The sequence below is a fragment of the Bacillus rossius genome, chromosome 11, assembly GCF_032445375.1.
Source record: "Bacillus rossius redtenbacheri isolate Brsri chromosome 11, Brsri_v3, whole genome shotgun sequence".
Classification (NCBI taxonomy): Eukaryota; Metazoa; Arthropoda; class Insecta; order Phasmatodea; family Bacillidae; genus Bacillus; species Bacillus rossius.
In genome coordinates, this window is record NC_086338.1 from 58513937 (window position 1) to 58586025 (window position 72089).

Sequence of the window (72089 nt, forward strand, 5' to 3'; positions counted from 1 at the left end):
GTAATCAATTTTTAGATAATAAAACTGCTTAAATAGCACAATTTTCCAAATTGAAATACAAATTTTCCTGGGGGAGGACCTCCCCCCCCCCCCCCCTTCACGCTTCAATAGAGAGGATCGAAGATTCTAAATGAAAAAGTATATTGTCCCCCCTTTGAAAATTTTGTTGTTGCGCCCCTGATTTTTACACACATTTAGAAGAAAGACTACCTATTGTAGTTGTTACCGTGGTGTTACTTATGGAAAATTTTTGATAGCTTTTCGTTTCAGAGTTCATAGATGTCAAAACCATGGTCCACACACACACTCTCTCACACTGACACACACACACACTCACTCACTATGGACACGAAAACTTCCTTAATTTTTACAAGTCACTTCCAAACTGATACATTAAATATAGAAGTAACAAATTGCGGTCAAGTGCGTTAGAGCAATGTCTGACCAAAGAGGTAAAAATGGTGAAAATTTCTTGAAAACCGTAAAATCACTAAAACTCCCATAACATATGACTAACATAACATCCATTTGAGAGTATTATAACTTGTAGGAGTAATACCAAAAACATTTGTTTTAAAATTTTTTTGACATGACCCACAATAACTGCAAGGTGTGGAAAAAAACAAGGGTTGGAGGACAAAAATAAACTCCCTTTGTGGGCGCACCATCGAAGCCTGTAATAACACTGCTCTTAAGCTCTACTTGTACTACAAAATTTTTTGAAACATCAGGTAGTTTAAGAATTAGAGGGTTACATATGGCTTCTTTCAATTTAGATGAAAGCTGTTAATGTTCCTCACCCCAATGAAATTCACTCCTTTCTTTTACTGCCTCCATTATGTTCTGTAAATAGCTACAGGTAGTCTTATGCTTCTGTTGAAAACAAAGAACATGCTGACGTGCCAAATTCTCCCTCAATGGCCTTACACGAAACTTTCTCATAACTTCTCCTTTATGTCATACCAACTTCTACCCTCTTGTAGACATACAATTATTAACTCACGAGCGAAGCTCCTAGTCTTTCCAATAAACACATTTATCAAGTTGATGCCTAACCGCCTTGCCGAGGTGATGTGGTAGGTTGGGCACTAGCTAGCAAGTCGTGTGCAGACCCTATGATCTCAGGGGTGACGTCGCCACGTGACTGCACAAACAACAGTACACCAGGGTGTAAGCTCCCCAGGACTCTATGCTACTGAAGACACGTTAAAGTGGTGTCTGGGTGAAATTATAGATTTATTATGCAGCGCACTCATGCAGATGCTGCTCTAAGTCGTGACCTTTCCCGGTCGAGGACATGCTCGTTGCTAAGCGTACTGTGGGCAGCTTAGATGGATCTTGCTGAACTGATGCATTGCTAGGATGGCCTGCGTCCTTGCTATGCAAAGTTATGCATACACAGAACTCATAACACTGTAAATAATTTAACAAACTTAAACATATTTAATCAATATTCATTAACATATTATACACCATTCTTTATGGTAAACGAGTCATTGCCTGCACCCCTTAAACCTCTTCATTATGGCAACAGGCTTAGGAAGAGACATTTCCCCCCCAACAGGTGGAGACACCTGACATGAGGAACTTAGAGTTTAACTATTCACATCTGGTCATGATCGCCACATCGATCGCCTACGAATAATTAACCACCCATGATCCGTGTCTGGCCTGCGTATTGAATGATGAAGTACGGGTTAGAGCAAGTCACTTGACGTCTATAAACTAATAAAAAAAATTCTTCGCAACCCAACGCAGAACCACACGTGACAGTCGATGCCTGCTGCCCAGTTTTCTCTGAGGAATATGGGTTCGGCAACACCACAGAAATTTGCCTTCGTGCTGAGAATGTGGAATTTCATTGGATTTAGAATATTGGATGATGACACCAACTCAAAGGACAGAACAAGGCGTCGCGTTAGTATAATATTCATATTGGGGTTTGCGTTTGCTCAGTGCATGTTCGCCAAAGAAGTCTACAAATCGGAAACCCTGGAAGAGGGCTTGCACGGCGTGGCCACGCTGCTCAACATGTCCCACACTTGGGCCGTGGTTTTCTCCGTCATCTTGTACAGGAGCGTTTACAAGGATATAACTCTAGCTGTGACGAAGAATTTCTGGGAAGACTACCTTGACAAGGAAACGTCTGGAAGTATTTTGCGTAGGTCTGTTCACTTGGAAGAAACTCTGGCGAAAGGCGTGTTTGGTTTGTGTGCTGTGGCCTCCTTCGCTCAGGAACTGATGCCCCTGCCAACTGTGGAGTTGGCTCTCGAGGCCAACGACACTGTCGTCAGGTACCGCCCGCCGATAGATCTCTTCACGCCTTTCGACCGCAGCCGACTCACGCAGTTCGTCATCGATCGCGTGCTGATGCTAATGCTGGTCCTCAGTCTGGCGTACATATCCGTGATCTGCAACAGTTACTACAACAGCCTCCTCATCAACTGCGCCAGTCACTTCGAGCTGCTGAACGCTGCTGTGATATCCTTGAGTCCTAACATGCGTGAGGATGGAAATGTCGAGGTAAAAAATGGTGGCGAAGGAGAAAACCAAGTCAGTTCACCAGATGTCATGCGTGATGTGGATGTCGTAGTACAAAACTACGATGGTATGGATACACTCCGAGACGGTCGCTTCCACGATGTTGGGGAGATGTCCAGAAAGGACGTTCACGAACCTGAGATCAACAAGTCAACTGTATATTCAATATACCACATGGAACAAAAGCTGTCAGGTCTTGTTGAAGTTCATCAGTCTCTTCTCAAGTACGTACTCGTTCACAGGAACCTGGGAACTTCATGGTTGAAAGTATATATATTCATTTTGTTTTACCATATTTATTTACTATAAGTTTTAAAAGTGCCCATCGACTACTACTGCTGCGGAAACAGACTATATAGGTATACTTTTCTTGTTTAGGCTACTTGATTGCAAATGTTTTATTTCGTCTGGTTACAAAAGTTTTGAGTATACTTAGAATGGTGTATTATTTATTTATTTATTTATTAAATTTTTGTTCTGTCGATCCCATATTAAATTATTGTCCTAAGAAATAAAACATTGAAACAATTTCATGACTGGAGGCAGAAATTCCCATTTCACCCTTGCAACTTTTCACTCTAAAACTATCGTATACATTTATGCTAGTTATGTTTAAGAACATAGTAAGTGACGTGTACTTAAAAATACATAACTGCATATAAAAATAAAATTAACTCTTTATTAATAACATCTTTAAGTTCAGTACCTCTTTTTGTATAGGAATAATACGTTTTTACCCTCACACTTCCATGAACACTACAACATATTTGCTAAACACAACGAACCCTTAGGTACACAGTTCTCTGAAGTATTTTTTTTTTTTAACCTGCTGCTTAAGAAATTTGCCAACATTTTTAGGTCACTAAACATAGAATATGTAGAGTTAATTTGCATGGAAAATGGCTCATGAAGTTTAAAACATTTTGGTGTTTCTTTTGCAGTGCTGTTGATAACATGAACACTGTGATGAGTCCAGTCGTGTTTCTTCTGTACCTGAGCGTGGCCATAGACTTGTGTATCCTCACTTTCGAAGCAGTGATTGCAGTAAGTCGCATCGGGGAAGATGGAGTGATGTGGGGCAAGCTTTCATTTATTGAAATAAATTATTATTTTAGAACCATGTTTAAGACAAATATGGCATATTACGAATGCAAGTTTAGCAGTAAAAACATTTGGTCGCCTGAACTGCCAAAAAACTTATGTACTTAATTGCACATGTCGTTGACACTTGCAGCAAGTTATAAAATATAATTAACACTATATTTTGTATTTATAGAGGTGGGTTTACGATTGAGGAAATTAAGAATTTCAAGCTTAAACTGGCCGCCGATGAGTGCACGTTTAAGTTATAAGTACTGTGAATAAAGCGAAAAATACGTAAACACATGTCTTCTAGTGTTACAAATACCTACATTTACAATACGTACGGAATTCGGATACGACGTTAAACGTAAGTTATAATTATTTAAGATAAAAAAAATTGACCTGAATAATTTTAAAAAACATAACACTAGGTACATGTTTGTACATATTTTTTTTGCCTAAAATTTTGAAATCAGCTTGTAAATACTTCCTACAAACAAACCTTAACCATATTGATCTGATTGAACATTTAAGATTTAACAGTAAAAATTTCATTATCTCATAACAAAAATCAACCGAAAACACATCAGGATAATTAATTCCTGAAATCTTTTAAAAAATGCCAATTTTGTTTTTTTAAATTTTTAGTTTTATCTTCTATGTATCTTATCGTTAATTTACATAATGCTAATAACTACTCATTTCATACTATTTTCGTAGTATATCATAACCTGCATTATCTAAGAAAACATTGTTTCGCGCCAACATCTACCATCACTACACTTGGTGCTTCCCAAGATTCTTAAGGAGCAGCTGATTCACACACTGCCCGTCACGGCACTTAACACAAGAATCCTAAAATACTTCCTTCGTACACATATAAACATATCTTAAGCACACGACTAATTAATTCTTAATATTAAATTGTAAAGCACCTTAAAATTCCATACTAACGTGATAGATATTTTTTAGTCTATTAGTACTTTTATGAAAATTATGTTAATCTAAAAAAAAGGGGTAGTCTGTAAAGTCGGTTTACGGACGATTATTTTACGCGATAATGTCATAAGAAAACATTGATGAAAAATTGCATCCTATTTAATTTTCAAATATTATTTACAGTTTTGCTAATTTAATTCAAATAATTTGTTTAAATATAATCACGAACAATTAGTTAAAAAGCCCGCCTTAACCTGTTTGATATTATAGAATATTATCTCGCACGGTGGTTGGCCGGAACCTTGCACGCTCGGCTCAGGCGGAAAGTGACAATTTTTTGTGCGTGCAGCCGGCGTTCATCGATTTATAAGACGTTATCACGTCAAAATCTAGAATTTAAACAATTTTATAATTATAATATCAAATTTTGAGCAGAATATTTAGGCAAGTATGAATTTAAAAAAAAAGCACGAGGGTTTTTTGTGTGTGTGTGTGTGTGTGTGTGTGTGTGGGGGGGGGGGGGGAGGATCAAAAATATGCCATCTTGGTTTTTACAGCTTTTAAGCAATTACAATTTTATATAGTTTAGTTTCTGAAGTTTGGCTTCGCCAAATAAGAACATACAGTTAATTTGAATGCCCGTGCCTGACGTTAAAAGTGACTAATTATGCAAATAGTTTCCCATTGAAGTCATGAACTTTTATTATAGAATTCTTTTTTTTTTGGAAATGATTGCAGCTAAAACAATAGTGTCACTACACACTACTTTATGGTCTTTGTAAACCTCTGTGCTTTAGCGGAGGCAGCTTTTACATATTAAACGATACAAAATAGTTATAGTTCACAAACTGTTGGAACTAATATGGTGTCCTTGGGTCCAACCCTTCCCCTCGAGTTTACAATAAGAATAATTAATAATATTTTGCAGATCGAGGAAGGCCGGTCTACGGTTGTCATGATCGTAACGCAGCTTCTGTTCGTGCTCATGCGCCACGGCGTCTACTGCTACTACGGGAACCACGTGACGTCACAGGTGAATAGAAACGCAGTTTCTACTGTCTGATTCCGAGCGAAAAAACCACTACGTCTATTTTATACAATCATCTGAATAATTTATTTTACTTTTAGAAATTTTGTGGAATTGTTTTATGCTTAAGTAAAAACTAGTCTTCACTTAACTATTAATGTTTTGATGCTTAATATAAATTTTTTATAAAATAATAAATAAAACACTATTTTCCGCGTGACATGCATTTAACTTGATGTAAGTTTTTGGACATACGCCATTGCTAAGAACTTTTTCTATAGAAGAAAAACTAAAAAATAAAATAAATAAATAAATAAATAAAAATATCCATAAAATACAAAAAAACACACAAAATTAAGCAAACAATTGCTGTTGTCAACAAGGATATGAACACCACAAAATATTCCGTAACAGGAATATGGTCAACAAACAAGTACATTTTTCTTTGTTTTTCTTTGTTTTATTTTGTGGTGTTCATATCCTTTTTGACAACAGCATTTGTTTGCTTAATTTTGTGTGTTTTTTTGTCTTTTTTTGGGTATTTTTATTTATTTATTTTATTTTTTAGTTTTTCTACAACAGAAAAAGTTCTTAGCAATGGCGTATGTCCAAAAACTTACATCAAGTCATGCACTCCCATTGCACAAATATTTTAAAGATAACATGCATTTAACTGGAAAATATACCCATTCAAAAATAAAATCAGAACAAGCTATAGATTTTTTTGAAACAAAATCATGTCGTAAACGGCTTTGAACATAACATTAGATTAGATTTAGTTGACAGCAAACTATTGCTAAGTTTCGCATGAGATTCTTTCCACCCAAAGAGTAACTTAAATTAGCTTTACCTTGAACCCTACGATACATTCCTAAACCGTGTACTAAAGGTTTGAGATTGCATGACTACATGAGTGGGAGCAAGATGACGTAGGCCTCTCTGGCTTGCGAATAATAGAATTTGGGGGGGACACGGGTAAAATTTAAAATTTACAAACTAAAATAAAAATAAAAACTTGTAAAATAGCAGTCATTCTAGTTAAGTGAATATTTAACTTTCAGATGTGTCACGGTGCCTCAAGAGTCGTTAATTATAGAGACTGGTTTTTAGCGTTATGAAAATATATATGTATATTTTTTTATATATATATGTGTATGTGTGTGTGCGGAATACATTTAAGGGAGGGAAAACTCCATTCAAAATAAAAATTTAAAACTTCAGACACTCACTACCTGTATTTTTAAGTAGATTGCTAAATTATACACTGTCACTACAGAATGTCTGAAAGAAAAAGAAAGGAACATTTTTCACTAAAAACCAAAATTTCTGTCTTACTTTATCATTACAAAAAACAAATTTGAGAATGTTGTGATCACATCAAACATGTGTGTCTCTTAAGCGTTCACATCTGGACAAAGTTTCACTCCGGAGTTGAAATATTTTTTAGCAAAAAAAAAGTTTTTTATTGATATGAAATTGTATTTAATACGTTAGTGTGTTTGTGTTCGCAGGCTGAACGGACGTACCAGTGCGCCTACAGTGTCGGCTGGTACGATCTGTCGCCCGACTTCAAGAGGATGACGCAGATCATGATGGCGAGGGCCCAGAGGGTGGTGGCCATAAGCTCAGCCATGATGGGCGACCTGTCCATGGAGTCATACGCCGACGTGAGTTAGAGTCATCCCTTCATCCAGGCGCTGCTCACACAGGGCAAGATGCGCGTGGAAACCACTGGAGATGCTTCAATTATTCCCTGCAGCATTGCCTGACTGCCTAAGGTTCTTGGCCAGAGTACCCATTTGAAAACGTAATCAAAAGTAATTTACCTGTTTCGGAAACCTGTATTCGGCAGGCCAGATCCTTCATTCGATCACTCGGTGTTAACTCAGTATGGTCTTAGGGTAAGTTGAGTACAGCAAAAGTCCAAAACAGGAAGATAAAATTTAACAAATAAATACACAAATAAAATAATCCTAATGAATAGGCAATTTGCTTGACGAGATTATGGAAACTAAATATTCATCATAATTACATTTTGATAAAAGCAAATAATTCAAATAATATTTTTTTTAATAAATATTCTTTTCTTTTATAATGAAAATATTACTGCAACACGACTGTTTTTGTATACCTAACAATTGTCTTAGAATTCACGTAAATGCAACTTATAAACTTATTAATGGTTTTAAACTTCTACCGTTTACTAATAGTATTTAGGATTTTTGCATTAAATTTCGTAAGTGATGAGTAAAACTGATGTTGATGGCCATTGGTGGTACTCCTTTTGTTTCAGATCTTGAACAAAACCTACTCTTACTTCACGATATTGAGAAATATGAGAGGCTAGATTGAACATGAAGATTATGCTGACTTAATTTTATCACGAAAACTCAACATTATCCTATTGTAACAGCCAGTGTATTGTTTGATGTGCACAATATTTTTCAACCTATAGTTTCAAAATATTATGCCATACATTAACACACATTTGTAGTTGATTGTCACTCTTCTGTGCTACAATATATCAGCCATATCACGTTTCACATATAAAGGCAATTAATTTTTATTTATCTATTTTATGGAAGTATTTTGTGCATTATATGAGTATTTACAATTTATCAATATATTATACTTAAATTGTACGAATTAAAATTTTAAAACTAATAAAAAGTACACAGTATAGACAAATAGCAATTTTGTTATATTATTAATTATATTGTTATTTTAAAACTTACATAATTTATTCAAGTTGTTTGTTTATTCCCTTTGTTTCTATATAGTGATCGGTTAATCTTGAAACACTTCATGAAATATTATGCATATTATTTGTTTTAATCAAAAAATGTATAAAAGTATGCTCCAGCCTACATTTTTGGACGAAATAACAGTTTCTCCCGATCTACAATTTGATTAAAAGTATTCTGAGCAAGCTGTTATAATTATATGGCAAAACAATGATATGGCTTTGTTTGTATTTACACTTCTTTTGGAGGTGCTCAGTTTCATATGCACTCCACCACCTCTCGTGTTGTGTAAGCACCGAGAGACTGAAGCGTGGTTGCACCTACATCGATACCTTACTAATAATTAACAACCCAAGATCCGAGTCTGGCATGTATATTGTACGACGAATGGTGAGCTACGAGCAAAACATTCGACGGCTGTTACTAGTAAATAATTATTTGCATCCCAATGCAGAAATGTGTGTGACAGTCGATGCCGGTAGTTCTTCATTACCTGGCAAGATGGCTTCGGCAACACCACAGAAATTTTCTCTAGTACTGAAAATGTGGAGTTACATAGGATTTCGAATATTGGAAGATGACATCACCCCAAAGGACAGAACAAGACGTCGTGTTTGCCAAGTTTTCATAGCGGGAATGGGGATTGCCCATTGCTATTTGGCCAAAATTGTGTTTTTCGCAGAATCCTTGGAAGAAAGCCTGCATGGGGTGGCCTCGCTACTCAACGTGACTCACACTTGGACTGTGGTTATCTCAATCATCTTCTACAGGAGCATCTACAAAAAGATAACCATGACGTTGAAGATGAATTTCTGGGAAGACTATCTCACCGAGGAGACATCTGAGAGTATTTTGAACAGGTCCGTTCGCTTGGAAGAAACTCTGACGAAAGGTGTGCTCGGCTTGTGCGCTGTAGCGTCCTTTACGCAGGAGCTGAAGGCCCTGACAACTGTGGAAATAACCCTCGAGGCAAACGAGACCGTTGCTGTGTACCGCATAACGCAAAATATGTGGACCCTATTCGAACGTAGCGAGTTCGCGCAATTTGTCATCGATCGCGTGCTGGTTTTAACGGTGGTCCTCATTCTGGCGTACATATCCGTGATCTGCAACAGTTACTACAACAGCCTCCTCATCAACTGCGCCAGTCACTTCGAGCTGCTGAACGCCGCTGTGATGTCCTTGAGTCCTAACATGCGCGAGGATGGAAATCTCGAGGAAAGCAATGGTGACGATAGAGACGACAAAGTCAGCTCGCCAGACGTCATGCATGATGTGGATGTCGTAGTCCACAACTACGATGGCATGGACACACTACGAGACAGTCGCTTCCACGAAATGGAAGAGATGTCCATCAGGGATGTTCACGAACCTGAGATCGACAGGACAACTGCACATGCAATGGATCGCATGGAGAAGAAGCTGTTTGGTCTCGTTGAAGTTCATCAGGTACTCCTCAGGTAGGTACTTTACTTTATTATTCAGGGATGATGGTAATCGGTGTTCCAATTTTATTAACATTTTATTTCACCATCTTTATTTAATAGAGATGTTGAAATTATTTAGCTACTGCTGCTTCAGAAATGGCATATGTTTTATGCTGACCAAACTGGAAATGATTTGTTTATTCTTATTTATTTTAATGATTTTTGAGAGTAGGGAAATTTCAATAGTTTATTGAATATTATAAGGTTATATAAAAATGCTGTGATAACCAAGGAAGATCGAACTGCGGGAAACATAGGGGCAATTAACCTCTTCTCTGCCTGTGTTTGGCGGCAAAATCATAATTTCATTCCTTCAGCCTTTCCACCCAATAATAGTTGTATAACATTTAACTAGTAAAAATAATATATTCGTTTGAAGACAGAACATGTAACTGAACTTTACGTATTGGACATTCATGTATTCTTCTGCCATTATTACATACTTAAATATTTTTAAATATTTAATTTGTTTTGAATATATATATATATATATATATATATATATATATATAACAAGCTATAAATTATCATGTTCTGTACTGAAAAATTGTCTCACAGCTGTCATAAAATAGTAATTTATGCTTAGAATGTCTTTGATCAGGAATGATATGTTTCTTGCCCCGGACATCCTTAAACACTCCGTAGTCCTTGCGGGTAATAACCAACAATTACTCTAAATGCAGGTTGCTCAAGTGCGAAAAGGATCGTGGATTTTAGTTGTCTGATGAAGGTATTCGCAGAATTTTTAGGTCACTAAAATGAGTATATGTATATGGTGTAATCCAATTAGTTCAAAAAATTTTCTTTTTGTTAATGACACATATTTCTGCAACAAATCAAACTCAAACATAGCCTACTTTTTCCAACAAATAACCTATTACAAGTAATTTAATATTTTAATGCCTTAGTCGTAAAAAAGAAAGCTAACAAGAACTAATCAGTCTTCTGATTAGCTTAAATGTACGGAAGATAATACACGCCCATTATGACTTGTGATGTTTAGAGCTGTCTGTTGTTTCTGTTGTAGCACTGTCGAGCACATGAACACTGTGATGAGTCCAGTCGTGTTTCTACTCTACGTGAGCGTAGCCATAGACTTGTGCATCCTAATCTACGAAGCTGTCATTTCAGTAAGTCACATCGGGGAAGAAAGAGGGAAAATAGACATTGACGTGGGACAAGCTTACTTTTGTAAAAATAAATTATATTTCATTGGTTTACAACCATTTAGTGATTGACTTAGTGAAGCAACTTAATTATATATGAAGATTGTGTTTTATCTTTAAACTATGAAATTGAATTAAACCAAAAAACCCCAAAGAACCTACAACTACATATATCTCATGAGTGTATGATTATATTGTACTGAAATACCTGTACACATTATATATAGAAAATTTAGCACAACAACATACAAATTACATACTTCACTATGCATCAGTAGCAGATACATCAACTGAGTAAACTAATAAATTATTGAGAGCTATTGAAGTATTTAAATGATGACCACAGTGCATTGAAATGAATAGTAAAATAATGTTATATGAGACATCATCTTGTAGAAAACCTCTGAACCATCAGTGACATAATCGAAGATGGTGGAAAACACACACATACCAGCGACACCTAACTGTAACTTCTGAACTGTATATGACATCTACAAGATGGAATTATCCAAGATGGTGAATGACACTAGCGACACCTGGTAGAGAAGTTTGTGACTAACTTGGGGATAGTCGGTAAGGAGGTAGGAAAGGGAAATAAAAAAAAAACCTTGGCTGGGGAAGAGGGGATAGAGTTGTGGGCAAATGGCAAGAGGGGATGGAGTTTTTGGCAGAGGGCAAGAGGGGGCAAAGAGAGAAAAGGGGGTGGAGCCATTGATTGAGAGGTCCCATCCAAAAGTCAACAGAGAATTGATTAAAAAATTGTTGGAGAGGGTAAAGAGGGGAGAACAATGAAAAAACAACAGGGTGAGGCTTGGACGAAGTTGGGGGGGGGGGAGGGGAATCTCATTTTTGTGGGGCAGTGCCATCACACTAACGCATAGGTTATATGTTCATTGGAGTTTTTAAGGTTGATGCCTTTCCACAATTAAAAACTTTTCACACAGTCTTCATAATTTGGTTCTTGATTATACCTGTGTGATTTCATCAATCAAATATCGTCTAGCATAACAACCGATTGAAAAGGAATTTTGCCTTATTGTTGATACTTTCCTACTGTATCTCATACAGATGATTGAAAAATCTTATGCGATTACAGTTTTGGACCACTTTAATAATAAATTATTTGTAATTACTCTACGGATCGATTGAGGACCCAAGGTACCACAGCCACGTGAAGTAGCCCACTATAGGCCTATCACGCTTCTGTGTGCTGACTACAAAATCATCGCACGGGTGTATGCCAATCGTATTAAATCAGCGCTGTCTGATGTCATCGGGCCGGACCAACATTGTATTGTGCAGGAGACGTCCATCACACATGGCACTTCTGCGCTCCGCGATGTGCAGCTCCTGGCGCGCACAACGCCGGGCGCTGTCGCCCTCCTGAACATTGATCTTGAGAAGGCCTTTGACCGGGTGCAATGGAGCTTCCTCGACAGGGTGCTCGAGCACCTTTGCTTCCCTCCGACAGTTCGAGCTGTCCTACGCACGTTCCGTGAGAACCTAACCTCGAAGATGTCCATCAATGGTTGTTTTGGTGACAAATTTCCGATTCGCTCCTCTGTCCGACAAGGGTGCCCGCTCTCGATGGTACTTTTCGTCCTTTATATTGAGCCCCTTATAAGGAAATTTAACTCTACTCTCTCAGGACTGAGTATTCAAGGGAATCCTTTAACGTGCATTGGGTATGCAGATGATGTTACGGTCATTGTGCGTAGTGACCATGAACTCACGGCCGCTCATGCTATTCTTGAGGCCTTCCACAAGGCAACGCATGCAAAATGCAACTTCGCGAAAACCAAAGTGTTGAATCTGAAAGCAGCGCCAGATGTGATTGTGCCACAGCATTCATTCGTGTTTACGGATGCGATCAGGACACTTGGAATACTTTTCACGGGTGACATCGGTCATACCATTCAAGAGAACTGGAACGGAGTGGTGTGGAAAGTTCGTGGTAGCCTGCTTGAGTCACACCTTATAAACCTCAACATCATCCAACGTGTATATATCGTTAACATGTACTCCCTTTCACAACTCTGGTACATGGCACAGGTGTTCCCCATGCCAGCTGCGATTGCAGCTCAAATCAGGCAATACATTGGATGGTTTATCTGGAAAGGATTCCTCTTCAAGGTCAGCCGCGATCAGCTGACGATGCCTGTCAGTAAAGGTGGTCTCGGACTCATTGAGCATGAGCAAAAAGCACGAGCCTTGTTCCAGAAATGCGTCATACAACGTGTCTTACAGGGTGGTCGCTCCTCGGCTTTGTACACAGCCGCATGGGGCGCCAGGGAGCGCCTACCCCGACACTACAAGTCCGCCGCCGATCACCTTCGCACGACGATTTCCGAACTTCCCGAAGGTACGCATGTCTCCACACGACAACTGTATGGTTTCCAGCGACGAGCAACACCCTCTGTGCCGAATATTCAGAATAAGATCCTTTCTTTGCGTTGGCTGAACATATGGAAAAACGTTTCTGATCCTGAATTACCTACTCATCTCCGTGCCGAAGCTTTCACATTTGTCAACGACCTGACACCCACCCTTTATCGCAAGAAACGCATTGCGTTATCCCAGGATGACCACTGCGAACTCTGTGGCTACCGTGACACCGCCCTCCATCGCATATGTGCTTGCTCATTCTCGCGCCCCTTGTGGGAGTGGTGTAAAACCAAACTTTCCAGACTGCTCTGCCTACCTCCACGGGACGTGTGCGCGGACCGCATGTGCTACCTCGACATCACGGCCTTCCCTACCGTGAAGAGGCGGGCGGCTGTGTGGCTGATGGCGAATTTGATAGCTTTTGTGCTCAAAACTCAAGTGCCATACTTCTTGCGGGACTTCATATCCCAGCTACCACGTGACAGATGGTCTATGGTAAAAAACAATACGTTAAGAAGGAGGTTTGGACATTACCTTTTCATGTTTTGAAATTTGTACAGATGGTGTGGGACTGTGTTAATCCGCAGGGGCGAGGTATCAGTATCGTGTAACCCATTTGTGCTGACTGTAATCTGATGTGAGCTGTAATGTTATGTACATGCACATGATATCACAATAAACTAATAAACTAAAAAAAAAAAGGAAAAAAAAATTGAGTTAGTGCTTTGGTAAAGTATTAGACATGCATACGAAAGGACTGAGTTCGAATCCCGTATTTGTCATTCTGATTTAGGAAGTACAACATTTTAAGTAATTTCACATTAACTGTGATTGTTTATTTCCATACAAGAAAGCTGATTTCTTTTCCAATAGAAAATTTATGCAACTTTATATTGGTGGAAGTATGCTCAAAATATTTAGAGTTTTGACACATAACGAGTTGAAATTAAGTCTCTAGCCAAGATAAGTAATAATGAGATTGGCTTTCAACGAAAAAATATTCAGTTCTGTTTAGAATTTTCATTAGCAAGTATAAAATTAAAAAAAAAGACATGAATTCTATAAGATTTTTTTGTGGAAAAATATGTAAATATAAAACCCTAACATTTTACACGTAAATATAAAATAAAATGCAGTATTAGGTGTGTAAATTAAACATTTCCCCCTCCAGATCGAGGAAGGCGGATCCTCAGTTGTCATGATCATGACTCAGCTGTTGTTCGTCTTCATGCGTCTGGGAGTCTACTGCATCTTGGGGAACCGCGTGACGTCACAGGTGAACTGATGCTTGGCTGAACCAAGGAGTGGTAAACACTAAGGAGCTTAGTGCTTCATTTTTAGTTGACAGGAAAATACATAATTTAAAATAAAACCACAGCATAATGGAAAATTATATAATATAAAAAAAATAATCTACCAAATTCAAATGGATTATTGTTAATTATCACATATTTTATAGCACTTTTTTTTCATAAGAAAATATTTTTGGCTATTTATCGAATACACTACAAAAAATTATAAGCTAGTTTATTATGGAGTGAAAATACACAAAATTATACGCTGTTCTTAATACAGTGTATATATATTTATGTATATTTCAATTCAAAGTATGAGTTGTAACAAAACATTTCCTGTCATACCTCATGAGTAGAAAATTTAATTTCAAGAAAACGTAATTTATTAATGTATTAGGCGTAAAATTGCTCAAAACATATTTATTTATTTCGTACGAAGAAATATTATTTAATTTATATCTTATTATAAAATTTAAATGTGTTTTCAATGAAATGCAATTGTGTATAATAGTGTGTTCGTGTTCGCAGGCTGAACGGACGTACCAGTGCGCCTACAGTGTCGGCTGGTACGATCTGTCGCCCGACTTCAAGAGGATGACGCAGATCATGATGGCGAGGGCCCAGAGGGTGGTGGCCATAAGCTCAGCCATGATGGGCGACCTGTCCATGGAGTCATACGCCGACGTGAGTTAGAGTCATCCCTTCATCCAGGCGCTGCTCACACAGGGCAAGATGCGCGTGGAAACCACTGGAGATGCTTCAATTATTCCCTGCAGCATTGCCTGACTGCCTAAGGTTCTTGGCCAGAGTACCCATTTGAAAACGTAATCAAAAGTAAATTTACCTGTTTCGGAAACCTGTATTTGGCTAGCCAGATCCTTCATTTGATCACCCGGTGTTAACTCAGTATGGTCTTAGGGCAAGTTGAGTACAGCAAAAGTCCAAAACAGGAAGATAAAAATTTAACAAATAAATACATAAATAAAATATTCCTAATGAATAGGAAATTTGCTTGACGAGATTATGGAAACTAAATATTCATCATAATTACCTCCAGGCGATGATCACAGTGCCAGATGCGCTTGAAAACCATGGGCTAAACTCATATGTAGGGTCCGCGCGCAAGCGACGGAGTAGAACATTTTGTATTTAACTTTGAATCCCCGCTATTGTATAATACATAACTTGATATAGTTCTATGGTATTTGCCGCTATCAAATATACATGTCATGATTGACGCAATTAACGCAATATTCACGGCCACGCCTCGAGGGCGCTGGACCTGCGCTGTTAAAAACTTTCGCCTCCAATTTACGAACAATGCCGGTTACAAACTATTATCCAGAGATCTTCGTAAATTTCCGGCTATCTTCGTCAATTTACGGACAGAGTTGATTTATTTTGAACGTGACTCGTCTGCCCATCGTCGAGAGCACTTGTGCTCTCGGCCATCTATTAATTCAGTGGCTGCCTGGGCAGCTGGGCTGGGCTGACGAGTGAAGTCGCCCGCCCCTGGGGGCGCATGCGCCCCTGGCTAATAATAACCCAGGAGTGCCCAACCACAACAATGGGGGCCGCAAGGCCCAAGCACCCAACCCCTGCATGGTTGATTTTTCAGCCCCACCCAACTCTTCTTACCTGGACCCTCTTCCCTCTTGTCCAGTAGTTACCTGCTTGCTTAATGCATGATAATTGATCCCCGCATGATCCGGCCCAGGGTTTTCCCTGTGTCTATGAGGGTTTTACCTGGGTCACATTAGCTAGCTTTTAAGCTAGGCGACCAATGGGGCGTCAGTCATGGCGCCAATCGCAGCCATGTCTGGCCAGTAAACCCCAATAAGCACACGATGCACGCGCCCTTGTCCTGCATGGTTAAAAACCCGCATGGTAGAGTGTATAGGCTTCGGCCTGAGACAAACTTAGATCCTCCCCTAACCTGGATCCTCCCCTTACACACTTAGAACACTTGAACGTGAATCCAAAAGAATATTGTATTCTTGGTATACAAACAAAACATTCAAAAATGGATGAAGCTAACAGTGAGAACACTATTTTTTTTGTCCACCTTTGTTAAGAACGAAACGAACAACTCGGAAGACAAAACACGGCGTGGTTTCTGTTTGAAATTGTGAAGAACTCTTCGTTTATTCCAGTTGGCTACTTCGTTGGGAAGTCCGTACTTTTTCTGTAATTAACAACAGCGGGGAAGACCCGTGTTTCGTTAGCATATATGCTGGGCCGGATTTAGGGGAGGGCAACCGGGGCGAAAGCCCCGGGGCCTCCACAAACGGAGGGCCCCCACAATAGAGACTTCGGAAAAAAAATCTTTCAAATTCCGACAAATAAACACTAGTAAACATATTTTTCTTTGATATTATTTTTTCGCTGTTTTGCCTTTACTTACAGTACTTTGTACATACATGATCATATTATTGTTAAATATTAACAGAAATATTCATTAACACTAAAATTTAATTTCATATAATTCTTGTCTCCGATTATATTTACATATGTTTTTTTTAGATAATAAGAGAATCTACTTGATTTCACAATAAATTATTTATTGTAAAACTCTACTGAAAAAAAAATGGTTCATTTTATTTGTAAAATAATTTGGGGCCAGGGGGCCTCCGCTCCTCTGTTGCCCCGAGGCCTCCAGACCTCTATATGCGGCCCTGCATATATGTTACAATCGCTTTTATCTTACACAATTTTGGATATTTGTTGGTTTCAATCTTCTATATGTATTTAATTTAGGAAGTGAAGATAAAGGAAGATGATAATGTTATTTTTTGTTGTTTCAGATTTTGAACAAAACCTACTCTTACTTCACAATACTAAAGAAAATGAGAAGCTAGTTTGGACTGGAAGAGGAGGCAGACTTTTTTTCATCTATCTATTGCAACCGAGCCAATGTCGTGTATGAAATTCACAAAAATTTGCCACCTGTAAGCGTATTGTTTAAAATGTGTAACTACACATATACAGAGTGGCATGACTCTTAAATCTTTACATATTAAGGGCACTGATTTTCATTACGAATCGTTTTAATATATTGGCGCCATTTTACTCACCTATATAATAAATAATAAAGCATTATCAATACTAATATACTTATAAATACATTATGTATCTTATTTATTATTAAAAGTAGCACAAACTTATGTATTACAACAAAAATGTAACTACATTGTATAAACAATTAGTTGTTTTAGAACACTTAATGTTGTACATTGCTTTGTATGTACGCATTCTTGCAAGTGGGAAATAATTTTAAGAATATATATTAATGCAATTGACACTACTTTTGATTTCTTAATAGCGACTCATAGCATACAGTACATATTTATTTTTAATTTTTGATGATCCAAAAAACACCAGAACTATTCTTAAAACATTCCTATTTTGATGACCCATCCCCACGCCAATTAATTTTCACCTCATTCGCTAATGTTATTCGTAGTTTCTTGATTTAAAATTGGAGTTTATTTCAGTCTTATTGACTTCGGCCTATAAAGTATTTCGTGGCCTGGTGTACATAACCATTACTGTCGCATTATCTACTGACGCCCACGTGAAGTTATCAGTTCATATCTACTGGTGGTTGTATGCTGTAGCATGTTAGATCTGATAGACACAGCCTCTCACAACAGGAAATGCAATGTAAATTCATCGCACCTTATCTTACAGTTATCATTTAAACGAAATAAAAAAATATTTTTTTTTTGCTGAATGTCACATTTTAGAAACGAATATACTTTTATAAACTTAAGAGAAAAAAAATTGTAAATGACTAAATATGCTGTTATTAAAAAAAAATTATATGTGTTATTATTAAATACGTTATTTACAAATATTTTAATAAAAAGTTGGTTTAAAAAATAAACCGTCTTGTTAAAACAAAATTTTCTCTCTCTCTCTCTCTCTCTCTCTCTCTCTCTCTCTCTCTCTCTCTCTCTCTCTATATATATATATATATATATATATATACATACATACACACACCTACATAAATACATTTTTATACCGAAAAATTACTTGTAAATTTCTAAAAAAAAAAAACTTTTTTCAAAATTTTAAGGTATCGTAGAGAAAGCTTTTAAAATTTTCTAAATAATGTCCCATAGACCATAGTCAGAGAGCGATAAGGGTCAAATTGACAAATAATTTTGCCTTCGGCGCAACATTGGCTAATGATTTGACACCATAATTGTCAAAATGAACTGATTTAAAAAATTAAAAATTTGTGCGTTTTTTTTTTACAAATGGTACTCAACGCAAAAACGATTTTGTACCTAAATATAATTTAATTTAAAGTATAATTTGGACTCAGAACGTATTCACATGTGCTAGTAATGAAATATCAAAAATTACTGCCTCGAATTTCGGACACATAAAATTAAATGAAGTTTTAAAACCTTAAAAAAAAGCAACCGTTTGTACCTTTTCATATTTTGTGACAGTTCTATTGACTAAAAAATGTGTGTCAAATGGCACAAAGGTTCCCGGCTGCGCATATTACACGCGTGTTTTACAGAAAATTCATAATAATAGCAGACTGACACAAAAAAAGTGCACAAAATGCTTGTACCCTGAAAGAGTTTCCTACTAAAAAAGTTATATTACAAGCATAAAATAAAAATGTTTTTAATTTCATTTTGCTTGGTTTTTTGCGTTTTTTTTTAGAAATTATTGTGACCATTTGCCACACACGACATCGCCGTCAGTATTCGCCGAGCTATTGTTGGGCGCGTGTACCACAACTCCAGCCTGGCGTACCGGACACGAGCCCTCGTACCGGGACTACGGCACGCACGACAACCCCGGCGCGGAGGTCGTCTGGCGCGGAGGACGACGCAGTCGAGGAGACGCCGACGCCATGTCGGACGCCAGCCGTCGCCGCGAGACCCAGGTGAAGGCCCCTGCGGCTCACTGACCCCGGCTCAGACGCCCCGAATTCCTTTCCCCCTCGCTCTTTGGAGAAGCCTGAGATGTCCATCAAGTTCTGTCCCTGCCCGAACACGCCCGAATGTTCACCTTCGGCCAACCTCGGGATTTGTTTTTTTTTTTTTTTGCGCAGGAAAAAAATGAATTCAAATATTAAAAGTGGTCGGTTAGGTTAGCTACATTAAAACACTTTAAAACACTACGGACGGTTAGTTAGGTTAGTATAGCTACATTAAAATAAACAGAGAAATATAAATATATATAAATAAACCCGAGGTTGGCCGAAGGTGAATATTCGGGCGTGTTCGGGCAGGGACAGAACTTAATGTACATCTTAGGCTTCCCTCGCTCTTTACACACGTGAAAGTCACGTTAGTTGCATGATTATAATACTTCAATAATTATAATTTTTTTTAGCTTGAAAGTTAGGTTAGGGCAGGTCAGTATCGGATCAGTGTTAGCTGGACCAGTCCAGATGGAGAGGGAAAAAGGGGGGGGGGGGGGGTTTGAGCCCTGAAATCCAGCCACCAGGGGTTTCAGTTGAGCTTCAAATTTTTAAATATTTTTTTTGCCCTTATAGGAAGAAAATTATAAGCCTATTGTTAAAAGAATTCATAGAAAAACCTTAACAGTATTGCGATACACACTCAGCTATGGCCACAGTAACATTTACAGTCGTTAGAACTTTTATTTTATTTTTTAGTAGTGGAGAGTTTGAAGGTTCCGACAAAGTTTTTTTTTGCCCTCGGGTGTACTATATGAAATATAAGAAGAAATAATTTTTTTTTCCGACCACCATTTGTTTTTTTATTCCGACCACCATTTTGTTTTTTATTCCGAGGAGCGGAAACTTCGGAAATGTTCGGGCATGTTCGGGACTGATCGGGGTCAGTGCATCAGGTGAAGTCGACCTACAATGTTTTGCTCGTTGTAATCGCTGTGTTGTCCACAATACCTGTTTATGTGCGTCGTTGGGTTTATCTGTTCGACATTAGCTGATTTGGGGTTTGTTTTCTGTGGATTAATGTTTCCATTTTTATTTGTTAATTTGCGTTCTTGGAATTTTTTCCATGACAAACAGTGCAAAAAATGCAATGACGTATGTCCAATAAATTGTATAAAATCAAAATTCCCCATTGCATGTATAATTTAAATAACGTAAAAATAAATAAATTATTTCTTGCCCCACGAATTAATCTCGGTCACAGCTAAGTTGGGGTACATGCTGCCCGAACATATTGCTTGACATGTCACAGTAATCTTGAAAAACAAAATCCTGCATCACTTTCAGACTGTACGAGATAAACATCTGTGTAATTGGACCACATTACATACGAGTGTAATATACATGTTAGTAATTTTCTTCTAGTTCCGGTTACAAATGGTAAACTTGTCGTCTTCCCAATCACACATGCCTCACAAAAATCGATATTTATTGGTTTTAGTTTCTCACTCATATCGTAAACCGTATTTCGACTCACTAGTTTACTTACTTCAGAGTAGCTCACGTGACTTATCCTCCTGTGCCATTACTTGCTGGCATTACTCTCCACTTCAATCACGTTTTCAATTCAAAACCATAAAAAAAAAAACAAAAAAAACGCGCCATTGAACTACAGTCGTTACACAGGTTAACTTCTTTAACTTCTCAATTCCGCTACCCCGTGATTCTGATATTAATCTACTGGCTGTAAAAAAGGTTTTACTTCAAAAATAAAAAAAGGAAAAAAAATTGTGGCTGTTTTATTGATAAACGCAAAGCTGAACGCTTAAAAAAGTATATATTTTTTTTGCAAATATCTGGTCGTCCAGTCGGCAGCGAGCTGGAACAAGCAGTGTATCGATTCTCCGCGCAGGAATCGATCGATAGGGTCGTCTCTATAATTCACGCCAGGGCTGCATCGCCCGGCAGATGTCCTTGAGGACAGAGGCCGTGCGCTAATGATGAGACGCACCGCACACTGAATGATTCGTTGCCCCGACGTCGTTCAACTCGGGACAAGAAACACGTGTGACGGCGTAACGCAGATCGCCACAGACATGCGTTTTACTCTTCGATATTTACTCACAGCACTGACTGCAAATGTTCGTAAACTGAGCGAACGTTTTTCACTGGAGCGCAGGTTATTCGACAAGCCTTAAAGGTCTAGAATCACCTGAAAATCATCTCACTGATTCATGTGCGACCAGCAGAGAAAGTTAAATGTAGCAGCATACTGTCAGAAATTGCATTATTTAGGGATTTTTCAAAGAAGAATTAACCTGAAATAAACGAAGCATTCTTCGATTGTTCAAGTAATGTTTGTAATATTTTTTTTCCCCATAAACGTTTTACCAGGGTTTCAAACTTCATTCAAAATTGCATGTCTCTATATTAATAATAAAACTGTTCGAGGTAAAAATTCTGTTCATTGGATGATATGATGAAAAAACTATTAAGAAATAAAAAAATATCGATTAAAATTTCTTCTATTTTTTTGTCTGTTGTAGCATCAACTGAAAACTATTGGAAGGATTTTATTGAAAATTTTTATTAGTAAGGCTAAATATAATTCTATAATGTCAACCTTAAGGAGTGAAAAGATGGGAAATGTGTTTTTTTAGATAACTAATTATTTTCCGTATCTAATCACATATAAGAAAGATCTTTGGGTACCAGTAATATTCATACAAAATTACCAACGACAACGCGGTTTGCAAATTAATAAGTCACATTCCCTGAAGTCGTTTTGAGGGAAGAAGTGTTGGCTTGCAGACACCGAGTCTCTTATCTCCGGAGCCGACGAAAACAAACCAGCATCGCACATCTCTCAGCCTCGCTCCTGATAAGACAAGAGGTTATCATTCATGTGCGACAGAGCGGCGGCACAAGCTTGCTGTGATTCTATTTATTTCTATTCACTTAATTTATGTGGCGTGGTTAAAGCATGCCTCATTGTCTTACGCAAACCACAAAGATACTTACAAAGTAGATACATGCAAGATAAGTTCAATTAGAACTATAGCCATGATAAACAATAATTACTTACAAATGAAATAAAATACAAACTAAATTATGAAATCACTTACAAATATAAAAATAATAAACAAAATTAGCATACAAGGTTAACACCATTCACATAACGTATATAATTTTTAAAATATTTTTTAACAAAGGATGTTTGAACGTGCTTTTGAAAAATTCTAGTGTGTTTGTTTGGTTATGATTTCATAAAGTCATTTTCCATAATTTACTCTTATATAGAGGTAATCGTAACTTTATATTGCGGACTAGACTTGAAGTTTGGTTTCATTAAAAATATAGATTTTATGTTCGTTCAACTTCAGAAATTATTTGCAGGATACAAACTTGACTGTGAGCCACCAAGAATAATGCAGTCCGTGCTTCTCAGGAGCACGGAAATAGCGCCTAGCGTTCAGCACACTCTGCAGAACTCAGACAATTCGTTTCATTTGGCTAGCGTTAGGACACGTCGCCGGAAAGACGGTGGCAAAACTTTCATCGTTACGCCCTCTGGTTTGTTTCAACCGAAGCGTTCTCATTGACTTCGTTCCCCTCCCCCTCAATTCCCACTTCCCCCCTCCATTAAACTCCCGTGCAAAACTTTCGGCGCTATCACAAGAGCTGTACCAGAGAACTGGATGTGACGTTTTTATGAAACTGTTTTTTTACCCTCCTTTTTTCTGTGCCAAACGTAAAAGGATAAAAAAATTCTTGCTGACTATTCGGAGATACAATCACGAAGCAAGATCGTTTTATCCTTTCCCCCTTCTACTTGCTCTTCCGACCTTTTTCTTTCTGATAGCAACACTCTCAGTTCGCTTTCTTCAACCACTTTTTTTTATTGTTTGTAACGTGTTTGTTGTTATCAAATTAGACTTTTTTTCCTCTCGCCTGTTACCCACAACCTCCCAAGCGTTAGCACGGAGAGACATATCTGACTCGATTAAATAATTGATAGCTTTTGGTTACTCACATAATGAACGTTTTATTTCAAACAATCTGTTTTGTCTTAAGGGAATGCTTTACTTGCTATACGAACCCAAATAATATAATTCATCATACCAGTGAAATATTGTGTAACGGCATAGTTATGTGTTGATGTTACGCAAATATATTTATTTGAAAACACGAGTCGAGTATGATGTTCCAAAATAATAATAACCATCACTAGCTGTATAGTTTGGCACGTTAGGTTAATAGGAATACATACAATATATAACTTATAAGTAAAATTCAAGGATATTCATAAAATAACTCATGGTTATGTGGTCGATGCAGAAGTGGACTTCGCAGACTGGCTGTAGTTCCACCTCCGCTCACAGCCGATGTCAAAAGTGTCCGTTCTTAAGTTTTCTTATGACATGCAGTATAAGCTGTGTTTTTATCAAACTCCTATTACCTGAAACCTCAGTTTCTCGTAGTGTTAAGAGGCGTGTAGTGCGCACTTGGTGTATCCGCAGCCACGAGGGTGTGGAGACTCGATTGCTCGGCGCCGCCATTCAAATGCGAGAGCAATGCTCTCTTCAAGGTCGTTGCAGTTTCCGTGAAACTGTTCGTTACGATCGGATGACGTCATCGTCCTGAATTTTCTTACAGGTTTTTAAAAATTTCACTTCTAAAGGTGATAAAAATGAGCATATATATGTGTATATGTGTATATATTTGTAAATGCATATGCATATATATGTATATGTCACGTGACAAGCTCCACGCGGCGTGGCCATGAGGGCAGGCAAGCGGCGAATCTTCAGTGTCTGGCGGTTTGTCTGTTTTCAGGGGTAATCACATTACATAATAGATAGGAATGGCAGGGCTTTGCGGGTGGCATAATTATACCCGCAATAAATGTGTTATTGTGTATATATGAGTGTATGTGTTAGTATGCTGATGATACCGACGGAGCACGCTTGTCCCACGTGCAGGCAGTGGAGATACAAGGCCCGCCCCCGGGACTGGAGGCGGCACACGCCGCCCTATTCACGCGGGGGGCGGTGGACTACCTGTGCGAGCTGGTGGCGGCGTTTGACCGACGAGCGGATGAGGTACGCCCTCGCTCTATCATACAAAGAGGAGAACGTAAAATAACCCAAGAAAAGTATATGACATAGTGTTCTCTTTATATTTTATTGACCAAGGACCTATTCTGTGTCCTTTTCGCGTCAGAAAGGTTTCACAACAATGTTTAACGAAAGCGTTGCATTAAAATTTGGCATTTAAATTTTACTCTCATCGCACCCAAAGAAGTTTCACTTCAAACAACCATATTCCTACAACAAAGGAAAGACCTTGCAGGCTGGGTGGTTGTATCCCCCACCTCCCCCTAGGCAGGCACATGATAGAAGCTCCCCGTGCGGGCACGCTGTGACCTTGAGGACCAGCCGGGGCTGGCGTGTAGTTGCAGACGGCGCGGCTCGCACGCCGGTGCGCGGCGCGCGGCGAGGCATGGCTGCCAACGTTCCGCGAGCCCCCCGCAGGAGACTGGCGGGTGGCAGCACTGCCGCCCAGGCTCAGGGACCGGCGCCTGGACCTGGGCGACGTCAGCCCCGCCGACGAGGCGCACCTGGTCGCCGCTCTGCGAGCCCAGGTGTCGGGAGTGCAGGTGAGGCCCAGGTACCCGGAGAGTTAGTACCCCCGTCCATCCGGTGTTGCCGAGTAAGAATTATTAAAATAAGAAGTTGCGGGTCCTTGCTGACACCAGCGAGATCAAGCAGTCCGCATGTGGAGGTGTCGAGGGCAGGCGGGCGGTGACCTGGGCGCAGGTAGACCTGGACGACGGCCACTGCCCCACCTGGAGGAACCAGCTGGGCGGACTGCACAACGTGTGCCGCTGCGTGGAGGGCAGCCTGCCTGGGGTGGCCGCTGTGGACCATCTGCCAGTGCTCATGCTGCGCCCGCGCGCCTGGAACCTGGTGGAGGACCACGTCATGGTGAGCACCCCTCTGCAGGGTCGAGCACAGTGCCTGGCAGGTAGGGTGGTACTCTGGGTGGAGCACAGTGCCTGGCAGGTAGGGTGGTACTCTGGGTGGAGCACAATGCCTGACAGGTAGGGTGGTACTCTGGGGGGAGCACAATGCCTGACAGGTAGGGTGGTACTCTGGGTGGAGCACAATGCCTGACAGGTAGGGTGGTACTCTGGGTGGAGCACAATGCCTGGCAGGTAGGTTGGTACTCTGGGTGGAGCACAATGCCTGACAGGTAGGGTGGTACTCTGGGTGGAGCACAATGCCTGACAGGTAGGGTGGTACTCTGGGTGGAGCACAGTGCCTGGCAGGTAGGGTGGTACTCTGGGTGGAGCACAATGCCTGACAGGTAGGGTGGTACTCTGGGTGGAGCACAATGCCTGACAGGTAGGGTGGTACTCTGGGTGGAGCACAGTGCCTGGCAGGTAGGGTGGTACTCTGGGTGGAGCACAATGCCTGGCAGGTAGGGTGGTACTCTGGGTGGAGCACAATGCCTGACAGGTAGGGTGGTACTCTGGGTGGAGCACAATGCCTGACCGGTAGGGTGGTACTCTGGGTCGAGCACAGTGCCTGGCAGGTAGGGTGGTACTCTGGGTGGAGCACAATGCCTGACAGGTAGGGTGGTACTCTGGGTGGAGAACAGTGCCTGGCAGGTAGGGTGGTACTCTGGGTGGAGCACAATGCCTGACAGGTAGGGTGGTACTCTGGGTGGAGCACAATGCCTGACAGGTAGGGTGGTACTCTGGGTGGAGCACAGTGCCTGGCAGGTATGGTGGTACTCTGGGTGGAGCACAATGCCTGACAGGTAGGGTGGTACTCTGGGTGGAGCACAATGCCTGGCAGGTAGGTTGGTACTCTGGGTGGAGCACAATGCCTGACAGGTAGGGTGGTACTCTGGGTGGAGCACAATGCCTGACAGGTAGGGTGGTACTCTGGGTGGAGCACAATGCCTGACAGGTAGGGTGGTACTCTGGGTGGAGCACAATGCCTGGCAGGTAGGTTGGTACTCTGGGTGGAGCACAATGCCTGACAGGTAGGGTGGTACTCTGGGTGGAGCACAGTGCCTGACAGGTAGGGTGGTACTCTGGGTGGAGCACAATGCCTGGCAGGTAGGGTGGTACTCTGGGTGGAGCACAATGCCTGGCAGGTAGGTTGGTACTCTGGGTGGAGCACAATGCCTGACAGGTAGGGTGGTACTCTGGGGGGAGCACAATGCCTGACAGGTAGGGTGGTACTCTGGGTGGAGCACAATGCCTGACAGGTAGGGTGGTACTCTGGGTGGAGCACAATGCCTGGCAGGTAGGTTGGTACTCTGGGTGGAGCACAATGCCTGACAGGTAGGGTGGTACTCTGGGTGGAGCACAATGCCTGACAGGTAGGGTGGTACTCTGGGTGGAGCACAGTGCCTGGCAGGTAGGGTGGTACTCTGGGTGGAGCACAATGCCTGACAGGTAGGGTGGTACTCTGGGTGGAGCACAATGCCTGACAGGTAGGGTGGTACTCTGGGTGGAGCACAGTGCCTGACAGGTAGGGTGGTACTCTGGGTGGAGCACAATGCCTGACAGGTAGGGTGGTACTCTGGGTGGAGCACAATGCCTGGCAGGTAGGTTGGTACTCTGGGTGGAGCACAATGCCTGACAGGTAGGGTGGTACTCTGGGTGGAGCACAATGCCTGACAGGTAGGGTGGTACTCTGGGTGGAGCACAATGCCTGACAGGTAGGGTGGTACTCTGGGTGGAGCACAATGCCTGGCAGGTAGGTTGGTACTCTGGGTGGAGCACAATGCCTGACAGGTAGGGTGGTACTCTGGGTGGAGCACAATGCCTGACAGGTAGGGTGGTACTCTGGGTGGAGCACAGTGCCTGGCAGGTAGGGTGGTACTCTGGGTGGAGCACAATGCCTGGCAGGTAGGGTGGTACTCTGGGTGGAGCACAATGCCTGACAGGTAGGGTGGTACTCTGGGTGGAGCACAATGCCTGACAGGTAGGGTGGTACTCTGGGTCGAGCACAGTGCCTGGCAGGTAGGGTGGTACTCTGGGTGGAGCACAATGCCTGACAGGTAGGGTGGTACTCTGGGTGGAGCACAGTGCCTGGCAGGTAGGGTGGTACTCTGGGTGGAGCACAATGCCTGACAGGTAGGGTGGTACTCTGGGTGGAGCACAATGCCTGACAGGTAGGGTGGTACTCTGGGTGGAGCACAGTGCCTGGCAGGTAGGGTGGTACTCTGGGTGGAGCACAATGCCTGACAGGTAGGGTGGTACTCTGGGTGGAGCACAATGCCTGGCAGGTAGGTTGGTACTCTGGGTGGAGCACAATGCTTGACAGGTAGGGTGGTACTCTGGGTGGAGCACAATGCCTGACAGGTAGGGTGGTACTCTGGGTGGAGCACAATGCCTGACAGGTAGGGTGGTACTCTGGGTGGAGCACAATGCCTGGCAGGTAGGTTGGTACTCTGGGTGGAGCACAATGCCTGACAGGTAGGGTGGTACTCTGGGTGGAGCACAGTGCCTGACAGGTAGGGTGGTACTCTGGGTGGAGCACAATGCCTGGCAGGTAGGGTGGTACTCTGGGTGGAGCACAATGCCTGGCAGGTAGGGTGGTACTCTGGGTGGAGCACAATGCCTGACAGGTAGGGTGGTACTCTGGGTGGAGCTCAATGCCTGACAGGTAGGGTGGTACTCTGGGTCGAGCACAGTGCCTGGCAGGTAGGGTGGTACTCTGGGTGGAGCACAATGCCTGACAGGTAGGGTGGTACTCTGGGTGGAGCACAATGCCTGACAGGTAGGGTGGTACTCTGGGTGGAGCACAGTGCCTGACAGGTAGGGTGGTACTCTGGGTGGAGCACAATGCCTGACAGGTAGGGTGGTACTCTGGGTGGAGCACAATGCCTGGCAGGTAGGTTGGTACTCTGGGTGGAGCACAATGCCTGACAGGTAGGGTGGTACTCTGGGTGGAGCACAATGCCTGACAGGTAGGGTGGTACTCTGGGTGGAGCACAATGCCTGACAGGTAGGGTGGTACTCTGGGTGGAGCACAATGCCTGGCAGGTAGGTTGGTACTCTGGGTGGAGCACAATGCCTGACAGGTAGGGTGGTAATCTGGGTGGAGCACAATGCCTGACAGGTAGGGTGGTACTCTGGGTGGAGCACAGTGCCTGGCAGGTAGGGTGGTACTCTGGGTGGAGCACAATGCCTGACAGGTAGGGTGGTACTCTGGGTGGAGCACAGTGCCTGGCAGGTAGGGTGGTACTCTGGGTGGAGCACAGTGCCTGGCAGGTAGGGTGGTACTCTGGGTGGAGCACAATGCCTGACAGGTAGGGTGGTACTCTGGGTGGAGCACAGTGCCTGGCAGGTAGGGTAGTACTCTGGGTGGAGCACAATGCCTGACAGGTAGGGTGGTACTCTGGGTGGAGCACAGTGCCTGGCAGGTAGGGTGGTACTCTGGGTGGAGCACAATGCCTGACAGGTAGGGTGGTACTCTGGGTGGAGCACAGTGCCTGGCAGGTAGGGTGGTACTCTGGGTGGAGCACAATGCCTGACAGGTAGGGTGGTACTCTGGGTGGTGCACAGTGCCTGGCAGGTAGGGTGGTACTCTGGGTGGAGCACAATGCCTGACAGGTAGGTGTTGTATATGTTATAGTTGGTATGTGTGTTTTTAGTATTGTAAAGTTGGTGTAATTTCCGTGTTGTGAATTTGTTGTCTTGTAAAAGAATGGCCTGCTGGGCGTTCAGTCAAATTTTGGTGTTCACGCAGTAAAGTTATGGAAACGTCTACTGTCTCAGTTCATTACAGTCACGACAGTAGAGTGGTACTCTGGGTGGAGCCAATGCCTCGCAGGTAGGGTCACTTTGGGTGTGCGAAACCATTTTAATTTTTTTTGACTTTACGTCTAATAAATCGATGAACGCCGGCTGCACGCACGAAAAAGTGTCCCGTTACGCACATTTCCCCGTTACGCTGTGTCCTGTTACGCTCATTGTACGTTTGCGCCACATCTATCTCTCTTCCACTCGATTGGCCTATGCGTCCGAGTAGAAGAAAGACAGCGGCAGCACACAACTTACATCTACACGTGAACTGTTTCGTCGACTGTTTATAAAGTGAAGTGAAAAGTTAATGTGTTTTTCATTGCTTATTACAACAACAATTTCGGCAATAAAGGTTAATTATTCTTGCATTTTAAAAATCTGATTACTATTGTAATTTCAATTATTTATTCTTTTATTATTAAAATAAAAATGATTCAATTTTATTCATAAAAGTATGCAATCATTTCATCATTGTTTTGTTATGACGTTGTCACGTTAAACTATGGTCCGTAAACCGACTTTACAGACAAACAATTTTTTTTATTACTCAGACACATCTTGCGGTATACAGAATTCCTAAAATTTTATGACTCAAAAGGCAACAAGACTTATTTTGTATACTTTTTGAACCTAACATTCGTGGGATTACGTAACTATTTCGAACAACGTCGTATTTACCTGAGTGTAATTTGCTTTGTTGTTAAGACAGGTAGTCAACACCGGACGGCATAGTCCTCAAAACAATTCCAACAGAAACTGTTTTATTATCATCGGTGCCAAATAGTTTATTAAATAATGTAAAAAAGAATTCTAAGGAAAGGATCAGGCCTGTAGTTACATTGAAAGAGTCCCAAATGCTACTGTTTTCGGAGGCTACTTCATATAAACAACCTAAATCCGTTTGACAAAGGAAACAGAATTTTTCGCCTAGTGTTTTTAACTGGGACAGTTTTTTCGTCTCCGGTCAGAGAGAGAGAGATAGAGATAAAGAGAGAGAGAGAGAAAGATAAAGGGAAAAAAAGTCCGTCACTGCTGGTAAATCCTCTTGTCCGCTGAAATAAATTTGTCGTCGCAGAACGGGGAAAGTTTCCTGAAGGAAGCGGTTGCTCTTACACTCCTACCACCCCGACCACTGTTCCGTGGAGACAACCAGCAGTTCCTCGGCGCGCCTCGGGCGGAACTACTGTCCCTGGGGGAGGGGGGGGGGTAAGTGACGTCACACGGCGCTGAGCGATGGACTGCGTGCCCCAGGCATCGCTGGAGTCAGCCCCCCTCCTCCGCGCGTGCTTCGAGAAGGGCGTTAAGTCACGGGGATCACAGAGGAAGATTGTCCAACTGGTCTTTTAGAAAACTGCTTCTGGAGACCTGAACGTTTCTGGTGGCATTTTTGAAGAAAAAAAAAAGTTAGACTCCATCAAGGGCGCCCATATGATAGTTTGTAAAAAAGGGGTGGGGGGGTTTATACATAGGAGTATGGAGTATTTTTTTTAAATATTTTGGAAGACGAATGGCGACTTGTTGTCAGCTATAAAATAGTTCCAGTTCCGCTACATAAAATATTTTAGTGCTTAACCACTTCTACGTAAACCGACATTTAAATTATTCTCTTGAAAGAAAAACATCTGACTATGTACATTATATTATTTTTCTTTTCTCTGAGAACTAGGCGCCCCCCCCCCCCCACTCTATTTTCCTTGCCACTGGTCTTTGGCAGCCTTGGAACTTCAGCCTTCACCGGTCTGTACACTATCAAGTTGTTTGAATTAAAATTGGTTGATACCACGTTTTAATTTTTTTTTCTCCAGCCTGAAAATTTCTTGATCACATAGCATTTTATAAGTTTATTATTGGCAAATTTCTATCACGCATAACGTGTAAAAATAAACCACAAAAAATAATTAAAAATTTACAAGCTGACAATTTGATGGCATATTTTCTCTGCAAGTTATCAGACCAGTCGGAGACTTTCTGTCTTTCCCCGGATGCAGAGCTTGATTTTGAAGGTTTCTGAAGAGTGTGTGTGTGTTTTAGTTTCTGCTCAAGTTGTATCCATCCTCACCGTATATTTATCCTCGAAAGGGGGTGGGGAATTTTTTGACTGTGGCGTTTAACTGGTGGAATCAGATGCTGTGTCCTGCCATGGTTGACCCAGGGTGTGTCGTTTTGCTGGGGAGACCTAAGATGCACATAAAGTTTGGACCCTGCCCGAACTTGCCCGAACAATTCACCTTCGGCCAACCTCGGGTTTATTTTCATTTTAATGTGGCCATACTAACCTAACTAACCGTCCATAGTGTTTTAAAAGTGTTTTTAATGTAGCTGACATAACCGACCACTCTTAATATTTGAATTAGTTTTTTCCCGCGCGAAAATAAAGCAAATCCCGAAGTTGGCCGAAGGTGAATTATTCGGGCGTGTTCGGGCAGGGTCAAAACTTTATGTGCATCTTAGGTCTCCCGTCGTCGCTGTGGGAAACGAGCCTCGTGTTCTTATGCTGCCGCGCGCGGCAGGTGAGGGGGAGGAGGGTGCCCGCCCCGCTGTTCGACTTCGCGCTGCTGGCGCACCACGTGGGCGCGCGCCTGGCCAATCAGGGCGCGGGGCCCTTCTTCTACCTCAGCAAGCTGGAGGGCGCCGAGGAGGCCCGCCTCTGGGACGACGTGTTCTCGTGGGCCGAGCGGCGCGCTGGGCTGTCTCACGGTGAGCAGTGGCGTAGCCAGGATTTGTGTATGGGGGGGTGTTAAGAAGCATGCCCCTTCCCCCCCCCGTATTAAAGCGGGGGGATCCGGGGGTTGTTCTCACCCGGGAACATTTGGATTTTAAGATGTAAAATAGTGCTATTTTATCAGTTTTCGGTACTTAAATTTAAATATTGTAATGGTAAAAATTTTATTAATTTTAATATGAAATTTGTTTGAGTGATGAATAAGAAATAAATTAATGATTTGGTGCTAAGTGGGAGGGTTTTTTTTGTATTCCCAACCCCCCCCCCCCCCCACCCCTGGCTACGCCCCTGACGGTGAGTCCCGTCTGGTCGTCGGTGCAATCCAGCACACGTGGTGGGGGAGAAACTCCTCTTGGCGACTGAAGCAGCTCGGATTCCGGGTCGTAGCTTTCACCGACCTTCCCGTCGACATTGCTGTCTCCATCACCAGGGAGCAGTTACCTGCTGCTCTTTCTACCCTGTCCTTTTTCCCTCGTCCAGACCGTCCTCTGTTTTCTGTATCATCCCACACTTAATGCAGAGCCTATTGCACCCCACAATGACAGAGCTCAGGGTTTTCTAATACTTATCTAGTGCTTATAGTCTAGAATTAAGAATGAGAGGAGTTAGTCATGGCGCCAATAGCTGCAATGGCTGGCCAATACCAGCACAATGCAACGGTGCACGAAACCCTTCCCTGCATGGTTAATCCCAGCATTATTAGGCGTATAGGACGGGGAAAGAGCAAATAAATCCAAAATTGTTAACACGGCCAATAATTTAATACTACAAAATAAATTTACCTGACTATTACAATCAACAGAATTAAAATAAAAATTAATGAAAATTACTAGAGCATATTATTAAAACATAATAAAATGATCGTACCTCGGGTTGCCAACCTATGGAGAAAGTTACCAGGTAAATGGTAACAAGGCAATCTATTGGAATGGGCTTTGTGCTTTAACGAAGTCCAATTTTCAATAACAAACAATACAATTGTAACATTACTTGCTATGAAGTTTGTTCATAACAATACGGTAGTTCATATTTTAACACCAAACCAAATAAAACAGTTGGTATAACAATCTTCAGACTATGGCATATATTTTTTAAATTTTAGAAAGGTAAAAAAAAACACACACTAATATAGGTTCAGTATTAATAATGACTTATGCTGTTATTTATTAGAAATTTGTCATTCTTAATCACATACTAGGTCTTAATTTAAAAAAAGAGCTTTAACATTTAACAATGTTCTCAGGTACTATTAAGGCGTGTGTGCTGATCGAGAACATATTATCGTCTTTCGAGCTGGATGGCATCCTGTATGCCCTGAAGGACCACTCCCTGGGCCTCAACTGCGGCATGTGGGACTACGCGGCCTCCATCATTTGCAAATTTGGTAAGAATCCAGAAACTGAAATATTTATAGTCTTTGAAATAATAGGATTAGTGAAGGTATATTTAAAGTAAGGGTTTTACATAGTTAGGATAAACTTAAGGCTCCGATGTTTTAGCTTATTGTTCATAAAATAAGAATAATTTGATCCATGAATTTTTTTAATACCTGAATTACTTCCTAAATTCTTCAAATACAAATTTATAATCATAATCATAATAACCCGAGTGAAAAACACGTGTTCCATAGAAACCTAAGGGTGAATTATTAGAGTCCTTGATCAATTGAATCCTTATAACACCTTTTTTTACAATGATTAAATTATGGGTTTTGCGATCTCAGAGTTAACTCTCTACAGAGACATGGAAATAACTTTGACCATTTATGCAGGTACGAGGCAATTCTTGATCTGAATCAACACAAAACACAAACCTTCACTAAACTATAAACACAGGTAGTCACTCGCCATGCTGTCAGACTACTCAGTGCTGTGACGCAACTGACAACAAACACAACAGATTCTGCCTGTTAGAGAATAAGTCATCGGCAATGTTGCCAAACGTCCTTCGATACCCGAAGGTGGATTAATGAATTGAGGATCCTTAATGTGATTTTTTTTTTAATTAATGCAAGCCACAGCAAGGTTCGTGTCACAAGAAAGCTGAGCACAACAGGGAAAAAACTGATTTCGTTTTCGAATTTTGCACCCACGACTTAGCTAAGAACACCGGTCCTATTCTTTGTGAGAAAATGCTGTTGACCTGCGATGACCATGGAGATGTCTCACCGACTTCTTGCCGCCACGGTGTCGAGAGTCAGGGTGCTACAGGAGACAGGACGCTGAAGGAGACAGGGTGCCACAGGGGACAGGCCGCAGTTCGTGCTGCCGGACCGCGGCAAGTACGTGAGCATGGAGCAGCACTTCCTGAAGTGCTACCTGCAGCTGGTGGTGCGCACGGCTCACCGCAGGGGCGCGCCAGCCACGGGGGGCATGGTGGCGGCGCTGCTACCTCCTGGCGGGGAGGACCCTGACAGGTGAGGCACTCTCGTGCTGCGAGCATTAGTTACTGTGTAGCCGTCATCTTCAAGTGTTCTTAGTGAAGCACTCTTAAATCAGCATATATTGTTCTGAGAACCTCAATTTAGTATTGCTTTAAAAATTATTATTAAAAATAAATTATTTGAAGATGAAGCCTACATTCGAACGGATAACCCAGAACTGTATACCACATGCACATGCTAGAATGTAAATAAAAATTTGCTTTTAAGTCTATAAAAATAACGAATAAGGATTATTTTAGTAGAAAAATATAAAAAAACGTGGTTGTATTATGAATTTTTTTAAAATAATGAGCCATTATAATATCAGGAAAAAATTTAATATACTACCTCTTTAAATAATCAATGGTTTTCAATTGATTTTTCTGTTTGTATTAGTTAGCGATCTGGAGTATCTTATGAAATAATATTTAGTCTGTAAATTTTAAAAGTTCCTCGAAAAACTCTGCAAAGTAAGAGCCAGAAAAGCATTTTCTGAAGTTACACTACGATGAAATCACTTATTCAAATCTGTTAATATATATCAGTAAATACTGACATATTAATCTAACCAAATAACGACTTTTATCAGAGAAAAACACGTGTTATGTGAGGAAACGTTTATTTGTACTTTTTTTTACTTCTGTATAATATCTAAGCACTGAAACAGACGTGGAAGGACATTCATGTAAAAGGATGTGTGATATGTACCCTCTGCTAAAGCTTCTATCACTATTGCATTATAGACAATGTTTAGGAGCTACAAGGTAACTGAAAGTCCCAACTCAATAAAAAAAGTCCCATCGATTGAAGGGCATCAATTCCAGACTAGAATAGCTCCATTACCCCTATCGCAATTTGTATAATGCCGGGGCATTTCTTCATTCCAATGCAGGCGTGAAGAAGTTGTGAGGAAAGTGAAGGAGGCCAAGAGGAGAGAAATAGAAGCAGGCGTTGATGGTTTCTTGGTGTACGATGTCGGATTGGTGCCGTACATGAACGAGGTAAGACGACATCTAGAGCTGTAGTTGTGTTACCGTTAGGAACGGGACTGGGTAACCAGGGCGTAACGTACACATTCCTGTGCGGACTGCAGCTTTAAGTGGTGTGTGATTGGCGGAGGCCTGGAGTTCCCCGCGACCTCTGCTCACAATGAGTGCTTCAAACACATGAGAAACCTGAATTTCCTTGGTGATTGTCGTTGCAGTCGAGATATTATTTTTTATGTTTGCATGGTGGCACATGTTCCAACTACTCTTTGAAATGAGCATGATGGTGCATGTTCCAACTACTCTTTGATATGAGCATGATGGTACATGTTCCAACTACTCTTTTATATGAGCATGCTGGTACATGTTCCAACCACTCTTTGATATGAGCATGATGGTACTTGTTCCAACTACTTTTTGATATGTGCATGGTGGCACATGTTCCAACCACTCTTTGATATGAGCATGATGGTACATGTTCCAACTACTCTTTGATATGAGCATGATGGCACATGTTCCAACCACTCTTTGGTATGTGCATGGTGGTACATGTTACAACTACTCTTTGATATGAGCATGATGGTACATGTTCAAACTACTCTTTGATATGAGCATGATGGTACATGTTCCAACTACTCTTTGATATGAGAATGATGGTACATGTTCCAACTACTCTTTGATATATGCATGGTGGCACATGTTTCATCTTTTTGAATCACACACAAATAACTTAATTTTGCTTGTTATCTTGCCAAACACTACAAAAAATTTGCATTCTTATAAGACACTATAAACTGATGATAATGCCATGGTAGTTGGTAAAAAAAAATATTATTTATTTTTAGTGTAAGTACATTTCATCTAAAAATTGTTAATTTAGTTGAAAATTTTAAAATGCTTTTTTTTTTTTTAAAGACCTCCGATCCCACAAGGGATGTATTCATAGGTAGACTATTAATGACACTGAATATATATTTTTATCAAAGTAACCGATTTCTGGGAAGTAATTCTGCGATACGCCTATGATGTGGATTTAAAACTGAAGGCCGTCAGTGATGTGACAGAACAATTTTTTTAAAACTATGCGTCCAAAAATGACATATTTATTCGTGTATATGCAACCACTTTCTGGTTTGATGTTTCAGCTCAGTTGACCTAGCGTTTCAGTTTTGAAGAAGGCGAATGGTAACCCTTGACCGCGGAGTTGTAATATCGAAACGAAGTCAACTGCAAAGGAAAAATTTTGTTTGGTCACAAATGCACTACTCATGATATCGAGGGGAAATAGTAATAACCTGCACCGGAGCTGCATTTACATCAAAGCCACGAGGATTCCGTGAAAACATTTTTTTTTTAACGTGGGTTTTCACTCACGGTTTCCCTCTTTGACCCGACATCAAAGCGCCTGTTCTTTGTGGGATTACATTTAAAGTATATTTTTCCTTTCATGTGCCTCGCACGTGCTTTCCCGGAGATAATTTTATTACATGATATACTTACAAATAATAAAAAAATAGGGCCAATTTTTCGTAACTTTGTTTCACATATTTGTTGTACATATGTAGTTCCTTCACTAGAGCAAAGTTACGTTAAAAAAATTTAGGCACACAATTTTGCCTATTATAATGAAAATTATTCTGACTCGTAAACGCAGGAATCACTCATTCATGAACTAATTAAGACTGAAAAGCGAGTTTACATTTTAAATATTTTAATATTGGCAAATTACGTGAGCTGTGTGCTATTTATGACACGTACTGGAACTTGCATTCTTAAAATTATTAAATGTAAATATTTCATAAAGGAATAAATATTACAAACACATATCCACAGATTGTAGTACATTAAAATGTAAAAAAAAAAAATGTCTGTAAAGTCGGTTTACGGACGATAGTTTAACGTGACAACATCATAACAAAACATTGATGAAATGATTGATCCAGAAGAAAAGGAAATATCATATTCGGCCTGAGACTGAGCCGTAATAGGTTTTTGCAACCAAACCATTTAGGCATTAAAAATATTATATTCTTTGAAGAACAATTTTTTTTTAATTTTTCTATCTTTTGTATGATAAAATCTACCTCTGCATACTTTTATGAATAAAATTGAATCATTTTTATCGATTTTTTTTGTATGGATACAAAGGAGTGAAATGAAATGTACAATTTAATTAATAAATTTACTTTTATTTGCATTCATTATTCAAATATATTTATTACTTTTGAAATGTTACGTGCGTCGTATTTATTTTTTCAAGTTTAAAAAAAAGTTTCGCACCTGCCGGGATTCTAACCGACAACCTTACAGTTAGAATATTTTTTCAATTTTTTTTTTCAAATTCAAAAGATTTTTATTTTACATTGATACAAATTTACATTTTCATGACAGTGTGGCATGCCAGCACCAGGTGCTCCTTTGCCAAAAAACACATTTATTATTTATGGTTACACTTTATAAACACTACAATATTTACAGAAAATTACATAAGTTTTGCAGATATTATTCAAAGGAAAGTTTAAAAACCTTTGTCTCTTGTCTGGGGCTATCAGCCCTATTTTTTTTGTGGTGAGTTTTTGCACACATCAGGAAAACACTTGAAAAATCAGATAAATATATACATAGGATAAGTTTTGATGAGGTGAGGATATTACATAACTTTAGGTGGACAACTCACATAATATGCATTATATACATTATTTTCAGCCAATGGCACTGTGGTGGGCGTCCATTGGCTTTTGCGTCGCACTGGCACTGTGGGGGGGGGGGGGGGGGGGGGGTGTCCGGTGCACTACACTAGGTTTCATGGCCTAGGATGGTATCTTTTTGCTTGCCACCCTTTTCAGGGTGGTCTGCCTGGATGGTACTCGGTGATGAGTGTGTAAGGGTAAGGTCTGTTGATGTCGTGTTTGCCAATGTTTTGTACAAGTGTGGACGGGTGTTGTGCTGCATTCTTGAAGAATCTGTCTGCGTATTGTATAACAAGTGATCTGGGTGATTGTGTGTGTGCGAGGGCATGGAGCTGTATATTAGTTACGTATTTGTATTTGCCGAGTGTTGCTCTGAGTAGTTTATTGAAACATGTGTTTAGTTGGTGGAAGCGGATGTCTGGTACATGGGCAAATATTACGGATAGAATATAGCGCCGCTGATCGCTCACCCACGAGGCCATATTCGAAAATCAATTGTTTCAGATGTTATATATACATTTATAAAAATTTTGTTCACGGTAGGGGAATAATATAATTTCGTTGTTATAACTGGATTTTATAACAAATACGCATCCCAAATACACCAAACTTATTTATAATGTGTTACAATATTTTTTAAATCATTGTGCAAAAGATCCCGGTTGTAATTTGCATTATTATGTGTAAATGTAAAACACCATTGTTGGTTCAAAACGTATTTGAATATTCAACATTACTTTTAAATAACTGTACCGATTGTGCTGAAAATCGGTGGACAATCGTTAAATTACATAATATTAATAATTCAAACGACGAAAATTTGATTGAAAAGTCAAATCGATGATCGTTTCAATCGAGTGGAAGAGAGATGCCACGCATGCGTAGGCCCTACAATGAGCATGAAGAGAAATGCTACGCATGCGTACAATGAGCAAATAGGACACATCCGTAGTGGGACATCCGTAGTGGGACACTTTTTCGTGCGTGCAGCCGGCGTTCATCGATTTATTAGACGTTGTCACGTCAAAAATTGAAAATGAAACTGAAATAATAATGAATATTGACATATTATATTTGTAAAATTGTGCATTTATATTACAGCAACTCTATCACTACAATAAATGTCTACAGTAATATTTCTTTCAGATTTTTGACCGGGATGTTAAGCTTTGTTTCGTCCTAGTACCTTTATTAGTGAAGTTATTGGTTTTTTAACAAATTATGTGATTATAAAATATCAATAAAAATTTAAAATCAGACCCCAATGTTCTTAAGTGCGACAAGAAATATTTGGCATTGTTTCGAAAAATGTATTTGATACATTCAATAGTTGCCATAGCAATCTTTTAATGGTGTTTGCAATGTAGAAATTTTTTACAGAAAATTTTTTTTAAACGTCATAGCTGGTTGCACTGCACAACATAAAAAACCTACATAACTGACAAAAAAATTATGAATATTATAAAACACAAATAATAGCTAATTATTAAATTGAGTAAAAAAATTCAAATAATGAAAATCAATAAATATGATGAAAGTTTATTGAAATGAATTAGTTTATTAATTAAAATTGTAATAGTTTATAATGGAAATAAATTATACATACGGGAACATAACCTCAAAAAATATGTTTTTTTTTAAATTTTATGTCAGTATTTTATATCAGTCCCCTCGTGTAGTTCGCCTGTTAGTTGCTGCAACCTGGCGACAGCGCGTGGAACTGTAAGAACGCTCGCTTCTTAGTTTTCGGCTAGAGTGAAGATAGTTTTTGTAATGGCAGTTTGGTAGTTGACAACGTTTTTTGTGTTTTCTGATGAGATAAGTTCTTAATTAATTATAATTATTGATGATATTAATAAAAATATATTAAATTATTGATACACATAATATTTATTCGCGTGTAGCCTTGTTCCGCCCGGTCGGCACGTGCACACTCTGCTCGCAGCTGTGGCGGGAGGCGGCGCCGGCGGCGGCTCGGGGGCGGGAGATCTTGCCGCGGGACCTGCTGGCAGTGCCGCGCGGCGGGGCCACGGCGGCGGGGCTGAAGCACAACGCGGCGGTGGCGCTGCTGTTCGCGCGCCACTGGCTGCGCGGGGAGGGCCACTTCGCGCTGCGGGGAGCCGTCGAGGACTCCGCCACCGCCGAGATCTCCCGCGCGCAGGTCTGGCAGTGGATCCGCCACGGGGTGAGTCCCCGCCGGTCCCCACACGCCTGCTCGTCCGCCGTTCCGTGTCTCGTCGCCCGCTATCGCTCGCCAACAGCTCACCCGACCTCTTCACTTCACTCTCGTGTCGCTCCGGGGATCTCTAAGTGTAGCCACCAGCCTCTCTCCCTCCCTTATCCTCTCACTCCCTCTCTCCCTCTCCCTCCCTCTTCCTCTTCCTCTCACTCCCTTTCTCTCTCACTCCCTCTACATCTTTCTCTCCCTCTCCCTCCCTCTTCCTCTCACTCCCTTTCTATCTCACTCCCTCTCCATCTTTCTCTCCCTCAAACTCCCTCTTCCTCTCACTCCCTCTCTCTCTCACTCCCTCTCCATCTTTCTCTCCCTCTCCCTCCCTCTTCCTCTCACTCCCTCTCTAAATCTCTCCCTCCCCCGCTCCCTCTCTCACCCTCTCTCTACCTCTCCATCTTTCTCTCCCTCTCCCTTCCTCTTCCTCTCACTCCCTCTCCCTCCCTCTTCCTCTCACTCCCTTTCTCCCTCTCTCTCTCTCTCTCTCTCTCTCGCATGCCTGCGCACATGACAGTGTCCGCTCCCCTGGCAGTATCACAAAAAGAAATCGAGATGAGCTCCGGGAAGTATCCCAACACGCCGTGTCCAGGTTGGGTGAATGTGGCTGACGGCCGGCCGCAGGTGGTGCTGGAGGACTCCGGCGCCGTGGTGACCCTGGCGCTGGTGCGGCGCCTGGTGACGCAGCTGGTGACGGAGCTGGTGACGGGGGACGACCACCATCAGGAGCGCCGCCGACTGCAGGCCGCCGCAGAGCTGTTCCTGGACGTGGTGGGCCGCCGGGACTGCCCCGACTTCTGGACCAGCGTCCTGAGCGAGAGCCCCGTCTTCCGCGCCTGCCACGAGGGGCGAGACCCCCCGTCCTCGCGCCTGTAGCCTCGCCCTTATGGCCTGCGCCACCCCCGCTGCCAGTCCGGAGACCTCGCGTCTACTGCCGTGGCCGCGCTCATCCCAGCCACCAGCAAGTCTGCCTGCAAGACTACAAGGAGAGATACAAATATACACACGAGGTTGTAACCTCTCGTGTCTGACGCGAGGGACACAAGGGATGGAATGGAAAACAAAGGTGTGCAGCGTGTTAACACATTTATTCGTCCAGAAACACAAACTCTTAACGAGGCGCCACGGAAACGTCATCATGCACGTAGTGCGAGAGCATGCGTAACAAGGTATTTTGTTCATGTCAGATGAGGAGGCACGACGGAGGAATGCTAGAAACCTGATAAGCGATGCAAAAATCTGCCGGCCACGACAGGTGGATGTTGTGTGAGGGAGATGTTAATTCAAGACAATGCGCGGGACATGATCTGTTGCAGCCAGTAACTCACATTTATTTACAATCCTCTGATTTGTCTGTGCGTTCAGTCAGTTTGAGCGTTTTTTTTCAGTGGGCGCAACGCACACACACAGTTGGCGAAGCATAATATTTTTTTAAATACATGTATGTGTGTATTTTTTCGAGTCAGATGTCTCCAGTTTGCTTGGAATATTAATTAAATGATCTGTAAGTAGAAAAATACGAAATTTCACTCAAGAAACAGTGGTGTGAATAATTGAAAAAGCAGATATTATACAGGAAAGCTTACAATTTTTTTTATATGTCATGTTAAATGTAGCGTGACAATATTTGTTATGTGGCATATTAAACATACATAAAGTCAAATTTTCTTCGGAGTTTGGATTATGAGAACAGACTTGTTAAGCTTATCGATACATGCAACTTTTTTATTTTATTTTATTTATTCATTTTAAAATGTGGTTGCTCGTGATTACTGTCTATTCTTTAAGATAGGATAAGTAGGGGCAGGCATTTTTCACGAATAAATATGAACGCTTATTAGACTGCAACCAGTTATACTCACACCAGCGGTTTCTTCCTTGTGATTGGCGGACGTCTGCGAGGGAAGTCGTCGCCTTATTTGACCCGAGCCACTCAGGACGCGTTTGCTTCCGCACTGACTCGCTGTGATTGGTGTTGTAACAATCGATATTGGCCTGAAAGAAACTCACCCATTCACGAGACACATACGATGCTACGGTGTTTTAACTTTCAGCTACTCTTAGAATCTTTTCGGGAATTGTGCATGCCCCTGAGGATACGTTATTCTGCCGCAGCTGCAAAGACGCGCACTGGACCGGCCCTGGTTCTACCGCGAGTCGCGCGAGATGTTTCCTGACTCGGGCCGCGCGCCCGGCAGGTTGGCAGCACTGCCTGTCACGTGGGGCTCGTGAAGGAGACGGATGGGGGTCTCCTGTCCCCCGGGAGAAAGGTGAGACGTGTCTCGCCGAGGGGGCAGGGGGGAGGAGGGGATAAATGGCTCGTGAGACGCCGCCGCCATTTGTTCGTCGCCTCACCCCGCCGCGTGACCTCTGGGAGGTGAACAGCTGACTGTGCTACATCTCCTGGCAAGTGTTCGTTGCATGGTGCGCGCGCATACATGTATAAAAAAAACAACGAAGAAACACGCCTTTCAAATGAGCTCTCCGCTCTACCTAGGACGCAGTACGGCAGCTGCAATTAGTTGCAAGCTTCGATGATAGAGTGCACCACCATGCACACAAGAAACACTGGGGTCTCATATTCGGGCACTGTACCTCGGAGGCAAAACTTTATGACCACTTTTGGGCAAGTTATGTACTCTCATTTGCATAACTAACGAAAATAAATGACTATGCTGGATGTTCATTCAAATTTATAAAATTTAATTATTTATTAAATAATAATGTAATAAATTTATAATGCAAATAAATTATACATACGGAAACACAACCTCACCCAGGTTTTTTAAAACTTGGGATTACTCTTTACTACGATTTTCGTATGTCCCCTAATTATTTATGAAAGTGACCATATATATCATACACGTGGGTCCACCATCTTCCTGTGAAAATTTCGTTGCATGGTGCGTTTACAATCAGATCAGTTTCTGTTACGATACAAATTCGTGACACTAAATCCCTTTCCTGATGGACAGCAGGAACTCAGGGTGACTATCTGCAGTGCTCCGTGAGGTCAGGAGGAGCACAGCTCGAAGGAGTACCCTGCAATCATAACATTGATTAATTTTTTGCAAATGGAACTGAAATAATATTTGTACGTTTGTACATTCACATGAAAACAACTGTATTACTACAAAAACGTCTGCAAAAATGTGGTACTCAGATTCTTTCCCGGAAATTTATGTTTAATGTTGTGGCAGTACCTACATTCCCTGAGTAGCATTCCGAATATTTATGATTTTAAAAGCTTGAATAAAATTTAAAAAAAATATATAAACTAAATTTGAAACACACCACGCAGTAGCCAAAAACCTAAATAAAAAAATGAGTTTTCCCCCCTTCTATTTGTTCAGAGTATTCCCACAGAAATACTCAAAAAAATACTATTATTATTCATGTTATCTAACTTTTGGTCAATGATAAATTTTTATTTTATTTTTTAGGTTATATCTTTTTGTGAATAGTAATTTTAAAGGACTTATTTTTCTTTTCTACATCACATGCCCCAGGTTGTATTTACGATTTACTGAAAATAACATATTAGACATACCAAATTGTAAAAAAAAAAAAAGCTTTTTTATTCACAATAACTAGCACTTGGATCAGATTCACAAATGATGCCTGACCCTCAAAATAATAAATTGAACTTGGCCATCATTGTCATAGACTACTGATAGAAAACTGTAAGCTTCATGGTATATTTTTTGTGGTTGTTCAGACTGTAAATGTTGTTGCTCTGAGTGACCCCTGTGATTGGAACACAGGTAAATTGACACGCCTTAAAGGGATAGAAGCCAATGAGAACTACCATACAACCATCTTACCGAGTCATGCTCGATCAGGAGCGAAAGAGGAACGAGACAGCAGCCAGTGAACACCTGAGACTGACTTCATAATGCACACGTAGCCTGGCACCAAAAACACAAAAACACAATATTTTTAGGTCAATAAATATTGATAACTATTTGGAACACCTGTGCTTCGCTACGGCAGTCCACAGGCAGAACACAACTCATCCTCGTGTATACGCCACTGCCGTTGCAAGAGACGTTACCATGGATCGCAGAAAGCTTCATCAATGAAATGGCGGAATTTCATCCACTCTCGCTAATCTTCTGTGGCCTCTGGTCTAAGGGCCGCTCAAGACTGACCCCCTTAAGTATGAATGACCTTGGAATGGAAGATCACCTTATAATGGTTGCACTTGGTTGTGAAAAAAAATGTGGTGTGATTGTTAATAATATCCGGATCTCGTCATCGTAGGGAGAAGATGCATCCCGCAACACGGCACTGTTCTGCTCGTAGCCTAACTGTCACGAATCCGGGGGCTTTGCTAAACAAGATCAAACAAATTTGTAACGAACGAACAAACAAGCTGATAAGAAAGTGAGTTAATATTGCATTGTCATCCAGTTCTGAGCTAATTTTCAAAGTTAAGAAGTGTCTAGCTAATCGGGAAGTTAGTTTAAAATCGATTGCAAAATTTGTACCGAACAGACAAACAGACAAGGAAAGCGAGTTAAAATAACACGTTTTTTAGTACCTAAATTCCAAACTTTTCTTGAAAAGTGGAACCTTTTACGTGGCTTCTGATATCGTTTACTGGTTCCGAGTGGCATTTGTTATTTCTCCGAGGGACACGAAGGGAAAGAGGGGAGAGGTGAAACAATAAATCAAGACAATTGTTACTTATCAGACATCATTTCATGCAAATGAATTACTTAACGATTTTTAAAATAACAGTTAGGGTCCTGACGCGGTTGTAGTTCACAGAAAACTCTTAAAATTGAATCACGGATAAAGAAGGTTGATAAAGAATGAGGTAGAAGGGACGTATGCGCCTTAGGTGTAAATTTCTTAACGAAGTTTCGCCTCTGAATAAGTTGAAAGGAAGGAAGGAAGAAAAAAGGCTGCTGGGTTCGTGGCGTGGCGGTCACGCGGAGTGAATGAGAATAGTAAAACAAGGGGTGGTTTGAGCAGGGTTGGAGGGGGTGGCTGTGCTTGAGTAATTACTATCCTGCCAGCCGTGACGCTGTGTGAGGGTAGAAGCCCCTGGGGAGGCACGTGGGGGGGAGGAGAGAGAATAAAAAAAAATGGCGGAAGGGTAAAGGAAAGGGTTTCTCCTTTGTAGGTGTCTCCCGTCGGCAGGGCCTACTGCTTCCCCTCGGCTCCGGAGGAATTTATTTGCCAACATTTTGGGGAGGGAAATGGGGGGGGGGGAGGTTTTGGTGGAAAGGGGATGCCGGTCTTTTGTAGCGATGTCCCTCCCCTGTTTGTCCGCTCATCTCGTTAAGCCCCGGCGCCCGAGACACTAATGAGCCGAGGGGAAAGTTAGCGCAGAAGCGGTTCATGAAGACAAGGCAGTTCGTGGCTCCAGGGAACTCGGGACATCGCGTGGTTGTAAGGTTCAATATGCCACGCCTGTTCCCTGACCGCGTTCCTAATGCACGGTGGGACACGGCCAGTAACTTCTTTATTGGGAACGGATTTTGCTGTCCTGTCCGTTGCCGATATGCTACCCGAATTACGCGCATGCGCAGAGCTCACACTTTTCCGTGAATTTAGTCCAGATGGCGGACCCGCATCTGGCGCCATTAACTCGTACATAGTCACTTTCGTGACCACCGTGGGACGTACCAAGCGTATTGGTGTGCCAAGTGAAACTTTATGATGTGAAAACTATCCTGGAATACATTAATGGTCATAACAATAAATAAATAATCGCAACTTAAAAAGTTCAGGCGGTTATATTTTTGTGCGACAGTGCTGCAATGTGCAGAATTTTTTGTAGTAATAATTGTGTGGAGGTGAAGCAACAAAACAACACCGCAGTCCTGGACACAGGAATGAAATGTCACACAAGCGAAAACCCCCCAACCTGGCTTGGAATCGAACCAGGCACCCTTTGAACAGTTATCCTGTGACGACGAGAAGACTGCGCGCCAGCCCAGAGGAGACACCGCGCTAGAAGCACCAGCGAGCGTCGCGCTTATCATCCCGCTTCACTAACACACATACACCCCTGAAGAGGTGGGCCCCTTAGGCTCGGTATTACACGCCGTATTCAATTATTTTAAAAAATACTTTAATTAAAGGGCTATTTCTAAAATATTAACTCGATACTTCCCTTATACTCGTGTTTGAGGAAGAAGAACAAATGCAAGGGTGGTATCGAGTTAAAAGACGGAAAAACTAAAATAATAAAATCAGCATGGCGTGTGAAAACAGGCCTTAAGGGGCCTGCCTCGTCAGGGGTGTATGTGTGTTAGTGAGGCGAAATGATAAGCGCGACGCTCGCTGGTATTTATAGCGCGGTATCGCCTCTAAGCGCAGGGCTCTGGACTGTCGCGCAGTCTTCTCGTCGTCACAGGATAAATGTGGAATTTGTGTGGTGACCGTAACATTACATGGCCGAGAAATGAAGATAAAGGTGTAATGCAAGTCCCTTAAATGCTTTCAAAAATCTGCACTGGTTGTTTTACGCCTAAAAATTACTCTGAAAACATGAGTTTTAGCCATTTTAACTCTTCTAAAAATACAGTTTAAAAGCCTAATCCGAAATCAAAAGTACTTTTCGGCCTTAGGCGAACTCTTGAATGCTTTTCGTAAGCAGACCCCGCTCGGATATCTCGAGTAGTTATGAAATCGCGTCGATTCTCCTGAGGCTCTGCGCACCGCGTGTGTGCCCGGGTGGGCAGGGGCCTTAAGGCCGCCGGACTTGGATGATGTTTGCTCGGTGAGGGATGGCCCACGTGGTCCGAGCGCCGCAGAGGCTTGTGGTCCGGCCCTTGTTAGGTCCTCAGGAGCAGTCCGGGGGGGGGGGGGGAGGCCCGCAGGGCGCAGCCCCCACCCCACCCGGGTGGTGGGGGGAGGCAGAGGTCTATTCCGGGAGGCCCACAAAGGTCCGACGTGCCCGGAATTATCGCCGGAGTGGTTTCAGGTCGTAGAGCGAACGAAAGAAAAAAAGTAAAATGCAGTCTTAAGGGGAGAGATAGGACCTTAGCGACGCCATATAGGTTTCAACAGTTACCCTAACATTTCGCATAACAATTTTTTATAGTTTAACATCGAATAACTACGTTATGGTAGGTATCACTCATTAAGAGGTTTAAAAGGACCATAAAACGGCGTCTGTTAGCAGTATTATTACAGTTGTAGTCAGAGGTGCAAATCTGTAGGATTCACTTTGGGGCCGAGAGTTTTAACCAACACAAGTCATCTCTGGAAGGATGCTTGTATGTTGTAGATTGCTCATGTTTTGGCCCTAAACGCATACGATAAAGATAAAACTTTAAAATATACAGAAAGTCTTCCTGGATGTTTACGTTTATCAATACCATTTCACAGTTGCGATTTTGAAAGTGCAAGGGGCCCGATCTACGCCCATGATTGTAGTCATTTCCAAAAATTAATACTAAATCGCCTTGACGTCACGGAGGAAAAAAAATTGGCAGTAGCCAGTTGCTTTTAACTTCAGGCACTGCATAGTGTTATACAACTATTCTTCAACAAAGGCAAATTTGGAATATCGTACAATGCTAATTTCTTACGGACAATAAACTCTTAGATCCAAGCTGGTTTTTTCCCCCGGGGGAATATGAAAGAGGCGGCCGCTCAGTGTTCTCTACACCAAGTCACGTGGACTATCATTAGAGACCGGAAAAATTCGCATATTAATTTGGCAATAGGCTAGAATTCAAATACATATACCTTTATAATGATTTTTCTATTGGCTTACTGTTCATCTGGACGAATCTCAACCAGTTATAAACCCTCAACCAAAGAGGGTTCGAATCCCGAACAAACCAGCTGAGGTGACTTAAAAGTCGGCAGCCAATGAACTTGCGTTATTTGCCCGAGTGTACAGGGGAATGTGCCGTCTATCCTGAAGGCCATCGAAACCGCGAATTTTCCGTTCCCTAATGATACGTTCCCAATAGCTCGCCACTCCCCTCCACGACTGTGGGTCAGCCAATCACCATATAGCAGAAGAGAAAGACCGAATCACATCGACCCACCTCAAAGAATGAGCGTTACTGGAGTAACGTCGATAGGTAAAGAAAATGTGATGAGAGTATGCAAGTATTGAGAATATTAGCTTGGCACCAATTGAATTCGTAAAATTTTTGTGTCTCTTTAGTGATAACTTGCAACTCAAGGACATTTTTTTTCTTTTTCGATTCCTTACAATAGCTGGCTCAGCCTCCATGTTTGAAAATTTACTAGAAATTTGCAGGTTCATTGACCAGCAGGTTGAACTCCGTAGTTTTTTGTTGACTCTGGCCAATTTCATATAATAATTTCCTGTTGACATGGTAGAAATAATCCTATTCTTCTTTCGATGATGATTTTTCTAACATTTCAACTTTCAGAGCGTTTGGAAGATATTTTTTTTTTAAATTTTTAACTAAGTTAACTCAACAAAGATACGTTATATATGTCGCTGCATGCACTTGTTAATGTAACGGTAGAAGTTCTTTACATATTTGAAGTATGGTAAATACTCATGAAAATTGGCTCGCGAAATTTTTTTTTTCCCCGTCTCGTGGCTCGAAGCTCTTACGGCGTTAAAAGACAATAACACGAACTCTTTAGGAAGTCTTCGTGTGCAGTTAGCATATCATTTTTCCTCCTTCCCCAGTGGCTGCCGCCACCGACCTTGAGAAGAAAAAAAAACATTTCCCGAAGTCTTGGATCTACCACTTGAGGGCATCTTCCCAAAGAGAGAGAGAGAGAGAGAGTGTGTGTGGAATGTTGGGGCGGCAAAATGGGAAAATTATATCGAGTTACCACTTCTCTCTCTCTCTCTCTCCCTATTTTCCTTTCACGTGGCATTCTCCCCTACACGGCCTTCCACCAGTGGCGGTACAAACCGCGTCCTTATACCACGCTCGTCCTCGAAACTTAAATTTTCTCCTCAGCCTCCGCGTCTTCTCGTCGCAAGTCCCGGATGGGAAAAGGGGGGGGGGGAGTGGGAACGTGGAGAGGAGATTGCAATCAACTCTCGCTATCCAGACCGCGTAACCACTTTATCTGTCGTCCCGCCCGCATCTATACTTCCCCTCCTCCCCGCGTTCCGCCCACATCAGCAACACAACAATCTCCTGTCCCCCCCTCCTCCGCTGCTATTGTCGCGCGACGTCAACTCTGGACGGCGTCTGCGCTAACGAGAGCGAACCAAGTTATCGCGCGAGGCAAGGCGGTGCCTCTTGACGGGCCAACAGCGGATACCTCCCTCCCCTCTCCTCCCCTAGAGCATGAGGCGTCCGTCGCTGACTCGGTTCTTTCCTCGCGGCCGAGCCGAGACGCCACTCGTAATGAGCCGCCCGTCGTCCTCTGGCGCTCTGCTGCAGGTTCGTCATCTCGCGGGTCCACGCCCGTCTCCGTCTCACTCGAATCTCTCTCTGTTCACGCTCGTCCGTCTGTGTCTGTCCCACTCGAGCCTCTGTTCACGCTCGGTTAGCAATACCATAATCACCGCCATGCAGTGGCGAAGCCAGGGAGGAGAGAGAAGAGTTGTTTGCTCCCCCCCTCCAGCCTTTTTAAATGTTTTAATGAAGTTTCGATTTGAGGTAATGACAGTTAAAAATGTGCTGGACTATCCTTAAAAAAGTGGCGAGGAAACGAAAGTAACTCCAAGTTTTCGGAAAATTATCGATGTTCGTGATTAAAAGTGGGGTTCTTTTTGACACAGCTAGTGGGAATATTTTACAAAACATTTAAATGAAAAGAGTGTGACATGTTTAAAGTCAAGACTTTTAATTTGTACTTTGTAACATAGTACACAGGCCTACATCTAATACTATTCATTGAGCAATATATGTATATATAATACATTAGCATCTCGGAAACGACTCTGATGATTTGTATGAAAATTTGTAGTTTGATAACGATTTGCTTTTATCTATATAGTTGACTTCCATGGAAAAACGCGATTTTACACAAAAAAAAATATTTTCTAAACGTTGCCTTATAGCTCCTTAGCGCCATCTGTTATTAGCTTTTGAATTAGCTACTCAACTCAAGTTTTAGTTTTTAAATTAGATACTCAAGAAAAAGATGGCACTCACATTAAATAGCTGATTATTTAAAATAAAGGGTTGAAATATTGTTAATATTGAATACCGATTATTTGTTTATTTTTTTTTAAATTTGGTTGAATTTATACTTAAACAACTGCTTTATAATTAGAGACCGGAAATATTCGCGGTTTCATTTCGCGATAGGCTAGAATGCAAGTGCGTGTAACTTATTGCCGCTTCAGTAATTGGAACACAGATTATCCTGAAGGACTGTGAGCCAATGAATGGACCCTCAACGGAACAAGTATCTATTCACAAAACATCCACAGTGTAGCAGGTGTCACGAGTCAGCAGCCGATGAGCTGGTGTAATTATTTTCCCGCGTACATAGAGGATCGTGGAGTCTATCCTAGAGGTCATCGAAACCACGAATTTTTGCCAGTCCCTATTATAATATCACTCCATTCCTTTTATTATTTTTGTTTATAATTAATATTTGCATGGAAAATTAAAGGTGGTATTGTTATTACGCCAGGTAAATAGGACTTCTAACGCACGTGAAATGGTTCGGCAAGGGTTGTGTGTGGGGGGAGGGGTGGGGCAGGCGTGTTGGAGGGGCGCGGCTCTTACTGCGCATGCGCTAGGACCGGCGCCGTCGAGCCGGAGCGACGCCCGGCGTCCAGTGTGTGGCCGCTCCGCGCGCCGCGAGCGTCTCTACAGAGGGACGCCCTCACTCCCCCCCCACCAGTGGCACCGCAGGCCAGCGGGAGCCCTCGCGCGCCCCATTCGACCGCTCCAGCCCCGAGCGAGATCGATAAGCCCAACAGGTTGCTCCATTTTATTTGTGTGTTTGTGCGCGCGTCCCGACGCCTCCCTCAGCCGCGGTGTCTCGAGTGTCTCCGGGTGGACGTCGCCCAGTGTCAAGTGGGACTGTTTCCTTTTCCCCCTGCGCGCTTCGTTCTCGACTGACACTTCGTCCACCCCCGTCAAAAAACAACCAGACTGGCGACAGTGACGGAATATCACCCGCGAATAAACAGCAGTATCGACAAAAAAAATACCTAGGCTGGTGCGCGGAACCCCCACAAATAAAAAAAATAAACCGCTGTGAAACTGTTCGAACGCCGACTCTCGGAAAGAAAAGCAAGCCCGTTTGACCGATTGTGAATGTGTGTGAACAGTTGCGCGGAACTCAACAAAGGAGCGATGCCGCTGATCGAACGTCAACAAACTCAGAAAAAGAAACATCTGGACTTGTAAAGATAGCAACGAAGCAGGTGGACTTGGCGAATACATTTCAGCTGAAGACATTCGCGGGCGCTCGGCAGCAGAGAAACAACCGCCAGAGCTAGAGACCTCAGGTACAGTGCAGTCGCAGACTATCGCAACGTCAACCTTTTCTTTTATCCCGTGTAGCTCTGTCACAGGTTCGCTGAAATGATTAAGGGCATCTTGCTCAATATGGTGAGAAAAGTGAGAGCAAAAATTTTTTTTTTCAGGTTTTAGCAAAAAATCTTCCCTTAGATTTAAATAAGTTTTCAGTCGTTTAAATATGTAGGCCTACAGACAAATATTAATGTGTGAAAAAGAAGTAATTATATTATAATAAAGTTTACGACAGTTAGCTGATTCTTTTTTAGATCGTTACCATCCTAACAATATCTACTTGCGATTCTTCTTCATCCGTTAAATATGATCAGATTTTTAATTTGTATTCAATGATTGGTTTGGATCAGCCCGAATACATTTCATCGGACATACATATGACCTTTAAGATAGTTCCACTTTCCGTTTGTCATGACATGAGTTCCCAAGTAAATCTCATAAAACAAATAAAACACGTTTGACCTTTTTATTTTATGTCATAGTTTACTGAGAACGTTTCTCTAAACGTAACCACATTCGCATAAAGAGCTCATTTTGAATTTATTTCCTTGTTGATAAACAGATCTCTGTGAATATATATTTTCGTCAGCTCCAACATGTTATTTTATAATAAATAACCGCAGTTATGAAAGTTACTTTTTCACATGCTATAAAATATTTGTCAGTGGCAAGACAACGATACGTTTGCAAAATTTATCAGGGCACTTCTGTTTTAAAACAAGAACTTTATGCTTAGTTTTATAACAATTATACAAAACACATACATACATCCTTGATAAAAACTAGTGATGACAGATCATACGAACACAGTTAGCTTCCTAAGACAAGACAGCTGCGACGTTTCGGGAACTGTCATTGTCACCTGTTCCCGTCGCAAGGCACAAACAGACTCTCTGTGTCTGCCTGTGACATACAGTGTAACCAGCAAAGGCGCTTTCCAAAATAACACCTTTAAATCAATCTTCTCCACTGCAAGAATAATTCAAAGAACGTGTTGATTATTGGCTGAGGGCCTGTCTTGAATGATTTTTATTTTAGTCGCCCGTTCGGTGGCTGTTAGCTTACTATTGGTTGTCAGCTCACCTTGTGGGCGTGTCAAAGAACCGTGGCCTGACCGAAGACCACCCAAGAACACACGAGTGTTCGCAGTTAGAGGGGGATTACTTCCAGTAAATCTGGATTTAAAAATACTAATTGGTCACATATTGCAGTAAAGATGTATTATTTGATTTCGTGGTTCAACAAATCTATATTTAAACTATCATTGAAATCGACATCTACGACATAGTGTAATTAATTACATCAGCTGAGAGGCTAACGTAAAATAATCAGATTTTTTTATTTCTTGCAGTTAAGCTATATACTGGAGACGGTTTATTAATACCAGACTATACAAAATTCTGAAAGGTTGGAATAATATTATTCATGCCTTGGTGTGGAAATAAAAAGAATAAATATTTTGAAACAGGGATTTTAAAAAAAATTCAAAATTGTGAGATATCTGAGATTCCCCTTAAGGCTCGATATGAACAGCCATATTGATTTTTTTTCTCGTTTTTATGTCATTACTTTGGTTTGAAGACTATTTCTAAAATTTTAACTCGATACATCTCTTGCATTTATAGTTTTTCTAGGAATATTTTCAACAGTTATTCAATTAGTGTAACATCATGGGTGAAACAAATATCCATAATATGATCACTCAGATGAATTTTTACGCCCATGATTTTTCTCTGAGTAGATATATGTTGAAAAATTTTATAGCAGAAAAAAAATTCAAGGAGTGTATAGATAGGGAACAGAAAAATTCGCTGTTTCGATAACCTTCAGGATAGATTGCACATTCGCCTGTGTCCTTGTACAAATAACGCAAGTTCATTGGCTGCTGACTTGTGAGTCGTCTCATCTGGTTTGTCCGTGATTCGATCCTTCTTAGGTTGAGGGTTTATAACTGGTTGAGATTCGTCCATATAAACAGTAAGCCAATAGCAAAATCGTTATAAATGTATATGTATTTGAATTGTAGCATATTGCCGAATGAATATGCGAATTTTTCCGGTCTCTAGGTATAGATTTAAGATGTAAGAAAAAAAGTCTTAAAAATTAACGACAAAAAATAAAATAAAATAACTTGGCGTGCAAGTGCAAGGCTTTCCGCAAAACGAATCCACGAGATCCCTGTTTTCTAAAAAACTGCATTCAGAGGCGTGTCATACTTGCAGAGGAATTGCGCTTGAATGGGTCACTTCTCTGACTTGTTTGTTACTGGTTCCGTGCGGTCAAGGGCGCGTATAGAGAGTTGCAAATCTATCGTTAACTGAAGCAGGCATGTGCGTGCTTCAGGGCTTCTTCTTTGCTCAACGTGTCTTTTATCTTTATGTATAGCCAGAGGCCGGAAAAATTCGCGGATTAATTCGGCGATAGGCTATAATTCAAATACATGTACCTTTATAATGATTTTGCTATTGGCTCACTGTTCATCTGGACGAATCTCAACCAGTTATAAAGTCTCAACCAAAGAAGGATCGAAACACAGACAAACCAGCTGAGACGACTTACAAGTCGGCAGCCAATGAACTTGATTTATTTGCCCAAGTGTACAGGATAAAGCGCAGTCTATCCTGAAGGCCATCGAAATCGCGAATTTTTCCGGTTCCTAGGTATCATTCCTTGATGACGCTACGGACACCCGTGCTCCAATGAGAACATGTTTGATCCAGGCACCGTTGGGCTTCTAGTTATTAGCTTCCGTCCGTTGGAGGGAGTTCTATTTTTTTTACGCTATTTCTTGCTAGCCGTTCTCGGGGACTTATCTGCCTCACCTGAGCTGACGTGGAGGAGTGGGAATCCATCTGTTCGTCTTTTTCTCTCTCTCTCCCTCAGACCCTGTGCTCTTCCAATCTCAACTTTATTGCGAGCTGGCACAGGGGGTTGCAACGTGCGACCACAAAAGCCGCCCCAAAAATGTCACCCGCCCCCTCCCCCCACGGCCGCCATTGTGCCGGGGTCGCCACACAATGGCGGCCTCTCTCGCCCGGTAAGGCCCTTCCATCGCCGGCGGGGAAAATAAATATCCCCGCATATCGCGGCAGTTATCACTAGGCTCGCCACCGACGTTTTTTTTTGCCCCCGCTCAAATATTCACTGCAAACACCCGAGCCTGCTCTGCGCGCTCATTGGTAGGGACCGGAAAAATTCGCGAATTCATCCGGCGATAGGCTAGAATTCAAATACATAAACTTTTAGATGATTTGGCTATTGGCTTGCTGTTCATCTGAACGAATCTCAACCAATTATAAACCCTCAACCAAAGAAGGATCGAATCAGAGACGAACCAGCTGAGACGACTTACAAGTCAGCAGCCAATGAACTTGCGTTATTTGCCCGAGTGTACAGGGGAATGTGCAGTCTATCTTGAAAACCATCGAAACCGCGAATTTTTCCGATCCTTACTCATTGGTCGACACCGAGTCCACATGCTTCACAGACCGCGCACCGGGTCAACACTTGTTCTCCTTGTTTATTATTGGTTCGCGGTCGTTCAGGGCGTGGTCCGATCGTTAAAGAACATTAGGCATACTTGCGATCCAAGACTAATTTTCTGCCCAATGAATATGCGGGTGAAAAAAATAGTGTCTCTTTTACCACCACGGACATGCGACATTTGCGTTATTGGTTCACAACAGACTTGGAAAATACCTGAAAGACTAGAAACCAATCAACAACCTTGATTTAAAAAAAAAACGAGAAAACAGATAGTGTGGCAGTATCCAATCAGCAAACGACACTACCCAGATTATGTCCACTAAGGTCGATTTTATCCAATAATATGTTAGATTCTCTAACACTTGCCTGAGAGTGAGGAGTGGAGCTCCCAATATTTCTCCTTCCCCCGCTGACATCGATAGCCCCACTCATGAGTGTTGCAATTTTGATTACGCTTTGTGGATTCATGGCTTCATCTTAGTCTAAGTGCTGCAAAAATGTTTAACTTCAAAAACTATTCGTAAATTACTGAAAACATAACATCAGCCAATAATTTTACTGGTACATCAGACACCAGAAACCATAGTTTCGCTGTATGTACGTCGCACTTCCATTCTTCAAGAGAGGAGTTTTCCACATTGATGCTTCAAGTGTCAGTTACAATTATGAACTTACATCTGATTGACCAAGTTTAAATCGGAAGAAATGATTTTTTTAATAATATTACAATATAAATAAAATTCAACAAGATTATTAATTTGGGCATTAACATGTCATTAATATCACTATGAAGTAATTTTTTAATGGTTGCATATGTTGAATTTGTTAAAATATTTAAAACATTGATATTCCTACATTTGGTATCAAGGGCCTTGATAGAATTTTCACCTTCGGAAATTTTGTTTCGAATCGCCAAAGCTGTTTTTTGAGAAAGTCAACAGAAATTTACAAACATCTCTCGTTCAGTAATGTACCACACATAAACGTACATATTTTTAACAACCGATATAATTTCGGTCATCGCATATGAGAACAGCCGAAATGTATTTTGTCGAATTTTTACAGTCTGGTGTAAAATTTAAAGTCGCCTTTGTTTAGAACATTACTATAAGTTCAATTCTCCATAAAAACGGACAACTACTTTAGCAGAACTTACCAATCTAATAAACTACAGTTGAATTAAGAATGTTGTATAAATGTGTCTTCTTTAACTATCACTTGGTACCAACGAGCAATAACTTCAAGTTACAGTTTCAAATAAACGCCGCGACAGTCAGCCATTGTCGCATCGGCACGCAATTTCGTTCTCACGCTGCACAGTCATTTGTTTTTCTGCGCGCGCTCTCTGGCAAATTGAGGCCATTGACGCTGCTCTGACGTTAACGCGAAAACACGAGTCGGGAGGGAGCGCTTTTCCGCTCAAATTAAATACGCTTTCAATTCTCGAGGCAACAAGTATTTTGTAATAACTGCCGTAGTTTTAGCTAGAGAGCTGTCACTATATGCTGCTCTTGTTGTGAAACGATTCCATATATATGTATTTATAAAAAATATATATGGATGTTGATATATATGACGTTGATAAACTCCGACACCCTTTGACCGATCACCATGAAAGTAATTTTTTTTTTCACTGAGAAGGTTTCTATGCTATAAATTTTATTTTGTAACTCTACGCTAGATGGCGCTGCAGCGCATCAAATTCTAAACCGTTCAACCGATTGCCATGAAAATTGGTAGGCCTATATTATGATTTTTTTCCTGTCCTTAATCTTCAATAACAACAAATAGTGATTGCGACTGTGATTAGTTAATGGTAAATGAGTTTAATATGGAATATCATTACAAACGCTTTGTAGATTTTAGATTACATACAAACCGTCCCTTTAATAAATACAGATGTAAATAAATAAACTTTTTTCAGGACGTCTGTCGGGTTCTGCTAGTGTCTTATATTCCATATACGTCAGTGTTTCTTTCACATTCCAAACTGAGGTACAGATATATTTTTAAATTCTGTGATATGTAAGTAAACTTTAACTTTACTTTAGGCGTCTGAAAAAAATTTGACTTGTATAACTTTTTAATGTCTTGGAAAGAATTTTACAAATATTTTAAATCTTGATGCAAAATCAGGAAATGTTAACAATGTTAGGTTGACGTTCTTCATTTAAATCATGTTCGCCGAAGATCGTTGGATTTTGTCCACGTCAGTCTGATGAGCATATTAAAAATTATAAATTGGAAACATAGCCACTGAATAATGTAGAGAGCCTCAAATGTGACGGTATCGGGAGACCTCGGTAAACGTTTATTTTAAAAATACGAACATTTATTTTTGTATACTGTACCATTTAATTGAATGTAAAGGTGTTTCTTTAAAGAAACTAGTTGATTAAATATTGTTAAAACTTATTGAAGCCTTTTAAAAGAAGTCAATTTGTGAGTATTAGATGGACAATTATATAAAAAAAAATATTTAGCAATTTAATAAACTGAAGGAGGTTATTGTGAAACGAGTTTATTAAATTAGTAATCTACATTATTTTAACTGCATTCACTATCGTGTTCCTTTGTATCGAATAAACCCTTATTAAATTTGTTTTCTCGTGAATATCCAGACAAGAAATTACATTTAATTCAATAATTATGAAAACCTTTATCCAACATAAGTCCGAGGTATTCTCTAATCTATATCCTGCATTATGCGGGACATTTTGTTAAAGGTTATATCAGTAACATATTTCTAACTAAAATTTGCAATGTTGTTTAACCTAGACGAGAAACTACTGTCCACTTATATGCTCCTTGGTCTCAGTGCTATCCGGACATAAAAACACGTACCGCTCATCGTAAATGTACAATCGGGAACTTCCAGCAGTGTGCATTCGTGACTTGGAGGTGTTTAATTCATAATGACTGCACTATAGGGGAGGGCAGTTCAGGGGCAATTATCTGCCTCGTCATGAAAATCCACACGTGACTCATGATCCAGCCAAGTCACGCACGGACGCAGCAGTCGACACACGCGAGCATCACGGCAGTCGACGCGCGGGGCCTTCGATACATCGATCATGGATCGATAGCAAACACACTAGAGGCTCTATACTAACAACACAGGGGAGAGAGTGAGAAACAACCTAGTGGCGAGAGTTGTGACTACACAATATCTTATATGTAAATGGTTTATTATATATTATACTATATAGTGCCAAACAAGATAAACTTCTTTTTAAGAATTTTGACGCATTGGAGGTTAATTTTTCTTTGTAAATCTGTACAAAAATAAAAAAATGTTTTTCTAACACAAAATAAAGTTATTTTCGTTGTCATAATGTTGGTACTATTTGTATTAAACAGATACATTGTTCATACCATGGAGGTAAAACGCACATGTTTCAACTTGGGAATACAGTCTCCTGTCTGTCGGACTGACGTGACAACAACGCCAGATTTTCACACAAAAACCCTGGAGATGTGCAGTATTGGTCACTAGTGTATTAGTCTCTAGAGTATTAATATCTAGTGTATTAGTCTCTAGTGTATTTGTTGATAGTGCGTCACTAATCACGACTGCAGCAATTAAGTGATTCTATAAAAAAGGGGTATTAAGTTTAGTTAAATATATTTTTTTTTGCAATGCATCATGCTTATTATGTGTTTTTTAATAGGTTATTACACTATTAGTTGTGGAGATTTGAACTTTTTTTCACTGCTGATTTGGGAACATTAAATGTATAAAATATTTAATTGAGAGTACAGTTTACCACACGCGACAACCTTTCCCCACACGTGACACTAAATAATAATATAACCTTTCAAATTATTATCACTTTGGTTCTCTTCTACATCTCATTAAGTAGCAAACATTATGAAGATAGTTATAAAAATATAAAAAACTTCAAAATCTCTTCTAGTTTTGTTGATTTACTCATATCCAACTATGTAAATTTGAGTAAAGGGTAGAAGGCTAAAGGGATGTCCTAAAAGTGAGAGCTGCAAACTATTTTTTCCCTTTTACCCTAGGGTATAAAACATTTACGAAGAAAATTAGGTACAAATTGTCCAGGGATCGTCGTAAATTTAAGGACATCGTAAATTTTCCAGAAAAGTGATTTTTTTACTTTATATATTTTTTACAAAAACAATCCTTGAGTGATAACTAAACCTTCGAAAAACTCTTACATAAAAAATTTCTATTTTTGTATTTCTTAAAGTGGAACAAGATAGTTTCTACGAAGATCCAGCTATTTAAAATTTGAAGGTGCCTTCGGTTATTTCAGGTGCATTTTTATTTAAAATATCAGTACCGTGTTTTATAACAGAGTATTTGCGGGGTTCATGTCAACTCTGCCAGTAATATATTGCTATTGATTCGCAGCGCTTTGTTACTGTGATGCATGGCTTTGAAATAAAATATGATTAGCAAGTACCGAAACAATATCGGAGAGTGTTAATAGCAGGCCTTATCACCGCTTCTACGCGACAACAGTTGGAAACGTGATGTAAATCACGTTTGTTCAGCACAAAGTCACTATCACATAATCACGAGGGAATTTTCATTAGCATTCCAAACGCTTTCCACAAATCATGACTGTCTGACAACCAAATATTGCATGGAAACTATCTCTTTTTCGGGAGAGTTTTTCGTGCAAGTAATTATTTTTAATGATTTGATATTTTGTAATAAAATTTATATCAATAAAATTTACATAGTTAGAAAAAACCCTAGAGCTTTTCTTCGAAAGAGCTCCATCATAAAAATATAATTTAAGTGATAGTAAATTATTTACGTTCTCGCCATTTTATTACAGCGTAAGAAAATTGTGACATGAATATAGGATGTTAAAGCTAAATATTTACTGTATGATTTAGAAGAATATATAACTTAAATAAAGTATTTAACCTTAATGCAACCACTCAGGTCTTTAAAAAAAAGTATAGTTCTCGTCTTCTACATGAAATAGTTTCAGCTAAGCGCGAGTACGGAAATTTTTTTTTTTGACCCTGGTATTAGACATCTGTTGCTTTAAAGAGGTTTCGGGTGTATACAATTTCAAATAATGATTTCCAAACCCTCACCAACAAATTTTTAGGGATTCGCAAAATAAAAATAAAAACATTGTGGGCTTTTGAAGAAACTGTAAAAAAAATTCTTTTAAGCTCGGACACTACTTTTTATTGTTTCTTGTGACTAATATTATTTGAGGGTTAGTCTGGTAAATTTATCTCAATGGGTATTATTACAATATGTATAATTTATTACAGTAGGTATACAATAGGCATTTTATGTTTCGAATCCAATTTCAAGAGAAATTGACTCAATATTTATTTAATAGAGGTGTTAATGCAAGTGTTTGTAATTATAATCAATTGCGCGAGCTTTTACAAGTCAAAAATTAGCTAGTGAGAAAATTTGTGGCCTAACAAAAAAAGTCAGGAAAGCCGTGAGATCGACCGTGAAGCAAAAAGCTCGAGTTTCCGAGGATAAGGACGATGTCTTGTCTTCGCCGAAGACACCGCATAGCCCCGGGCTTATCCCTTCCCGACAGGCGTGCCAGATTCATTTCACTGAAGGGGGGGGGAAATAAAAATGTTTGATGTATGCATGTGTACCCCTCGACACGGGAAAAAAAATTCCCGGCCAGGGAGGTGATGAAGGGCAGTCGAAAAAAAAGGGAGAGGAAAAGAGGAACTAGGAAAAAAAAAAATATGGGAACAACCGCAACGCGTTATGGATGATCCGACGAGCCGAGCATCGATATTGGTTTTCGGGCACAACCGTCTCTCCCCCCGCCCACACTTCTAGCCTTGTCGCTCCTGACGTCAGGGTTGCAATCTTGCACGCGTGGTTGACGTGATGCCTAACCTCCCGGCGTGCTTCTGCTCTGCAGGTGCATCGAGCTATCCGCGTCGCCCCGACTGCGCCATAACTAGAGACCGGAAAAATTCGCGGATTCATTCGGCGATAGGCTTGAATTCAAATACATATAACTTTTAGATGATTTGGCTATTGGCTTACTGTTCATCTGGACGAATCTCAACCAATTATAAACCCTCAACCAAAGAAGGATCGAATCACAGATAAACCAGCAGAGACGACTTACAAGTCAGCAGCCAATGAACTTGCGTTATTTGCCCACGTGTACAGGGGAATGTGCAGTCTATCCTGAAGGCCGGTCCCTAGCCATAACCAGGACTCGTGACTCCCGGGAGAAAGTCACTCGGTCCTTTCAGAATGAGCTTCAGTCATCCATTGAAAAATCAAAATAATTCACTCTCGATGAAGTCTGTTTCAATGAAACCTACCTACTGGAAAATAAATATTTGATACTTCTGTTAATGTTAAAAAATGTCACATAAAAATAATGTAAATGAGAAAAATAATAATTTCTTCCAACATAAAAAAAATATATTCGTATTTTACGGTTTATAACGGAAGATACGTAAACCTGTGCCTATTAAATTTTACTCTTAATTCACTGCGTTTTCCTTGTATTGTGATCAACTTGATTTGTTCCGATTTATTTCTGCGCAGTAAAACACTCGGTTACCAGAGATTGCCTCAGTATTATGAACATAGTTGTTCCTTCATCTCAAGGGCTGACTCGCCCCTGGAACAGAGTCGGTGGTCGACCCTCACACGACAGCTGATATTCAAGGGCAGTGATTTTACGTGAAAAGAGTCAGTGAAAGTTATTTTTTTCTAACCTCTATTGTATAGAGTGTATTGTATGAAAGATGAGAAAGAATTTTTTTTGTAACCGTTACCTGAGTTTAAACTAATCTTATCCACCCAGTATAAAAAAAGGAACTTAAATTACTTGGCCAAAAACGTACTTATATACTGCCACAATTTATGACTATCGTGGATTTATACCTTTTTTTTTGTGTTTTCATCTGTTATGATTTTTTTACAAGGCTTTTTTTTTGGCTGCTAGGACATTGGTTACTTCCTAGTTACTTTTTTTTTAAAGTCTCTTGCGTTTCCTCGTCATTTGTACACTCAGGCAAATACTAACTGTTCATTGGCTGCTGGCTTAAGACAAGTGTTAACTTGGTAGCCTGAGATTCGATCTCTTTTTTTAGCTCAGGGCTTCTCATAGGCTTAGAGTCTTACATTTAAATGGTTAACATAAGCAGCAAGAAGGTAACATATTTTAATTTTAACTTATCGCGGAATGAATACGCTAATTTTTTACTGCTGTTTCTATAGACTCAGAAAAAAATATTAAAATGTATGTACTCTAGACTTTTGTAAAATATAAAAATTTTTTTTTGATGCCTGAATCATTGGAAGACACCCGGAAAATTTGCAGGTAAAATACAAACATCTATAACTTAGCATTGCATTAATGATAGGGTCACATTTATTGTTATACCACTCCCCTCCACCACTGAGGGTCAGCCAACTATTAGCTAGCAGAAGAGAGACCGAATCACATTTATCCATTCTTCAAAGAGAGGAGAGGTACTGGAGTAAGAAATCGGTCAGCAGGAAAGTAAATTTGGAAATATCCTCTAGAAGTATTGTACATTTAAGCCTGACACCAAAATTAATCTGATAAATCTCCGGAGATTCTACTCCTTGCCTGCCGCTTCTCCACGCTGTACGTTCAACAATCGAACACGAGAGTTTCCAGGGTGTGCCAGAATATAACCATTGTTGAACTACCCGAGGGGAACAAACAGCCAGATGCCTGGTGGTGAACGTTGCGTCCTCTGTTGCCGCGGACTGAGTCGGGTTTGCCGAGGGCGGACTTCACGGGGTTGTTTCGCGAGGGTGGAAGGGAGGGTGTTATGGGAGGGGGGGGGGGGGTTCGCTATCCGCCACACAACCCTCGCATCCGGACCTGGTCGCCGCGGAAGGGGGGGGGGGAGGGGATGTGAGTTTCGCTGCCTCGCCGCTCGATCCATGTTGTGTATAGTTCTCTGCCGCTCGGATCCTCTAGGATACCCCTCTCCCCCCCTCCACCCCCACCCAGTGAACACACTGCGGCAGGGCCGGCACACTCGCCGTCAGAGCCCGCGGAGAGGAATTGTGTCGGACGCGACGTGAGGGGAAGGCGGAGTGGAATAGGAGAGAGTTTCGTCGGCGCCAGAAAAAAAAAAAAACATTATTTGCGAGTGTTCAACCCGCATAAAAAAAAAACCAACTAAAACATGGTTGCAAATTTTATTTGCAGAAGTTTATCATTTGCAGGTAGTCCAGATTGCAAATGTTCGCACATTGGATGACCCTCGTCGTCAGAGCACGTGTCCTTGGTAGAGACCGGAAAAATTCGCTGGTTGTATGACCTCCAGGATAGACTCCGCTACACTCTACACACTCGGGCAAATGCCACCTGTTCATTGGCTGCTGACTTGTGAGTCGTCTCGACTGAGTGTCTGTGATCCGACTATTATATGAGTGAGGGTCTCTGATTGGCCCTTATTGCTCCAGATTAACAGTGAACTAGTGGTAGAAGTAGCACTAAGGTATAATTATTTGAATTGTAGCATATCACGAAATGAATCCGCAAAATTTTAAGGTCTCTATTCCTTGGACATACCTCGAAGGACTGGGAGACAGTGACGAACGCCTGACAATCATCTTATAGAATCATGTGCGACCAGGAGAGAGACAGAAAGAGAGAGAGAGAGTGTGTGTGTGAACTGTGGCAGCGGCCACTCGATTTGTGTACACGCTTGTGGAGTCTAACCTGGCATCAGATTATAATGGCCATGTGGAGATGGTGATCCATCAGAAAAATGAGTCTCTTAATATAGTCTGCCACACACACTTTAACTTGGTTTCATTAGCGCGAAGCCACGCACGTTGCATTGCAGAATGTGTGTCCAGAGTAGAGCTCCTGTCGCCAATCAGAACAAATCAGAATATTATTGTTTTATGTTCTTGTCAGATATATAATAATTTTTTATTAGCGTTAATATTAAATGCGCTGAAAACATTTTTTTTGATATTTTTACTGTTACCCCTGGATAAAGGTTTTTACTGTATATTATCTGCACCCTAGTTGGAGCAAGGGCAGGTTTGGTAAAATAAACAGTTATTGTGTTTGGATTTTTGGGTTATATTATTTTTTTTCTGGTGATTCATGAAAGTACCGTGTGCAAAAGACTGGTTGCAACAGGACGTGAGAATTGTGGGCATATACCCCGGGTGCTTGCAACCAGGGATTGAAGTTCAAACATGGACTGATTGAAACGAATGATCATACTTTCCTGAAATAATTCGCAGTCTCTGTAGATTGGTACCGATAGAAATGATTCGCAGATTTATTTCGCTGCAGGCTAAATTCATGCTGTCAGAAAGTATTTTTTTATATCTTCGACCGACTCAAAGTTCACGCAGAGACCTCTGAGAGAATAACAGACCTGCCACAATCATTTAGCGGGTTCATTTCACCCCGAGGCGGGGACGCACCACAACGCCGAAATACCACAACGCCGAAATACCACAACGCCGAAATGCCAAATTGACCACAACGCCGAAATACCACAACGCCGAAATGTCAAATTGCCCACAACGCCGACAGCTAGAAAACTGCTGTGTACCACAAAGCCGAATTACCACAACGCCGAAATACACTAATGCCGAAAAATGTCATTGCAGGACTGCCACAAAGGTTAGGTTAGACTAGGTTAGGTTAGACTAGGTTAGGTTAGACTAGGTTAGGTTAGACTAGGTTAGGTTAGACTAGGTTAGGTTAGGCTAGGTTAGGTTATATCGGCGTTGTGGTACACAGCAGTTTTCTAGCTGTCGGCGTTGTGGTCAATTTTGACATTCGGCGTTATGGTATTTCGGCGTTGTGGTAACGACCCCTCCGAGGCTATACATAATCAAACCTTTTTCAGAATGCTTATTGGTCACATCCTTTGGCGGGTCACGCGGTGTTGGGTAACCACGTCTTCTCCTTGTTTACAACTGGCTCAAGGTCACCAGAGACGTGTCGAGAGCACTGCGGTGCAACTAGCAACGTGAAGCAGAAGTGTGCGTGCTCCAAGTTACTTTGCTACCCAACCAATCCGAGCAATACTCATGGCTCTAAGAAAAACGAGCAATCCTCTACTAGCTCCAATTCAGCAGCCAATGAACAGCTGACTTTGGCCCGACTATAAGGTATACCGTGGAGTCTATCTCGCTGATCTTTGAAAACACGAATTTTTTTTGTTCTATAATGATTATACCGCAGGCGTATTGACAATACGATCACAAGCGAACAAACATATGTGATTTAATATGGTTTTATATTGAAAATTAATCATCACGAAAATTTCACAATTTATTAAGAAACTTTTCGATGATCTAAGCCAGGTTTATGGACTCAGAAAAGTATAAAACCAAGTAATTTGTTGTTCTTTCAAGAAAACGTTCGGGTGACGCTCGCAATAGCAGAAGTAAACGGTTCGATGGAAGTGTTTTGAGCCAGCAGTGAATTGACGATCGCGACTGGTGACACACCAAGTGGAATTTTCCTCAATTTGCCGTAAATAATTCCCTCGGACCGTTTGTTTATTGAACACCCGTTTGTGGGCTGCTCAATAATACGCAGACTGGTTGCGGCGACTTGTGTGTTTCAATTTTTATTACCCATTGAACCACCGCGCAACTGTGTGGCGCTCATTTGTTACCGCTTTATTCTGTGTCAGCTGCCCGACAGCGACATTCAGGGGAGGCAGTCTGAAATATACCGCACTGTTCTTTTGAAAATTCATTTAATATATATTGTTACGAGTTATTAAAAAAATGAAATAAATCGTAGTGGGAAAACTACTGGGTACGTAAATGGATAGCCCAATTAAACATTTTACTACACAGTTTTATTGATTGCCAATATTTACATCACTACAAATAATCTTCTAAAAAGGCGCGTGGTTGTCAACTTGAAGTCAAGATGGCGACCAAGTTACTATATGCTGTTCTACCGTTTTACGTAATGCAGCACAAATTCTGTTTTCTACGGCACAAATTAGCACAAATTGAGCACTAATTTTTGACAAATTTTGAACTTGAAATTCCAATGTGTGGTCGCCAGCTGTCAATTTTCTTCAAACATATCAAGGGCTATAACTTTTTATGTAATGCAGCACAAATTTTCTTTTTTACGGCACAAATTAGCACAAATTGAGCACTAATTTTTGACAAATTTTGACCTTGAAATTCCAATGTGTGGTCGCCAACTTGACACACGTAAGCGGCGACCCTTGTGATCTACCAGACGCGCGCGGCACGTCTCACGTTGCGGCGGCCACGTGACGTCAGTGCTTCCAGCCAGCTCTGCGCCTGCGCGCCGCGGCCCTGCTCACGTTACGTAACAATATTTTTTTTTAATCTCTAAAATTTAACGCAAAGGACCAAGGGGGATAGATAACATGTGGCCGCATGTCCGTCACGACAAAACAAGTTGAAAAAATCTTACGACTTGTGATAGAAATTAATTCCCAAGGCTGGTGTACACTTTTGAATTTGGGGCTGAACAAAATTTTTATTTTAAATATCGGAAAAATTATTTAGGATAGAATACTCAGCTTATGGATTATGTTTAAATGAATGAATTTTTGGCTTTAGAAAAATTATTTCTTTGGAATAATTGGGTGTAGTAACAAGTCAGAAGAATATGTAAGAAACAAAGGTGTTACTCCCAATTAAGTTGTATAAAAATTAAAATAACTATAACTTTCCTACAACGGCATAATAACCTGGAAATGTGAGTATTGTGTCCACGCACTTAACAATTTAGCTAAACAGTCACGACGATAAGAGGTGAGGAGTACGATAACGTCTTATAATTCGATGAACGCCGGCTGCACTCACGGAAAAAGCATGACTCATTGTCACGTTCCGCCCGAGCCGAGCGTGCAAAGAACCGGCCAACCACCGTGCGAGAAAATCTTCTATAATATCAAAGAGTTTAAGGCGGGGCTTTTTTTTAAAACTAATTGTTCGTGATAATATTTAAACAAATTATTTAAATTTAAATTAGAAAAAAAACTGTAAATAATATTTTAAAAATTAAAAAGTATGCAATTTATTCATCAAAGTTTTCTTATGACGTTATCACGTAAAATTATCGTCCGTAAACCGACTTTACAGACAGACCCCCTTTTTTTTTCTGGACGTACGGTATATTCACCGACTTACGTAACGGAAGGAATGTACTGTACGTGCAGCAGCCAGTTGTGAACGGAGGCTGCGCTGTCCGCCGGAGATGGCTGGGTCGGCCATCGACACCCGGTAAGCGGACACACGGGAAGCCACGACGGGGCGAGGTGATGTACCGCCCACCCGCGCCGGAGATCCGGCCGTGTCCCCCCCCCCCCGCCCCTTCTACAACCGTGGGCGGTCCTGGACCTCGGATAAACCTCGGAGGTCGCAGGTGCCCCCGCGGGCACAGCGCTCTTCCTGAAGCTCAGGCCACTCCTTACCATCCAAACCACTCAAATGAAACACACGTGGAAAACTGGACATAATGCTGATCACTTTGAAAACCTCATGGGTAGAGACCGGAAAAATTCGCGGGTTCAATCACCTTCAGGATAGACTCCGCTACACTCTACACACTCGGGAAAATGCCACCTGTTCATTGGCTGCTGACTTGTGAGTCGTCTCGACTGAGAGTCTGTGATTCGACACTTCTTTGAGCGAGGGTCTCTGATTGGCCCTCCATTGCTCCAGATTAATAGTGAACCAGTGGTAGAAGCAGCACTAAGGTATAATTGTTTGAATTGTAGCATATCACGAAATGAATCCGCGAATTTTTCAGGTCTCTACTCATGGGTCCCCCTCGGTTCAAAGCCTTTATCAAACACCCTCTTGTGTTTTGAAATGCGAACGTAGTATCCCACACGGGCCTTAGATCTTCTAGGATCTATTCTCTTAACATATGAAATGAAAAAGGTGTTCAGCTGCGACCTCAAATGCGTTTACCAGCCTTTAAGCCATAAGTCGTAAACGTACGATGTGTTTCCTTTTTTATTATTATTTCGTGATGGACCTACTGCCAAAGTTTGTAGCTCGAATTCTGACTTATACTTTTTTTAATAACTTTTAGTGCATGCAACACACAGACCAGTATCTAATAAACCGCTAAATTGACTCAACGTGTGATGAACAGAAAGGGTAAAATGCGTGAACGTGAGTTCAACCACGCAACTTGCTTCCTAAACACAACTTTTCAGTGAATTCGTCCGTTGCCCGATGGACGCCATAAATCTACTGACGTCACGGCTTGGTTGCGTATCAATGACAGAAGAGGTTGACTTATTGGACGCGATTCACGACAAACATGCATGGACGTTGAAGCTTATCCTGTTACACTGTTTGTGAATAATGTCACTGTATTTCATGTCTGTCGATTCGAACATCGGGAAATCGTCCTGGGATAGTCCACTGTGACGTAGTTTTGAATCGTGCCTGACTTATGATACTTACGTTACGTATTCGAGCCCCATGCGTAGCATGTATGCGTGAAGTGTGTGAAGGGTAAGTACATTTTGAAGCCTTTCCACAATGTCCTTCGGAAAAAGGCGGTGTTCTTAAATAACCTTTAACATATGGGAGTTTTATCCACGCATGTCGCATACGAGGAGTCTCCATCTGCACATGTCAATATGTCCGTTCCCGCTACGATTCACAAGTAATTCTCTTTTTTAAATTTTTTAGAAACGACCCTCCGAGGGGTACAATTTAAGCTGTGAATATTTTCTCATTAAATACTTGTAGTACATTTGTTTTATTTGCTTCTAAAACTGACTTGGGGACTTGTATTTATAACCTACCGTTGTAGAGGTACTAGGTTCGATTTCAGGTTTCGTGAGCAGAATTTTTGGAGTGAAACTTCTTTGGTTGCGATGAGAGTAAAATTTATAAGCCAAATTTTAATGCAACGTTTTCGTGAAACATTGTTATGAAACGTTTCTGACGCGAAAAGGACAGATAATAGGTGCTTGGGGGGACTGCAATTGATTTAGTTGTTGAGGAATATCCATCCCCTGGAAAAAAAACGGTGGTGGGGGGGTTCTCCCCCGGGAAAATTTGGGGTTTGAAGGTGCAAAAAAGGTGATTTTTAGGCATTTTTCTTTCCTAGATATTCTAATTATAGTTGGTTGCAGTATAAAATTTATTTTTATAAAAAATATTTTCAGAGTACAAATTTGTATAAACACAGTGCTCACATTACCACGATTGGACTAAATGCACCATGCACAACATACGGGTTGTATCACATAAATCATATTTTTCATATAACTACGAAACTAAATATATTATTGGAGGGGACGAAATTGAAGACTTTTTATATGGGGGGGAGGTGTCACCCTGTCCCCTCCGGTTTCGACGCCCATGTCTGTTGTATGCTTAATTATTTTTTTAAGGTTTCGTTAGCACAATATTCTTTTGGGCTCATATCTGTGCCACATATTGAGTTTACTTTTATGCACAGTCTCATTTGTGTTTGTAGGTTTTTTAGGTTAACATAGGTTTAAAGGTTTTTGTAAGTATGTTCACAATGCTGCCACCCTTGAGAAGCAAGCTTTAGGCTGTTAGCGAGCATGATTTGTTTTATCTCCAGTTCAGGAATGTCATTTTCTTCTTTTCATAACGGCAAAAGACTGAATTCAATCACTTCCGCTAAAGTCTGGGACATATCAAAGGACCAAAACATTTATTTAATGTTAATTTGTACCTTAAATAATTACATGTTGCAATGAAAAATATACTTAACTAATAATTCAATGGTATAGTAATATAAAATTATATATTTTAATCAAAATCTTTAATTTGATGTAAAAATCTAATTCAGATTTTTTAAACCTTTTTATGCAAGCTATTTTATTTTAATATAAGTGTAACGAAATAATTTTTGTCACACAGCAATGCAGAGTTTCCCGTTGACGTTAGTTCTCAATAATCAGTATGCTAAGCAATCCATTTACAGGATAACAATGCCTACATGGTCAGATGTTAGTGTTAGTGGCTGCTGTTTCAGAATTTGGCTGTCCTTGCACTTTATCCTATAGCCTGGAACATATTTATTTACTACCTAATGTATTACACTACGCACACATGAAAAACAAAAAAGTTTTAACTTAAAATAATTATAGCAACATGCAAATATACTAAAGAGTGTTTCATGTTCCGAGTTGGTACGAAAATATATGAACACATCCATTAATTTACGAATGTTGCTTGACAGTTTATAACCAGTAATCTTCGTTAATTCAATGTGAACAGTTTAAACACAGTTTTTTTTTCAAAGTCAGAGAAACTTTTTTTTAAAATTCAAACATACAAAAGTAATTTATTACGCAAACAAGTAAGGTCAGTGATATTAAAATTGATACACGGTGCCTTAACATTTGCGTCACTGAATTTTCCAGCGAGATAACTTGGATTTTCAATAATCTGTATTAAGTATTAGCTATGTGTGACATTCCATGGCCAGGAACATTTGGAATGTGCTTTTATCAGTAGTTCTCTCGCTCTCTTTCCGATAACGATGTAAGTCATTAAGCTATCTCAAAAGACCTCTTAATGTGTAGCGATAAAAGAGCATTCATCACCGCTTAAAATACGCGATGCCAGTCCGCATCATTAGTTGTGCTATCTCTTACAAGATACTTAATGAAGGGAATTATAGAGCCACAATTTAGGTTAAATCAGTAGACGACTCTACATATTTTATGTAAAAAAATATGCGTGTTATTTTTAACAGGACTTAAAATAGTTTTAAGACTTTATGGTGGCAGACTTGATGAGTTACAGCGTACACATTGACTTCCTTGGACTAAAGTCAAACGGTTGCTCTTTGAACTGTTTCATTGTAATATGTTTAACTCAGTAACTGGTTATATGCATTCTGTACATGTTCATATAGGGGTTATTTCTCGTTCAAATCAAACAGATCTTGCAAAAATTTTAGCATTACTTATATTTGATGCTTTCATGTGATTGGCTCCTTAATCAACTAAGCAATAGTCGAAAATATGTGCCGAACGCAGGTCGTGCAGCAACAGAACAATCACCAGGTTTATAAAATAGTAAATGATCTGATTTGTTTCATGTTAGTAGATGGCGATACAGATAATTATGTGGTTTGATAGCTCTAGTAATGCGATCAATATTTAACACCGAGGCATAACCATAAACTTTGCGATCGATTCAAGTTATCGACTCCCGTGTAACTTCACAAGCTCTTTCTTCTCAATCAAGAAAATGTTTGGAAATACGGCTGCCTAACATAACATAATTACTTAACACTTTCAGTCACACCTTATCAAATCTTAAAATAAACATAAAAATTACGATTGATTCAAGCTGCAAAAAATCACTTTTTTCTCAACCACGTAAATGTTTTCAATTATGGCTGCCTAAGCATATTCACCTAAACTAATTTAGCTCTTAGAAAACTTGATATAATAAGTCCGGAAGAGCCAGGAAGTCAAAACACCACCATTATTTCATGATTAAGGCCTTATTCACTCGATCTCTGGACAGATACGAACTCGCATTCACAACAAAACTACTTGTAACTTTGACTTGAACCAATAGCATCATTCTTTTAATGACAACGAGCCTAAACCTTTCTGCCGATCCGTCGTCTTCTTTGATATACAGTTGACGTCTCAGGTTCACGTTTAATATGGAGTAACTTATATTTGCTTTCTTTAATCATATTGCAGTAAGTTAATGAACGTACAAAAAAAACTCGATCGTCCGCACTCGATGGAACAAACAGATCTGCAATAGAAAAAAAAATT

At 40.9% G+C, this 72089-nt stretch overlaps 2 protein-coding genes across 2 annotated transcripts in view; one reads left to right on the plus strand and one right to left on the minus strand.

The window, feature by feature from the left end:
* Positions 1-1959: 1959 nt before the first annotated feature.
* Positions 1960-43204, plus strand: LOC134536486 (uncharacterized). The gene is made up of 15 exons (XM_063376207.1): positions 1960-2553; positions 5534-5596; positions 7102-7257; positions 9265-9783; positions 15196-15355; positions 19437-19579; positions 24541-24660; positions 25014-25217; positions 25378-25545; positions 31898-32084; positions 33353-33493; positions 34354-34525; positions 35424-35532; positions 40153-40392; positions 41059-43204. Exons 1-15 carry the CDS (start codon positions 1960-1962, stop codon positions 41308-41310), a joined length of 3228 nt encoding a protein of 1075 aa, XP_063232277.1. The 3' UTR covers positions 41311-43204.
* Positions 43205-71177: 27973 nt separating this feature from the next.
* Positions 71178-72089, minus strand: part of LOC134536521 (transmembrane reductase CYB561D2-like) — a 6753-nt gene continuing 5841 nt past the window's right edge. The window contains exon 3 of the mRNA XM_063376246.1: positions 71178-72089. This exon is cut by the window's right edge and continues 2395 nt beyond it. The gene's annotated coding sequence lies outside the window, so the exon portion shown is untranslated.

Excerpts from the sequence above, each read along its gene's own strand:
- LOC134536486 (XM_063376207.1), top strand. The coding sequence starts at position 1,960 with ATGTTCGCCAAAGAAGTCTACAAATCGGAAACCCTGGAAGAGGGCTTG. Across the intron at positions 5,597-7,101 it reads GGAACCACGTGACGTCACAG|GCTGAACGGACGTACCAGTG; the intron begins GTGAATAGAAAC and ends TTGTGTTCGCAG. Across the intron at positions 35,533-40,152 it reads TGGTGCCGTACATGAACGAG|CTGTGGCGGGAGGCGGCGCC; the intron begins GTAAGACGACAT and ends CTCTGCTCGCAG.